The following is a 72,089-nucleotide window of genomic DNA, read 5'->3' on the forward strand; positions in this document are numbered from 1 at the left end:
TCCATAAAATTACAAAATGCAGGTAAACCAGGCACTGTATGGTAGGGAGCATATTTGCCTAGTTTATGCAAGTTTGATATATACAGTATATATCTACTTATATGCATTGTCACCTGCAGGGGCCGCAAGAAGACTGCAGGGGACGGCCGACAGGTGGCAGCACAGACCCTGGCATGACTCCCAAGGAGGGAGACCCTACAAAGCCAATACAGTTCTATGGTTTAGAAAAACAAAACAAAAATGATTCAGACAATTGCAATTGCTTTTAATCCACAGTTCAGTCTTTCTGCACTGACTGCTACTCAATCTCAATAGTTCCTCAGTGAGTAAAAAAACTATTTCACTGGCTTTTACTCTAACCACCAGTTCATAGTAGCCAGTTTGTATTCCAAAACAAACTCAAGCACTTCTCCCAGGTAAGTAACCCCAGAATTCAAGATAATGTCCTAGGCAGCTTTATACAGTTCCAAATGAGAGAAAAAAAAAAAAACCCACACAATTCCACTACTTCTTTATAGAGACCTGGGCTTTGGATAACTCAGTCCTTCTCTTCACCAGGCTCTTGCAGTTTAAAAAAACAACAACAAAACAACACCTCATAGAAACACAGTTCAAAACTCTTGCTTATCTAGGCCATGGCAACTCTCCAGTTCCTGGGAACTGGGACAGAATTGCTGGGTTCACAAACAAAAAGCTTTCAACAAGCACCCTCAAAATCCCTACCCAAGCTATTTTGTGAACCCCGCCCTACAATTCTGGGACTCACTTTGTTGCCACAATCCATCTTAATTTCAAGGCAACAAACAACCAAAAAACCCCAAAAACATCAGCTTTCTCTCTCACTACACAGTCCCAGATGGTGCACAGCAAATCAATCAGGGCTGTGCACAACTCTATTACTGCTCCAGCCCAGGTCCCCACTCTGTGCAACAAAAAAGAAACTTAACCAATGCAGTTCTTTGGTAAGCAATTCATTTAGCACACTGTCCCAACAAAAATATCCAAGGGCAAAGTAAATCACTGGCAAGCAACTGCCAAACTTACATCCATTTGTTCTGAGTCATCTCCAGGCATTTCAAGCGCTGCTATTTCCATACTTTCTCCTGAAGCTTCCAGCTCTGGAGTACTCTGAGATTCAGGGCCTTCCCACTACATTGGCTCCTGTTTGGTGCCTTGTCAGGAGAGTCCTATCTGCCAGGTCTTCCTGAGCTGCTGTTTCACACTCTTTGAGAGCTGTTTTAAACTGTTAAAGATATTCCCTAGCTTATGTGGTTGGGGCACAGGTTTGTATGCTCCCTCTCAGTTCACTGGGCATATTACAGTTTGGGAACGGACTGAACTTTCTATGGGAACTTGTTCTCCTGACAGGTTCTGGCTCAAGGATGGGTTCTGGGTCAGAGTAAAGCTCATTTCCTTCAGGATAGGCAGCCCTGACTTCTGCAGCCTCTGAGGCCCTATATTCAGAGTTTTCTAGGTTTTCTGCCTCTGGGAACTAGTTTAGTAATGTACTTAACTATGATAGGTTCATCACTAGGGATGGAAATGTCACAGCATGCACATAATTGCTGCAAAGCACATAGACGATAGTTGCCAAAAGGTTGGTACCTCTCAGGAAACACAACTTTGCACCAGGGGAGGTCAGTCATACCTCTCTGCTGAATCAGGAACTATAAAAGTCTCTGTCTGGTGGGGCATTTGTAGCAAACTGAATGTCATCTTCCACAATAACTGGGACAGTGAAACCTTAGGATAAAGTAGAAAAATCCTTGATACAATACCAAATGTCAATGTTAATGCTAAACAGGTGGTCAGAGTTTGAGAGAGACTTTAAGGCCAGGACATCATGTCCTCGATTAAGTAGCAGGTCCTTAGGTCTCTGCATGACTCCGCTATCACTGGGGTCAGACAGCTAGATACCTTCAACTCAGCAAATATGTCATATTTTGCTAACTGGATTCTTCTGTCATACTTTGCTAATTGGGTTCATCTATCATGCTTTCTTGACAGCCTATAACTTATGGCTCTGCCCTGTTTCCTTATTCCCTGTGTGAAGGCCTCATCTACCTACTTGCTAGGTTGTAACCTAACCCTCCAATGTGTCAATCTTCTGATTGTCTGATAGTGATGCCTCATGACTTTTCTGACACCTGAATACAATAAGGCATTGTTGTCTAATTGTTGGGGGGATGTTAAGGCTGTTTGAGTCTTTGGCCTGAAGTACTGGGTAAAGAAGCTAGAGTGAAGACACAAGAAATATTATGTCAACAGATACGATATATTGGTACCAGACTATTATGGTCTTCTAGTCCAGTCCTTCTGCTTAGAGATGCTATGTGCCACCAATATATATGCTTCTGTTATTCTGGATTCTTTTGTATTTCTTACCCACTGATAAAATTTGGTCCAGACTTGATGTGAGGTCATGCTTATCTGAACATCAAGTAGAGATGAAGGGTACCTAGAGTGCCATATAAGTAGAGGAAAAACATGCCACAGGAAAGAGCATTCTCAGGAGCTGCTCGGGGTTCAGTAGAAGCCAAAGCTCATGTTGCAAGAGGTATAAGACTGGAATCTGCCACTTGATAGTCTATTAAGTAATGAAGACAACCAAGGAGAAAGTTATGAATCAACTATGTAATCATTACAGCCAGAAAACTCTTTGCAAGAGATGGCTAACTATTCCATAGTCACAGAGGTACTATTGAGGATAGATCAGTCAAGCAGATTTTTATGATGAGTTAGGATGTCACAAACATTAGTGATACTAGAGCACAAGCAAAGGGACCAGTATAAACGGAGGAAAAAGCCTCAGACAGGGGCCCGCCCACCTCCACAATGGTGGAATAGCGGTGGTAGAGCGATCACTTCACTGGCTGAAAACCTCCTGTTGAAGATGGTCCAAGCAATGTGCTATATTAATGATTGCTTTAAGGATCACATGAGATAGATGAAAAAACAACTTATCTTTCTCTGAGATCGGTACCGATCTCAGAGAAAGATAAGTTGTTTTTTCATCTATCTCATGTGATCCTTAAAGCAATCATTAATATAGCACATTGCTTGGACCATCTTCAACAGGAGGTTTTCAGTCAGTGAAGTGATCGCTCTACCACCGCTATTCCACCATTGTGGAGGTGGGCGGGCCCCTGTCTGAGGCTTTTTCTTCCGTTTATACTGGTCCCTTTGCTTGTGCTCTAGTGTTATTGATATACCATCACTGTATTCCATCTTTGTGAAAGTGTTTTGTTCAACATCAGTAGTTTTCACAATATCCGAGTTATTTTTTGCTACAAACTATAGTGATGACATGAACACTTATACAAGTACAGTGGAATAACTCTTCATAAGGAGCATAGATCAGCTACCTCCAGCTTGCTTCCTTCATGGTCCCTTGCTCACTGTTGTCATCCTCTTTTTTGTCCTTGCACTTACTGGTTTTATCTTGCTCAGTGGTATGATCTTTCTTCCTGGTTCTCTAGTCGCTCTTTTTATTTTCTTTCTTCCTCCCCATGGTCATACTTCTCATCTTATTTCCTTTCTTTCTAGTTTATTCTTATCTTCCTTCTTTGTCCATTCTCATAGGTCTCATAGGCCTGTTTCCTAGCTCCCTGCTCACTCTTCTCACCCTCTTTCCTCTTCTTTTGTTAAGTGGTCTTCTGCAAGTGGCGAGATAGATGAAACTCATTTTGGATTTTTTTTTTTTTTTTTTAGAATGAACATTTCCCTGCTGTCTACTTTCTGCGTCTAGGGACTTAGGCCAAAAGGGGACTTAGACTTTTTTTTATTATGCCCCTCCATGTTCTCAAAGTTATACTGATAAGTTTCTCGAATTGCAACTTCCTGGCTTTAAGCAACCTCTTCTACATACATGAGCAGAAAATGCACACAATATCTTGATTGAACATACCAATTATGTGGGTCTGTACCTGAAATGGTCCTTTGGCATTGAATGCACCACTTGAAGCTACTAGAATCCTTGGATACCAATGGAAAAAACAGCAGACACTAAGTCAAAGGGCTCTATGGCCTGGGGAAGTCAAATAGGTGGAACACCAAAAAAAAAAAAAAAAAAAAAGTTGATGCTCCTAGCTTGAATACAAGCTAAAAAGATCCTGAAATGCAAACCTGGTAAAAACAAAAAATGTTAAATCAGATGATAGGGAAAAAAATAAGAATAAAACTGTAACAAAGAAAAAAGAAAAATATAATAGCAAGGCATAAGAAAATAAAATAAATTTCATGCACTTAGAGCAGGGCTGCCCAATTCCGGTCCTTGAGATCTACTGGCAGGCCAGGTTTTCAGGATATCCACAGTGAACATGCATGAGAGAGATTTGCATACCAAGAAGGCAGTGAAGGCAAATCTCTCTCATGCATATTCATTGTGGATATCCTAAAAACCTGGCCTGCCAGTAGATCTCGAGGACCAGAATTGGGCAGTCCTGACTTAGAGAGACTCTAAATCACAACTTCCCAGTTCCATGGAAAATTGAAAACTGATGGTTACATGAGCCAATGCCAGGTGGGACGGTGTGCAGTATAGGCGGTCTTTAAGTTTTAAAGTGACAGTACATTTTTTTGACTGACCTTGCCAGATTCCATGAATGATGTCATTCACATAACAATATAATGCCTGCTTGTCCTCAGAGAACTTACAATATTCAGTAAAATACATGCATAAGTAGGAGCCCTGTTTATACTCTGCCCATGTATGTGTCCCCCCCTGTATTTATATACAGTGGCTAATGCAGACTTATGGGTAGTGTAGCTGCAAATGTATAAATATCTGGTGTGCTGATAGTAGGTTACGCTATTCTGTTATAGAATCTGGATCACCAGATGCCATTATAGAATAATTTCTATTGCATGTCCTTTGGGTGCCTGAGTAGAAGTGCTAATCTGTAGAAGTGCTCCCTCATGTTTACCCATCTAAAAGGTTTTGTTGAAAGTTGCCTACATTCCTCTATTTGTAAATGTACCCATGTTACTCATAGGCAAACATTTTTAACCACTGGCCAAAGCAGGGATGAAGGGAGGCTGAAGAATGGAAAGTTGTTGGACATGCAAGCCCATAGATATAAAGTCCTTGTATGTCTATAAACCCTGAAGTTTGTTTTAAAAGATCTCATTTTTGACATACTAGTGTTCTAGTATACAGGTCCTTATGTTTTCCTATATATCTTTTTTGTAAAAAGTCTTCATTTGTAATGCTTTTATACCAAAGAAAAATGGTTTTACAAGACACCTGCTATAAAGCAAGAATAAAAACATCCAGTAGAAAAGAGCTGCATGATAAATAATTGCAGTTGAAATGGTTTGCAAATTGCCTGCCTCGTTTTCTGTAGAGCCTGTAGGTTGTAATATTTTTGTTCTGTTTTTTAATATACGGGGAATCTACAGCAATAACTATGTGAGTACTCTCTGACATCTAGTGCAACAGAACAGAGACTGAATCAACAGTCTTTCCACTCTGAGCAATTATTAGAGTTAGGAAACAGCTAAGAAGGCAAACCAGACAGAACAAGAAAATAGCTAGTGCAGAAGTTTGACTTCAAATCATTTCCTGAATAGACAATGGCAGCAACAATCTCTCTCTCTCACTCTCCTTTTCCTTGCAAGGAAAAATAAAGTCAGTGTCTATTTAATGACTACAGTGTGAAAGCAGATGGAAATGCTACGTGTAATAAATCCACCTTGGCGCAAGATCTTAAAGAAGCCCTTACAATTTTTCACCTGATTATTCAAGTCCAGAAAAATATTAAAATATATTTTTTCCAGGCACATCTCACATGGTGTGTTTGATCACCTAAATCATATTTTTCTCCATTCCTAATAGAGCTCCCAATATCCCTGAGTTATCACTGAGCACACAGTTTATTTTATAGCTAATAGGAGCAGTGACTCCTACCAAAGACTACATAGATAAACATCACAGTAGATATTGTAATGCTATTTTATTTGTAAACATGTCTCTATATTTCATTCATTCTTTCATTTCATTTCTTTCTGTATCATTTATGTAGCCAAACTACTTTTGCTAATGCTTTGTTTTCTTGTTCTGATATTTGCACGTCTGTTATGGTTTTGCGCATACTGAAGACTTCACTTTTGATTTGGCAGAATTGCCAGCTCCAAATGCAATCACAGGTTTCTCTAATGCACTAGGAAACATTTGTAGAGAATTAGAGCATTACGTTCTGTTCATACAGAAAACTGTGGCTAAAATTTTCCATGGTATTAAGATGAGGGGTTATGTGACTCCTCTGCTTAAAGATCAACATCGGTTGTTTATCATTTAAAGAATTAAATATAAAAATGTTGTTTTTTTTGGCCCCACCATATATATATTTTAAGAACATAAGCATTGTCATAATGTGACAGACCAAAAGTCCATCAAGCCAAGTATCCTGTTGCCAACAGTGACCAATTCAAGTCTAAGGCCCTCTTTTTACTAAGGTGCGCTAACCGATTAGCATGCCCTAAAAACTAACGCGTGCATGTTAGTCTATTGACACGTTAGCATTTAGCGCGTGCTAATTCAATAAGCACACCTTAGTAAAAGAGGGGGTAAGTAGCTGTCATGATCTCAAATAAAACAGATTTTGTGCTGCTCATCCAAGAAATAAACAGTGGATTTTCCCAAGTCTATCTTAATAATGGCTTATGGACTTTCCTTTTGAAAATTATACAAACCATTTTTAAACCTTGCTAAGATAACATATCACCAATGATGATACCAAGATTCTTTTCCTAGGTGGTTCAAGCCCAGTGCTGTTTCTAGTGACCCTAGGCAAGTCACATAACACTCCATTGCCCCAGGTACATTATACAGATTATGAACCCACTGGGACAGATAGGGAGAAATACTTGAGTACCTGAATGTAAGCCACATAGGTTATAAGTGGTGTATAAATATTAAAATAAATAAATAAATGTAGCTGTAATTTGTGTTCCTCTTTCTGGCATGCATCACTCTGCTCTTGCTCACATTAAGGGCCCCTTTTATAAAGATGCTGTAGCGATGCTGCCATGGTAAATTCACCAAAGCCCATTCAAATCTTATGGGCTTCAGTACATTTACCACGGCAGCATCACTACCATTGCTTTGTAAAAGGGGCCCTAAATGTCATCTGCCCAATCTCCCTACAGCAGGTTGTCAGTACTATTTGGCTGGTCAAGAATGGCTGGTGGCTGACTAAACAACATATAGCTGGCTCTCCACTGATATTTTACAGGAGATGGCCAGATATCTCTGCTGAATATCCTTTTTTTATGAAAAGGGTGGTAGATGCATGGAACTGTCTCCCGGAAGAGGTGATGGAAACAAAGACTGGGATAGGTACGTGGGATCTCTCAGAGAGAAAGAGATAATGGTTACTGTGGATAGGCAGACTAGATGGGCTGTTTGGCCTTTATCTGCTGTCATGTTTCTATGTGTGATAGATTGGTTGGTGACTGTCTATGTTGCACAACCACCAATATTGATTGGCTTGCTGGCTAAGTTCAGTGACCAGACAGACCCAGCTAAAAAGCAGGTCTGTCTTTGGCTATTGGATTATGCATCTGCTGTGATCACCACAGCAGGCACCCACAACTGGATCTAATATATATTTTTACATGGGGAAAGCCCTGCAGGGTCTCAGATCTGTTGGTCTCATTGAAGTCAGTTGTGGGCATCTACCACGGTGATCACGGCAGATAAGAACCATAAATTATGGCATTCTGGGCTGCAGGAGGTGTTTGGCAGGCTGGCAGGAGATAACAGGAAGTCCCGGTGATGACAGCTGTGTCAGGCCAGATTAGGCATCATTGCGCATGTATGACAATGACATCAAGGGCTGTGCTCATGCAGTGGGCTGGATTGTGGTTGGTGTGCCAGGAAGAGCAGGAAAAAAGATTTTGGGCTCAGTGAAGTCCACATTCAACTTTTTTAAATTAAAAAAGTGCCTGGGCAGAAGGAGGGTCCCTGGAATAAGCAGCATGGGGCGCTATGGTAATGCCTATGGTTGCACAATTGCGCATGCACAGCCATGTATGAGAGACAAGAGAGCCCAGGGGGATGCTGGAAGAACAAAAGGGGCTAAGGGGAAGCTGGGGGAAAGGAGAAAATAGTGTTTTTCCTGAGCATGGTCTGTAGAATGATCATCTCAACTCTCTGGTAAAAAAAATGATTCTATACTTCACAGGAAGTATACTGTTGAGGAAAGTGAGATCCTGCTTCTGCCAACAACATTTTGCTGTCCTTGTACAATCAATCATTCTTTCCAAAGTGGACTATTGTAATTCCATCTATCTAAGTCTAACCAAGAAAAATCTTCAAAGACTTCATCGGATCTAGGATGATCTTCGCAAAAAGCAAATTCATAACAACATAAGAATTGCCACCGCTGCATCAGAGCAGTGGTCCATCATGCTCAGCAGTCCACTCACGCGGCGGCCCTCTGGTCAAAGACCAGCACCCTAACCGAGACCAGCCCTACCTGACTACATTCTGGTTCAGCAGGAACTTGTCTAACTTTGTCTTGAATCCCTGGAGGGTGTTTTCCCCCATGACAGACTCTGGAAGAATGTTCCAGTTTTCTACCACTCTCTGGGTGAAGAAGAACTTCCTTACGTTTGTATGGAATCTATCCCCTTTCAATTTTAGAGAGTGCTCTCTCGTTCTCTCAGTCTTAGAGAGGGTGAACAATCTGTCTTTATCTACTAAGTCTATCCCCTTCATTATCTTGAATGTTTTGATCATGTCCCCTCTCAGTCTCCTCTTTTCAAGGGAGAAGAGGCCAAGTTTATCTAATTTCTCACTGTATGGCAACTCCTCCAGCCCCTTAACCATTTTAGTCGCTCATCTCTGGACCCAGGGTACTACTGGACAGGGAGGAGGTAAAAGGGGAGCAGGGAAGGGGTGCTGCTGGACAGAGGGGAGGTAAAAGGAAGGGAGAAAGGCTAATGCTGGACAGGGGCGGTGGCAAAAAGGGCAAACAAAATGCTAGGAATGATATAGAAGGGGATCATAAACAGATCAGAGAAGGTTATAATGCTGCTATACTGGGCCATGGTGCACCCTCACCTGGAGTACTGCATCCAGCACCGGTTGCCATACCTGAAGAACGACACGGTACTACTCGAAAGGGGCCAGAGAAGAGCGACTAAAATGGTTAAGGGGCTGGAGGAGTTGCCGTAAAGTGAGAGATTAGAGAAACTGGGCTTCTTCTCCCTTGAAAAGAGGAGACTGAGAGGGGACATGATCAAAACATTCAAGATAATGAAGGGGATAGACTTAGTAGATAAAGACAGGTTGTTCACCCTCTCCAAGGTAGAGAGAACGAGAGGGCACTCTCTAAAGTTAAAAGGGGATAGATTCTGTACAAACGTAAGGAAGTTCTTCACCCAGAGAGTGGTAAAAAACTAGAACGCTCTTCCAGAGGCTTTTATAAGGGAAAACACCCTCCAGGGATTCAAGACAAAGTTATACAAGTTCCTGCTGAACCAGAACATACACAGGTAAGGCTAGTCTCAGTTAGGGCACTGGTCTTTGACCTAAGGGCTGCTGCATGAGCAGACTGCTGGGCACGATGGACCACTGGTCTGACCCAGCAGCAACAATTCTTATGTTCTCTCCAGCACCCGCTAGCCTGGACAGCCTCGGGGCTTTTGCTAGGCCGGCCTGCCTCCCAATATTGAAGTGGGCTGGTCTAGCAAATGGCCCGCGACTGTTTGAGGAAACCGTGGCTTCTTGCACTGCTGGTAAGGCCTCAGGCTGGGGAAATGCAGCTAGTCCCTGTCTGTTCACCATTTGTAGAGGCGCAGGCTGGCTGGGATGTGGGAAGGGGGAAGTCATTGGTGCATATGCACATGAGAATGGAGGCTGATAGAGAAACTGCCGCAGGGTCCTACTGCACATGCGGCGCCACGGAAGCATGAATCATGGCATCTGAAGTGTGCATGTGGCTTAGGGTTTTATTATGAAAGATGGTTTTAAATAAGTCCTGATTGTATACAAAATGCTGGAAATAAAAAGGGTCCCATTTTAGAGTCTGAGGGTTCTTAAAAGTGTTATTTTTTTATAGAATTCAGATTAGCACTAGTGTGCAATCTTTATTTAGGTGTTTTAAAGCAAAATAAATAAATCAATAAGTAGTTTTTTAATTATAAATAAGAAATATATGGTAATAATTAATATGATTTAACATGTTAATAATTAGGAGATGGAGGGGGGAAATAGGTATTTCTTTTATATTTGTATATTAAGGTGCATTTTATTCAAACTTTTAATGTTATATTATTTGTAATGCACTGCCAATGTTTGGAAATTCAATAAAGAATTATTAAAAAAATAAATAAATAAGAAATATAATGTTCATAAGTTGGAATGCAGTTGAAAGCTAAATTCTGATTGGCTGTCCTACTCAGAAAAGGTTCCTGGCAAGAAACAGTCAGTGGGAGATAAATGGACACTGTTGAGAAGAGCAGATGTGTACCAGAGGAGCTGCTGTGAGAGACTGTCTATATATGAAACTGAATTTAATAGAGAAATTTGACAGTGAGTGAGAGTGCTCGGGTCACTAAAATAAATTTGAAGTGCTTGTGATGTGAAAGGAAAATTCAGATGAATTTCTGTGGTTTTTTTTTTTTTTTTTTTAATCCTGGCTAATGAGAGCTGAGAGAAAGTACTTGGTCTCAAATCAATTTTCTTATTGAATTTTGTTCAGGAATTAAAAAATGGAATTAAGAATTGAAATTGTATCATATCAGTTCAATTCAGGGAGGACACATTTCTCCTTTTATTTTGTCAGTTTTAGGGAGAAGACAAAGAAGAAGAGTCAAGTCAGATGTAGAGAGAAGATAGATTCAAAAGAGCCTGAAGATAAGTAAAACAGGAAATTTCAGAACTTCTGGGACTTTAATTTTAAAGACAATCACACTGTTTGGTTGCCAGTTTATGACTATCTCTGGTCTGCTGATTTAAAAATCTGGAAGTTAAACTCTAGTTGTTGCGAAGCTTAGGTGTAGGAGAAATTGTTTTCCTGGACTAGGGTTAATAGATTTCTTCTTTTTAAAGAAAGAGGACACCTAGCCCACCCCAATCTGCCCTAGCCCTACCTTGCTCTGCCCACAGTTGCATCTGCTGTCTCCTTCCTCAAGGTCTGGAAGACCTCTGCGCCTGCACAGATGTCACAGCAATTACATCATACATATGCACGTGCACATATGATGTCATAACTTTGATGTCTGTGCATGTGCAGAGAGCCTCCAAACATGGTCCCAAGCTTAGGAACTTCCAAACTTTGGACAAACTGTCGGGTGTTAAAAATCCTTCCTGGCACCCAGTCAGTCCTCTATAAAGAGGACATGTCTGGGTTTTCCCGCATGTCTGGTAACCCTATCCTGGACAGCCTTGTTATAAAGTCAAAATAATTATTTGTGGCACTGTTTTAATATTTTATAGTTTAGTCTGTATACACTGGTCAGTGGGAATTTTAAAAGTATATTGAACTTTTAAATATTATAAACATATTTATTATTTTAATGCTTTTTAATGTTATGTTACAATAAACTCTCTTTTGCACTTTATCCTTGTGTGACCAGCTATCATAACACATATTGATTCTTTGTACACATAAAATACATTTTTTTAAATTCGTATTTTACCTATTCTTGCTATAACCTAAGTAGGTGAAAATGTATTCTGGCAGCTTCCTCTCTGTGAAAGTGAGCTCTTGTCAGAGAAACTTGGTTACACCACAACTACAAACTTTAAGAGAGACGAGTGCACTTTGAGAGGGAAGGCTATATTTAGCTTTCTGTCTTGGACGCCCTCCTCCCCCCTCCAACAACAAAAAAAAAGGAAATTCAATGCCAGTTGCCAGATATGGACAAAACATTGAATTTCTGATGTTGCTGCTGACTGTGGGAGATAGATGGCCATCTCCCATGGTCTGAATATTGGCCCCCCTCAGTCTTTAAGGGCCTTTTGCAATTTTTTATAAACCCTCTCATGATTAATAATTTTTAATAACTTTGTGTCATCAGCAAATTTAATTGCCTAACTAGTTATTCCCATCCCTATATCAGCTACAAGTAGAAGTACCAGTATAGACCCCTGAGGAACCCCATGATTAAAGCACCTAATTCAGAAGACCACATTTAAGCTGAAACAGTATTTGGTTCATTCCTATTTTCTTCCCAATCATTTCAAAGTATTAGTGCAGTCACTAATTTTATTCCAACTCCATGTATGAAGGAATTAATCAGAAACAACTACAAACATTACAGTTAGTTCAGAACACAGCTGTTAGGCTTACTGTATATTGTATAAATCTAGGTTTGAGCATAAGTCACCATTGTTGATTGATTTTCATTGGCTGCCAGGAAGGCACACATATATATATATATATATATTTAAAATTCCCTTCTTGTAGAGGCATTGTTTTGAAAAGCTATCATGAGAGATCTATTAAGTTTCAAGTAGTTGAATTGCAGAATATGTTACCAGTAGAAATAAGGTCCTACTCTTCTTACATTCTTTTCTGCAAATTACTGACGTCAAGTCTGTTTTGTAAATCTTTGCCTTAATTCTATTAATTTATATTAGTTATTGCTTTACTGTATACAGTATGTAATGCAGGACTATTGTCCCATCTTTACTATTGCAAACAGGCTCTGAGCTTAAATTTAGGCATAGCAGCAAACTATACGTAAGTATTCATCAGGAGAGTGTGGTGTAGTGGTTAGAGCTACAGCACTACTATACTCTCACCAAACAGGAACTGGCTTGTGGCACCTCCTCTTCCGGCTCTGTAATCAGTCTCCACAGGACACATCACCTGCTCTGGAACACCGGATTCTATATACACAACAGCTTTCCAAACAAAATACCTTGTAATCAGTTTTCTTTTTATAATCCACAAAACAAGTTATGCTAGCAGTGTCTCTCAAAGTGATTTTCAAAAACAAATTTGTAATCCAGTTTGTAAGTTCCAAGGAATAAATTCTGCACTACACTGAGTCCAGTCACTTTCCCCAATCCAACAGGGAGAAATTTTAAAAAATTGCAGCAAAAAAACTTTTTTTTCAGCTGCACTACCCAGTTCCACCAGTGTGGATACCAAATCCCACCACTGCCACAACTGAAGTTAACCTATATGACCAGGCATGGCCAGACTCAGGCAAGACAAATGCCTTGCCTAGGCACACAGACGTTGACCAAGCGGAAAGTGAGGTATGGTAGATAGTTTAGGTAGGCAATAAAGAAAATCAAAGTTTCAGAATCAGTCAAAAAATGGTCCTTTATTCTAATGTTTAAGGTTGGTATAAGGTTCAAACTATCAAAAGAGCAAAATATGGTGCAAACAAGCATTTACAGGTAAGATATTCCTGCAATCACACACTATACTACGGCCTTAAACTCTTGAAACAAAATTCAAAATACATAAAGAAAAACTTCCACTTTCCCTTAGTTTAGCAGTTTGTTCCTTGTGGCAACTCTCAAGTTCCCCAGAGCATGGGATCCATTCCTAAACCCTTTTCATATCTACTTTTCAGATCCCTTCCCAAAGATCCCAACAGGATGACAGCCACCAAAGAGTCTTTGCATCTAGAAGGCAGTTGAACCAGCAAACACACAATTTCTTTACAGCAGTCTGCCAAACCCAAGATGGCCACTGTCCTATAGGTTATTGCAGACACCTCATAATCCATTTCAAAGGAGTTCACTTCCTCTCCCAGTTCAAACTGATCCTTATCAAAATCTTCTCAAGTAATGTCAGGTTGAACATAGAAAAAGTTCTACCTGCTTGTCCAGAGGGTCTGTTGTCTGCTGCTTTCCTGCCTTATGCTGGAGTATTCTGCGTTCCACTGCATTCAAAGAAGGGAGTATGTGTGTGCCCCTACTGTTAGGAAACCACTCCCTTTTCTCCTACCTTGCTCTAATTAGTCCTAACTATAGCTGAGTCTCTAAGCCTGCCTACAGTAGTATTCTGGTGCCTTCTCGGCTGATTAGGACTTGAGTCTGCTGGGCTGGTTGCAGTAGCTGTTCCAGCCCTAGGATTCACTTTCTCCTGTCTGTGGCATGCGGAACCTGTAGTTCCTTACCCTTTCCTACCTTCACATTCTTGGAGAAAGATAAACAGGAATTTTGTAGTGGCTTGGCCAGCACAGGGCTAGTGTTTAAAGGAATTTTATCTACAGTGAAGGATCCAATGGCGATAGTGGCACATGCTTATAACTCATGAATGAATGAAGATGATGATCTATTAAATACTAAATACTAGCTGCAATGATATTTGGATAAGGGGTGATTTGGTTTGATCATGATATAAATTTTTGACATTTACATCTGCTTCTCTAATGGTTTTTTTTAAACCTCTTTCCCCATTTTATCATAGGCTCCTTTATGAAAGTTAAATGCTAATGCATTGGATTTCATGTATGTACTTATTCCTCTTGGATAAACATGTATAACCAGGGATAAAAAAGGGATGAACCCTGGGGTGGGGAAATGCAGTTTATTCATGTTTGTACTATAGCTGGTATGATCCAGGGGTTGCAGAATTATGAGAGACATATTAGCGTAGGAATACATGTGCCTGCTGGTTGCCCTGGTAACCAGGGTAAACATTCTGGCTACTGCTGTTGCCTGTGGTACTCACTCTTTTTATTCACTCAAGACCTGACACACAAGTGTTTTGGCCTTTAGGCCTGCCTCAGGGGTCTTTTCCTCAATGTGGAATACTGTTTTGTAATTGTCCTCTTATAATGTAAAAACAAAATCTGAAATAACGATGAGTGAATCAATAAAGATGTCTTTAGAAAAACAAAGCCGCTGTGTGCAAGGACAATGTCTTGTTTCCTAGTAAAGCTGCAGCAGGTCTATGGAGTTGGTTGGTGGGCAGAGCAGTGGAATGCATAGTAGGGGACCCTAGCTCATATTCCATCCTAACTAGTATATTTGTGGTCGAAAGTATAAGCCCTCCAAAACCCACCAGAGAGCCACTATACTGCCATAGAGGTGATACCTGCAGGCATAAGGGCTATTCGGGTGGTAGACAGGTGGGTACTGTAGGCTTTGGGAGAGTTTTGGAGAGCTCACTATATAATGTATGGGGGTTATGGTGAGATGTGTACCTGGTGCCCTGCAACAAATTAAAGGGTTTTTCCTCCCCTGTGCAGGAGGTGCTAATCAAATGTGGAATTACAGGTCCCAGCATGCACTAGGCTGTGGAGCTCAGTGATGAGTCACAAGAGCAGTACTCACAGGAGAAAGATATTTCTACCCAGGGTGGGTTTATACTGGAGAGGTATCTGAGGGAGAGAGGAATTGTCAAGTTTTCCCTAGAGATAGGTGTTGGCAGGCCTAGGGAAAACAGACTGCTGCCTGTAGGAGTTTGGCTGAGGTAAGCCAAATTCATTCTATTTGGGATAAGACAAACGGTAACAAAAATTCTCTATATGCAATTTTGTCTCAATTATATATATGCTGACCTCTCTGGACAAAGCAGGCTAATCTCCCATACACCCTTAATGGGAAATTCACAGCAATGTCCCCTAGGATGCCCCCCTGCTTTTTTGGCATGTCTGTGTGGCCAGTCTGTTAAAAATACTGGCCCCACCTACATGCAAATGGCTTGTTTTGGATGTTATTAATTTGGATGTTCAAAAAATAATTAGACCTCTAGCTGAGCCATTAAAAAAAAGTTAGGCATCTTGTGAGTTCAAAATGGCCTATTTGGAAACACCCAAAGTTGAATGCATTGCAGGAAATGTCCAAAGTTGGACTTAGATGTCCTATTGAAAATGCCCCTCCATGTGATCACAACCTTAGCCTCACTGAGCTTTTTTGCTATACTGTTGTAAACCATAAATGAGTGAGTTTGTGATGACTTTCTGATTCACTGTCATTTTGAATGGTATTGCGGTGGTTTTTTTATGAGAAGCTAAGATATGAGAACACATTCTAATCAGTATTCAAAATGATTTAATCAGTCAGAAATGACCAAATTGCTTGTTTCAGGGCTATCTGCAAATTGTCAGCAGCAGTTAACTGGTTATTACTGCTATGTTATCGGTAGGAGGAGGAAGACTCTGGAATGCTTTGCCAGGTGTTTTGCAAATTTGCACTGCCAGGATGACACAATTGTTTGTAAGTGCCTTTCTGAGTTGAGATTTGATATAATGTAAGTACTTGCTAATGTATTATCTGATTTATGATCAGATTTTATGGTATAGTTTTTATAATTAGTTAAAATGTTTGTTTGTCCAACATTTATGACTGTGACAACAGGAGCTGAATGAGAAAATTGAGACAATGAGAATACAACAGGCAGAGTCTGAATTTTCTAAATTCCATCAGGAACATATTACCGTCATGGATAAATATAAAGCGGAACAAAGACAATTTAAAATTAAGAAATTCTGCAGAGACAAGCTGGATTTCACCAAAGGATATATTTATCCTTGGATGAATTGGAAGAACAAAACCAAGCGACAGCGGCAGAATCACAAGAAAGTGGCTTTTCATTTATCTACCAGTGAGTCTTCAACGGGAGGTAATGACAGCTCACAGAGTCACAAATTGAAAACAACAACTGAGGGACCGCCTAAGATCTTGTCGGATTATTTTTTATGACTTCCATCCTCAGAGGCTCGGCCGCAGGATCTATTCATGGGCAGAAACAAGAAGTGTAACCAAGAACAAAAAACTCAACCGCCACTGAATGAGGGTATATTTAATCTCTCTTCCCGCGTTCTTACCCCACAGGAAGAAGAGGTTCTCTCCAAGGGATTATTGTTTGTTCCCAGTATTCAATATGATGGATTTGATACTCGTACTCATCTGCATAGATTTTTTTCGAGTTTTGCCATTTTTTAGGACAAATCACACAGAGGCCTTCAGCTAGACCTGGTGACATTCTCCGCCAAAGAACCAACCACTCCTAAATTTGTATGGAAACAAGACAACTGTACAGACTCCCTATGGTCCGACCACAAACTATGTAGCTTCTCCATTCACTGCCAACAAAAAACCACCAAAAACAGAAAAGCAAGAAGCACCAAAACTCACACCACTAGAGGCAAGATTGACCCGGTCGACTTCTGGTCCCACTACGAAACTATCACAAAACAAAACGAAGAAACGGACCAAATCATGGCCTCCTGGATCAAAGACAGCACAAACACTCTAAACCAGTGGTTCTTAACCTGGGTTCGACCGAACCCCAGGGGTTCGGTGAGTCAGTCTTGCGGGTTCGGCGGAGGTCAAAACACACCTCCGACTCATATAGCGCTTCGGTCACGTTCAATCATCTATCAGCTATGTTACTATGTATCAGTTATTCAGTGATTTTGATCAAGACTGATCGTGTACTCGGTTTCTTGATCTATCAATCTGTAACTAACGCCTTATATACATCAATCAATTCCTGATCAAAATTTGTGATTTAACTGATAGATGATTGAACGTGACCGAAGTGCTTATGATTCGTGATGATATGCCCCGTTTGTCCATAATTGGCTGCAGGTGATCACACAACATCGCTTGGCCTATCTGTGCTGCAGGGGATTTGATGCGCACAGTAGTCGAATTGTAACTGTTGTGATGGTACGTCGTGTGATACCTATCTTAATATTTTAATCCCTCTGAGAGGCAACAGCAGAAGTCACACTGATTTGCAGTAAATTTCATTATTATGTTATTATTATTCAAAATATAGGAGAACTTTTTTGTTTTCAAAATTGATATTATTTTTTTCCTCACTGTATACCTATGTTTTGAATTTGTAAAAATCATATTTTATTTTTCCAATAAAGAAGGGTTCGGTGAACACACATATGAAACTGGTGGGGTTCAGTACCTCCAACAAGGTTAAGAACCACTGCTCTAATCGAAATCGCCCCCTTAAAAACCCGCAGAATTAGATCTTCAAACCAGGAGGGATGGTTCGACTCAGAGCTACTACAGGCAAAGAGGGACCTCAGAAAATCAGAAAGGCAATGGATTAAATCTGGAACCCAAGAGCACAGAGTAGCATGGAGACTCAAACTAAAAAATTACAAAAACCTAACCAAGGATAAACGAAAAAATTTCTATGCCCACAAAATTGGAAATGTCACATTTAACAGTAGTAACCTCTTTAAACTGGCCAATGAAGTCCTATACAATCTCGAGACACTCACTGACAACCACGATGAAGAACCCACATTAACCGCTAACACCCTAGCAGACTTTTTTACCTCCAAATTACAGAAACTAAGATCATCAATAACTGCCCCAGCCAACCCCCACGGGGACTTTCCAACCCTCCTAGACAAGGACAGGTCCAATCCTAACCCAGGATCCAGAACGGACCTAAGCTGGGATCAATTCTCAACTATCGACTGGCAAACCTTCAACAAATACTTCAACAAATATACCAACTCCTTCTGTAGACTAGACACCTGCCCCCCTAATGTTATGAAAACAGCTCCAATCCACTTTAAATCAAATATGTTGGCATGGGTAAACCTTCTACTATCCACCGGTAGTTTCCCAGCAGAACAGGGCCATATCTCAATCACTCCAATCATAAAAAACACAAAAGAACCACCCAATGCCCCGTCCAATTACAGACCAATCGCAAGCAGTGTTCCCGCTAAGCTGCGCTGGCGTGCGCTGGCGCACAAAATATTACATCGCAGCGCACAAGTTTCACGTCACAGCGCACACTCGAGCGGAGGTGAGAGGAAGCGGCGGCGGTCTGCCCTGATCGCCTAAGATGCAGCAGCGGCGGCTCCTTTCATGATCCCCGTAAATTACGGGGATGCCGCCGCTGCTGCATCTTAGGCGATCAGGGCAGACCGCCGCCGCTTCCTCTCACCTCCGCTCGAGTGTGCGCTGTGACGTGAAACTTGTGCGCTGCGATGTAATATTTTGTGCGCCAGCGCACGCCAGCACAGCTTAGCGGGAACACTGATCGCAAGTATCCCGCTATTCACCAAAATAGCAGAAGGGGTGGTAAACGCCGAACTTACCACATACCTAGAAAAATTCAATATCCTAAATGACAATCAATCAGGCTTTCGCTCCTACCACAGCACCGAAACCATCATAGCCTCTCTCCTAGATCACCTACACACACTCTTCAGCCAGGGCTCCAGCGCCTTGATTTTACAACTCGACCTGAGCAGTACATTCGACCTAGTCGACCACAACATTTTCCTAGACTGCCTCGCCTACATAGGCATCTCCGGCCAGGTCCTTAACTGGTTCCATGGGTTCCTACGGAACAGATCATACAGGGTATTTAAGAACGACGCTTTCTCATACAGCTGGGATAACTCCTGTGGCGTGCCACAGGAATCCCCCCTGTCCCCCCCCTGTTTAATGTCTACCTTGCATCCCTAGGAAACCTTCTGCAAAGCCTCAAGCTCAAATTCTTTATCTACGCAGATGACATCACTATAGTCATCCCGCTAACCAGTTTCACACCAGAGCTCCTCACCTCCCTTTCAAGCATACTCAACCAGATAGAACACTGGATGCTATCCTACAGACTAAAACTAAACCCGGACAAAACAAAATTCTTCCTAGCGATACCCAAAGACAAAATCAAAGACACCACAATTCAAGTAAAAGGATCAGTTTTCCCCCTCGAACAAACCTTTAAAATACTGGGAGTCACACTGGACAAACATCTATCCCTTGATAAACACACTGATATCACAGTCAGAAAAAGTATCTCGGTGCTCTGGAAACTCCGCACCATAAAAAAATACTTTGATGACACTTCAGTCCGCCTGCTAGTACAATCCTCCATCCTCAGCATACTAGACTACTGCAATATCATTTACTTGAACTCCACAAAAAAAACCATCAGGAGACTCAAAATGATCCAAAACACCGCTGTCCGCCTCATATTCAGCCTGAATAAATGGGAACATGTCACCCCTTTCTACCACAAACTCCACTGGCTACCACTGGAATCCAGAGTCCTATTCAAATTCGCCTGCTTTTGCTATAAAACAGTGTTCGGTTTATCCCCAAGCTACATTATCCCTCACTTCCTCCTGAATCACAGCATCAAGAACTCCTGCAGAATTCAACTCTTCACCTACCCCTCCCTAAAACTTTGCCACTCCAAAAAATTCCTTGACAAAACCTTCGCCTTCCAAGCCGCCAAGCTAAACCCATGGCTAACCCAAATGGCCCTCAAGGCCCCGACTACCTCGACTTTTAGAAAAATGCTCAAAACCCACCTCTTCCAAGAACAGGATCCTAAATGGCCCTTCCTAACTAAATAAACCTCCCCCCCTCACTACCTCTTCCCCTTCCCCCCTGGCAACTTTGATCAATTTGGTCTTGAACCGCTTGTTACTCTGTTTAGTTTAATTGATGTGAACCACTTGTAACTCTGTTTAATTGATGTGAACCGCCTAGAACTCTTCTGGGAATGGCGGTATACAAGAATAAAGTTATTATTATTATTACTGTCAATGACACCAGTCCCCCTGATGGCCTGAGATACAAATCTCGGTGGATTCCTCTGGGTCTTACTGATGCATCAATAACAGCTTTTGAGCGTCTAGTTTTACGTGACATTGACATCATGGAGAAAATAAATCAGAGGATTCAATCTAATTTATCATGTCAGCAGATCAAAATTATAAAGGACTTATAGAATGACTAGTCTATAATTATCCACAGAGCAGATAAGAGGGGTGGTATCGTGATTCAAGACATTTCTGATTACACCAAGGAAGCTTATCACCAGTTATTAGATCTCAGATACTATCAGGAATTGGACACTGACCCCATAGGGGATATCAAAAGTACAATGGATTTGATTATACATACTGCCATTAGTGAAAGTTTGATTTCTTCTAAGGAATTCCGGTTCTTGACTCAGGATCATCCCCAAACCTCGGAAATATACTTTATTCCCAAAATACATAAATCACCAACAGCCCCTCCTAGGTGCCTCATAGTGGTAGGCATTGGCTCAGTCATGGAACCCTTATCCCAGTATGTAGATGGATATTTGAAAGAATTTGTTCCAAAAGCTAAATCATATATCAGAGATTCCACTCATTTCCTCCAAATTATGGAGGCTGTATCGGAAACTCATATATCAGATAATTCCATCATGGTCACAGTTGATGTGGTAGCTTTATATACAAACATCCCTCAGGTAGCTGCAATTTCCTTGGTTAGCAATTACACCAAATATTTAAAAATTCCTGCAGCCAAACAATGCATGGTAAACCAACTAGCTGAAATAGTGATTAAAAACAATTATTTTCGATTTGAAAATAGGCTATTCTTGCAAACCAAGGGAGTCACGATGGGAGCCACAGTAGCCCCCACTTTGGCCTGCCTATACATGACCATCTTTGAAGAAACATTTGTGTATACTTCACAATTTTTCCATCATATCAAATGCTGGAAACATTTTATTGATAACGTTTTCTTGTGTGGGAAGGTGGTGAGGAGGAATTACAATTATTTTTGGATGAAATCAATAAATGTGATATTAATATCAAATTTACCAGTGTAAAGGATAGATTACAAATTTATTTTCTTGACATCACCATATTTAAAGTATGTGGTGCCCTCTCCACCTCCCTATACAAAAAACCCTCTTATAGAAATTCTTTGTTACAATACCAAAGCTTTCATCCTAGAGCTTTAAGAAATAGTATCCCAATGGGCCAATTCCAGTGGCTTCGTAGGATATGTTCTGATGAAAGTGATTTTGACCATCAGGCCAGTGATATGAGCCATAAGTTCAAGCAAAGGGGGTACCCAGGTAGGGTAATTAAAAGAGCCTGGAAGAGGGCCAAATGCTGTCAGTGTCAATGGTTAATACATTCCCAACCTCAAAAACCTCAGGACAATTTAGCTTGTGTTTTGACCTATACTATCAACTGCAATTTGATTTAAAAAATCATACAGAACTATTGGCCGGTACTTCAATACCATACGGTATTCGCCCAGAGTCCCAAGTTTTTTTCCAGATCTCGAAATCTGGGTGAACTTTTGAAACATAAACATTACAATCGGGATACTAATCGGGCTGTTCCCCATTCTATGTGTGGCCGTTGTTCTCATTGCCAGTATGTATTACGTTCAAATCTATTTTATTAAGCAACAGTAAACACAACAGCAATAACAACCATAGGATGCACTTTCATCAAACACCAGTAGAGGACTGGACTCTTATGTCCCCTCCGGACCCACCATACCCCCCCTCACGACAAAAAAGCCCCTACCCCCCACCCACCCCTCCCCATCCCCCCACTGATACAGAAAAACTCGTAAGCAGGGAACAGCAGAAACACCTAGAAGCACAGTTTCAGAGGTGGAGTCTATTCAAGACCCGGCTACGACTCTCAGGAGTCAAAATGTTCAAATATGGAGTCCAAGTGTGAACAAAGTCTCTGCTCCGGCGTCGAGAAGAACGAGCCAAACGGGCCTCCCAACCCATAAGTTCATGAAGGCAATTCCTCCAGTACCAGAATGAAGGTGGTTCAGAAGACAGCCAGCAACACAAGATACATTTCTTCCCCAAAATAAAACATTTACTAAGAAATAATTTTTCATAAGAAGTGTACATGTATAAGAATGAGAAATGGGCAAACAGCATAGACTGCACGGAGACTGGCACAGGGGTCCGCAACAAGCCCTGTAAAAAGGAGGCCATGTCCGTCCAGAAGGTCTGAATTCCCTCACAACTCCAAATACCATGAAAGTAAGAATTTACCTCCACCGAACAGCGGATGCATAACTGAGTATCAATACAACCCATATGGTAAGCCTGACTCTGGGAAGCATAGGCCCGCAGGACAGTTCGAAAGTGACATTCACGTAACTCAGCACTATGTACCAAGCCCGCAGTTCGATTCAGGGTTTTTAACAAGAAATTGTCCCCCAAGTCCCTACCCAAGTCCTGCTGCCATGCCTCCAAAATACCGGGGAAAACCCTAGGCGGGCAAAGAGCCAGAATCCGGCCATGCAAAGCAGATATAGAGACCCTGGTATCAGGATCTGCAGCCAAAAGAGTGCAGAGCTGGGTCCCAAAATCCCCCTGCAAGGAAGTCCCCTGGAGGGAAGACACATAGTGACTGAGTTGACAATAAGCAAATGGAAGGCCAATCTCAGGGACCCCCCTCCCCGCCAACTCAGCATAAGGTAAGAGAGACCCATCATCCCGCAGAACATGCCGCAACTGTTCCACCCCCCGTGCCCTCCAGCGACCGAACACGGAAGGTCCAACCCCCGGAGGGAAAGCTAAATTCCCCGCCTACGGTAGAAATACACTAGAGTCCTGATTCCACAACCGAAGGATTTGATGCCACACTGTCCACAAGGACCGAAACAAAATACTACGCCTACAGGGTCGCGGCAGTTTAGACAACGGGGCATGGAGGAGATACAAGAGATGAAGAGGATAGAAATGATCCCGCTCCAGAGAAAGATCCGTATAAAAAGCGGTACCCAACACCCAATCACTAAGATGACGAAGCAAACAGGCCTGGTTATAAACCCTGATGTCAGGCACCCCCAAACCACCCCCATGGGCAGGCCATACCAACAAGGACCATTTCAGTTTAGGTCTGCGTCCACCCCAACAAAACCGGATCAATAGGGAGGTAAGGGAACGAATATCCCTCTGCAACAAAGAAAGGGGAAGAGTCTGAAGAACGTAAAGCCACCTCGGGAAAACAACCATACGAAATAAATGAATTCTCCCCAACAGAGACAGCGGCAACGCCTGCCATTTGGCTAGCAACAGTTTAGTATCCGCCAGGAGTTTATCTATGTTAAGACGATACAGTTGGGCCACATCCATAATCAGCCTAATCCCCAGATATCTAAAAGAGGTGTCAGCCCAGCGCAACGGAAAACTATCCCCCCACAACCGCTGAAGATGAACCGAGGAAGCCGGCGCCTCAGATTTCGCAAAATTCAAGGCGAAGCCAGAGAAATCTCCATATTCCCGAAGACTTTCCAACAATACGGGCAAGGAACGCTGCGGGTCCGTTAAAAAAACCAAGAGATCATCCGCAAACGCCGCCAGTTTAAAATGGGAATCTCCCAGGACCAATCCCCGAATATCCGCATTTGCTTGAAGCTCCCAAAGTAGAGGATCTAAAGAAAGCACAAAGAGGAGCGGCGACAAGGGACAGCCCTGGCGAGTCCCTCGGCCAATAGGAAAAAAACCAGAGCAAGTCCCATTAACTAAAATCCGTGCCTCTGGATCACTATACAGTGCCTGGATTGCTCCAAAAAAGAAGGGGCCCAAATCATACGTCCTCAGCACCGCAAAAAGGTAACCCCACCGCACCTTATCAAACGCCTTCTCTGCGTCAAAACTGATGAGCATGGTGGGGCTACCGTCCTGTCCCACCCGTTCTAACGCCAACAAGATGCGCCGGATATTCTTAGCCACCGGCCTATCACGCACAAACCCCACCTGAGAGTCTGAGATCACCGATGGCAAAACACGCGCCAGGCGGTTAGCCAAAAGTTTAGCCAAAAGCTTCGCCTCATAATTCAACAATGAGATAGGACGATACGATTCAGGCAAAAGAGGGTCCTTACCAGGCTTCGGGAGAACTATAATAGACGCTAGATTTACGTAGCGAGGGAGAAAGCCCTTAGCAACACTCAGATTATAAACCTCAGCCAGCACTGGCGCTACGTCCGCCACCAACAACTTATAGAACTCACTCCGAAACCCATCCGGGCCCGGTGCTTTGCCCAACGAACTGACCCCTATCGCCCCTTCCACCTCCTCTGCGGTAATAGGAAGATCCAAAACGGCTGCATCCCGCTGAGATAAACAAGGCAAATCGAGGCTGTCCAGATAAAGTTGCCCATCCAAAAGCTCGGGGCCTTGATCAGTATACACCTCAGCAAAAAACTCCCGCAATAATTCACATATCTCCCCCGGCCGATGATGCAGCACCCCAGAAGAGCCCCGAAGAGCCGTTATGCTCTCAGGTCCACCCCTCGGATGCGCCAGGCGGGCCAACAATCGACTACTCTTATTCGCAAACCGAAATAAATGAAACTTAAAGTACTCCCTCGTCCGCAAAGCCCGAAGATGCAACAATTCATTCAGTTCCTGCTGGACCTCTAAAAGCTGCGCCCGAAGCGAGAAGGAGGGCGCCCTGCCATACTGGCGTCTCAACACAGTCGCCTTCCGCTCCAGAGCCAAAACTTGCCTATGCTTCCGCTTCGACTCCCTGGCCACATAAGAAATGACATCCCCCCGTAAGACAGCCTTAGCCGTCTCCCAGTAGAGAATGGGATCATCCCGATGCTGCTGATTGTTAACTTGAAAATCACGCCAGCACTGTATCAAAAACTCGTGAAAACGGGTATCCCTATACAGGTAGCAGGGAAACCGCCAGGACCCTCTGTTGTTCAAAGAGTCTCCCCAAGTCCACCGAAATCCCACCCAAGCGTGGTCAGATATTTCAATGGGGCCCATTTCAACCCCCATTACCTGGGGAAGCAGCACGCGAGAAATAAGAATAAAATCAATTTGAGAAAGCGTCCCATGCGCCCTGGACAAGTGGGAGTAATCCCTCTCCAACGGATGTAACACCCGCCACACGTCAAGCAACCCCAAGGTGGATTCCAAAAGTTGACCACCCGTATAAAGCTTGGAGGTCTCTCTACCCGACGAAGCAGAGCGATCCAACTTCGGGTCTGGTACCTCATTAAAGTCCCCACCCACCAGCATCGGAACATCTCCAAACTGTAAGAGTTGATTGCGGAGCCCCCTAAAAAACCTGGCCGAAGGATTATTAAGAGAGTAAACATTGCAGAGCAAAAGTGGCCGATTATCAAGTAACACTAAGGCAGCTATGTAACGCCTACTAGGGTCGCGGAACACTTTCTGGGTGAGTAAACGAAGACCCTTATGGAACAAAATAATAACACCTCCCTTTCCCCCCACAGCGGGCGCCTCCAAATAGGAACCCACCCACCAGGTACAGAGCTTGGCATGCTCCACTGAGGATAAACGGGTCTCCTGTAAAAAGGCAATAGAGGTTTTAGAACGATTTAAACGCTGCAATATTTTGGAACGCTTAATAGGGGAGTGAATCCCCCCAACATTCCAAGAAGTTAGAGTGTATTCCAGAGTAAACCTCTCAATAGCCCAGTCACACAAGAAGAAAGAACCAGTATAGTGCCAGAGAAGCGTCCCAGCCACCGCTTCCCCGGCTTCTCGCCCCCACTTGCCCCAAGAATCAAGCCATACCCCTGCCTCCAAGTCAAACCCCTAGCACAGTGACCCCCAACCCACTCCCTCCCAAAATTCCACCGAATCCCCGGCCCCCAGCGAGCCCCACCCCCACCCCCCAACTCCCCCCCACCCCACCCCACAAACCCCCCTCCACCACCAACCCTCCCCCGATCTACACCCAAGACACCCCAGAAAGGGCATCACTTCCAGGAAACTAGGTACACCCTCCCACAGGATAAGGACCAGTACCCCCCGACCCACAACCCCAAAACTCCGAAAATAGTAAGAGACAGCCACCATCATCCAAACCCCCAAGAACACTCAGCCTACCCCTCCCCTCCCCTAACACCACAGCCACTACAACAACCCTCGAAGCCCACTCACCAATCCCAATTCCCAATGCTCAAACTGGTTAGAGCAGGAACAGACCCAAGCTAACAGAGAACAACCAGGTCAACCCCCCTCCATCCACACACACACCAACCAGGCAGTCCTTCCAAAAAACACAGGGACCCCACGCAAACTCAGTCCAAACTCAAACCACAGACCAGTCCCCAAAAATGGGTCTCCTCAGTCCACTGCAGCTCCCGGAGGTGGGTCTTCAGGCATCATCTCCATCACAAAACGCTGAGCGGCCTCCAAGGTGTCGAAATGATGAGTGTTACCCAGATGTGTCAGTCTCAGGCGCGCCGGGTATTGCAGAGAAAAAGCAATGTGACACTGGATGAGACGGGTGCAGAGAGGTGAAAACCTGCGCTGTGCCTGAGAGACCTCCGCCGAATAGTCCTGGAAGCAAAGAATCGGCTTGTTGTCATACGAGAGCTTCTTGCCCTGCCGCAACGCACGCAGGACCTCCATCTTGTGATGATAATTCAGGATACGGCAGATGACCACTCGAAGTCTGTCAGCATTCTCTCTCCGCTGCCCCAAGCGATGTGCCCTCTCCACCCTCAGGGGGCCCGAAGAAGATGGTAAAGACAAAGACTCAGGCAACCAGCGTTCCAATAACGCCCCCAGCTCCACATCCCGCACCGATTCAGGCAGGCCAACAAACCGAAGATTATTACGGCAGGAACTATTCTCCAGGTCATCCACCTTGGCACGCAACGCCGCCAACGCTGTAGTGTGGGCTGACTGCTCCTGGGCAAGCTGCTGGACGTGATCCTCAGCCGCACTCACCCGCTGCTGAGTCTCCTTGACCTCTGATGTAAGGGAGGCAAAGCGCTGGTCCAACGTGTCCAGTTTATCTAGGATGCGCTGAAGTTTGTCCCCCAGAGAGCTCTCTAGGGCAGCCTGAACCTCTGCTGTGACAGTGGTAACCCAGGAGGAGTGAGGAGTCTCCGGCGACGGGGGCGCCCCGGGATCCGCCATCTTGGCCTCAGGCAGCTTACTCCACTCCCGATCCTTCCGGACCGCCTTAGCTGCCATGGTGACCCCTCCTAGGCTCCCAAATCCTGCCACGCCACCAAGAATCGTCCCAGCACCAGGAGGAAACCAAGCCCAAAATCAGTCCTGCAGTGGAAAACCACGCCGCGCGCCGGCGGGCAGTGTCGCAGCCACACGCCTCCCGCGGCGCCACGTGACCGCCGGGAGTCCCGGGACCAAAACAGCAGGGCCGCCAAGCAAATCGGGGCTGGATCGCGCCGCTCCTCCAACTATCTCCCCAGCACAGGGAGATCACCGCACCCGAAACCGGCTTGCAGATAAGGAGCCGCACCGCTTGTCAGTGAGCTGAGACGCAGCCGTTCCCCGGCGGCGGCGCCACGTGGCCTCCGGGCGTCCCGCGACCGCAACAGCAGGGCAGCGACGAAAAAAAAACAAAAAAAACGATTCGAGTCTCACCGTGTCTCCCACACACTTCTCAGCGCCTTGGGAGACCCGAACCAGAGGGAGGAATGCAGTTAAAGTGCAGCGCCGAGGTCGGGTGTATCGGAGCTGTAGAAACATGCTGTCTACAGCTCCATGTTTCCGCCGGAAGTCCTGCCAGTATGTATTACAGCAGGACCATGCAGTTATCCCACAGAGCGGGGGCAAGCATTTTTTTCTAACCACCAATACCGATTGTGACTCCAGTGGAGTGGTGTATTGTGTGGTCTGCCCATGTGGTCAGTATTACATCAGACACACTGTTAGGAAGGTCAAGGTTCGGATTACCGAACATTTGAGTAATATTCGTAGATGTCGTGTCACAGCCCCATTAGTATCCCATTGGATCGAAAAGGGACATACCATGGACACTCTCAAGTTTACGGTCCTCTTCAAGGCTCATGGTTATTCAGGGGATTTAGCTAATTTATTATCTCTTAAGGAACATAGGTTTATTTTTAACTGGCACACATTAGCTCCAAATGGATTAAACGCTGAAATTGATTGGTTCCAACTATAACAGACTGAGGTTGGGGCCATATTGGTCTGTTAGGGATATGATGCATTTTGCGTCACTTTGGGTTCCATTTTGGGGAGGTTTCTAAGTTGGTGGTTCAGTTCTAGTGCTAACTCTGAGCCCGGGTTTGTTTGCCCTCCCGGTCAGCATCAGCCGTGGGAAGGTACGTTATAAATATTGTATTGTAACATTAAGAATTTATATAGATTAGTAAAGAGTTAGATTAAGAGTATAAATACAGATTCAGTGTACATTATTATTACATGTAGGATGGTTATGTTGGTGTATAACACAGTATTTGTAGTTCAATTTACTAAAAGAATTTTATTATATTATATTTTAATCGCTAGAGACCCCTCCTGATGAAGAACACGAAACCCGAGTCGAGGGGCTCGGTTTCACTCCATAGCATTTAGCACTTTTTATCACTAAAACACTTTCACAATACTAATGCTTTTCAAGATCTTCTGTCTATGGATGCCGCTACATCTACCAAGAGGCCTCCGGACCACTATTCCAGATAATTTACCAGTAAATAGTGGTGTTTTTAATTTTGAGTGGTGATGTCGATAAGGAGGCGATGATGGTCCCCCGCTGGCAACCATAGTTGAGTGTTTACACTGAAAAATGGTGGTTGTAGGGTCTGAGCACTTTACACAATTAAATATTTATTGAATGATTGATTTATTAAGCTATTTAAAATATTTAAAATATTTAGAACTGTGATATTATATTGAGTGTGATTATGTAAACCATATAGATAATATACAGCATATACATTTTTAAATAAATAAATATTAGAAGATAGACTCTGATTTTATAAATAACACCTAACTTGTAGGTGACATTGAGCACAATTGTCAATCATCCATTAGGTGCTGTTTATAGAATCATGCCTAGTTGGGTAACTATATTAGCAGAGCCAGGTTATCTTACGGCATCTTCCGAAAATAAATTAAGACAGTATTATTTGATAAATGTATCTCTTAATTCAATGTTTTTATTTTTAACAATAATTTTTACTGCTTTTACTTAAACTTTTATTGTCTTTTTAGTAAATATGCTATATTCTCTTTTTAATATTGTACTTCACTGATTGTCCAGTTTTTTCTTTTTTGTGTAAACCGCCTAGAATTCTCTTGATTGTGGCGGTATACAAAAATAAAGTTATGTTATGTTATGCAAGCAGTCCTAGGCACCGGATGGTGTAGAAACCTTAGATATACTTTAATTTATGCCGGGTTTTTTTTGGCCCAAATGAGTGTGTCTAAGTCCAACCATGCCTAAAATCTGCCCAGAATCTACCCCTAATAATGCATACTTTCTTGTAGGCTCCTTGAAGTGGTAGGCTCCTGAATTAGGTATATACTAGATAATTAATTTTAAAATTGTTTTTAATACTTTTTAATGGCACTTTTCAATTATCAGTGCTGATTTAGCTTAACTGAATAATTACCCCCCCCCCCTTTTAATTAAAGCACGGAAGAGGTTTTTAGTGCTGGCCAGTGCACTGAATGCTCTGCGCTGCTCCGATGCTCATAGGAACTCTATGACTGTCAGAGCAGCATAGAGCATTCAGCGTTCTGGCCGGCACTAAAAACCCCTTCTGCACTTCTGTAAAAGGAGGGGGGTGGGGGGTAAGTTAGGCACCTAGACCAGCTAAGCATGCCAATCTAGGTGCCTAACTTCAGGCACCATTTATAGAAGCTGGGCCTTAGTGCCTAACCCCCTATTCTATGAAACCGTGCTAGCATTTTTTAGCACAGAGAGCTGCGCTGAATGGCCCATGCTGTTCCTGATGCTCATTGAGTTCCTATGAGCGTTGGGAGCAGCGCGGGCCATTCAGCATGGCTTTCTGTGCTAAAAACCGCTAGCACAGAAGAGGGGGTAAGTGAAAGCCAGTTACTGGGGGAGGGACATTCTTGGACAGTGTAAGCATTTGGTCAGTCAAGTGCCAATATTTAGCACTTAAGCCATGGTAACTGCTTAAATGTGACCTTATAAAATCTTTATGGGGCAGCCCATGGCTGGCTAAGTTCTGAATAACCAGCTATGTGTTAGCTACTGCTGCATAAACCAGATATTCAAAGCTGAAACTCAAACATGGCTTGACACTGAATATCTGAGAATAATTACAGCAGCAGTCAGCAAAATACTAACCACCATTATGTTTACTCACATTGAAAAACATGGACTCCTGCACAGCCATATTGGGTCAACAATAAAATTAATAATCAGCGTGGCTCAGTGACATCATTTTCCCCCTGGCCATTTATGCTCTTTGCTGTTTCTGCTCTCTGTGGCACATATTTGTTCTTCTGCTGTGTAATTTTTCTCACCATTAATATTCTTTTGAAAGTGAGTGACAAAAGGACCTAATAAAATATAAGACTTTTTATTTTTTGGTAGTGGAAGGGGAAGGAGGGATACTGAGTTGAATTTAGCACCTCCAATCATGCTGAAAAGTTGGTGCCCATGCCCTGTGTACTAAATACAGGGTAAATGCAATTACACATAAGAATATAAGAATAGCCTTACTGGGTCAGATGAATGGTCCACCTAGTCCAGTAGTCCGTTCTCATGGTGGCCAATCCAGGTCACTGATACCTGGCAAAAAAACCAAAAGTAGAAATATTTCATGCAACATACCCCAGTAGCCTATCCTCATGGTAGCCAATTCAGGTCACTAGTACCTGGTAAAAACCCAAATAGTAGCAACATTCCTTGCTAGCGAACCAGGTTAAGCAGTGGCTTCCCCCATGTCTGTCTCATAGTGACATAGTTACATAGTAGATGAGGCAGATAAATACTCGAATGGTCCGTCCAGTCTGCCCAACCTGATTTATTTTAAACATTTTTTTATTTTTTCTTCATAGCTATTTCTGGGCAAGAATCCAAAGTTCTACCCGGTACTGTGCTTGGGTTCCAACTGTTGAAATCTCCGTCAAAAACTACTCCAGCCCATCTACACCCTCCCAGCCATTGAAACCCTCTCCAGCCCATCCTCCCCAAAACGGCCATATAAGACACTGACCGTGGAAGTCTGCCCAGTACTGGCCTTAGTTCAATATTTAATATTATTTTCTGATTCTAAATCCTCTGTGTTCATACCACGCTTCTTTGAACTCAGTCACCGTTTTCCTCTCCACCACCTCCTCTCTCAGGAGCGCATTCCAGGCATTCACCACCCTGTAGAATTTCCTAGCATTGCTATTGAATCTACCACCCCTCAACCTCAAATTATGTCCTCTGGTTTTACCATTTTCCTTTCTCTGGAAAAAATTTTGTTCTATGTTAATACCCTTCAAGTATTTGAATGTCTGAATTATATCTCCCCTGTCCCTCCTTTCCTCTAGGGTATACATATTCAGGGCTTCCAGTCTCTCTAAACTAAACTAAACTAAACCTTAAGTTTGTATACCGCTTCATCTCCATAAAGATAGCACGGTTTACAGGTAAATTCAATAAATGAGGGAAGGACATAATAAGAAATTAGAGGTTGTGAAGAGGATAGCTAGCTTTACATTTTAAATAGATAACTTTACATTTTGGAGAAAAGCCAGGTTTTCAGATGCTTTTGGAATAATTGGAATAAACCTAGCAGCGGGGCAAGGAGGTTATTTCAAATCTCAGTGAATTTGAAGAAAAGAGATTTCCCTAATTTACCTGCATACATGATGCCTTTTAACGAGGGGAAAGATGGTTTGAGTTTGTGGGCGGATCTGGTAGTGTTAGGTCTCAAAGAATTCCAGGATAGTGTCTCTCCTCATACGTCTTCTGGTACAAGCCTCCTATCATTTTTGTCGCCTTCCTCTGGACTGCTTCAAGTTTTCTTACGTCCTCCGCCAGATACGGTCTCCAAAACTGAACACAATACTCCAGTGGGGCCTCACCAATGACCTGTACAGGGGCATCAACACCTTCTTCATTCTACTGGCTATGTCTCTCTTTATACAGCCCAGCATCCTTCTGGCAGCAGCCACCGCATTTGTCACATTGTTTTTTTCGCCTTTAGATCTTCGGATACTATCACCACAAGTTCCCTCTCCCCATCCGTGCATATCAGCTTCTCACCTCCTAGCATATACGGTTTCTTCCGATTATTAATCCCCAAATGCATTACTCTGCATTTCTTTGCATTAAATTTTAGTTGCCAGGCATTAGACTATTCCTCTAACTTTTGCAGATCCTTTTTCATATTTTCCACTCCCTCTTTGGTGTCTACTCTGTTACAAATCTTGGTATCATCTGCAAAAAGGCACACTTTTCCTTCTAACCCTTCAGCAATGTCACTCACAAACATATTGAACAGGATTGGCCCCAGCACCGAACCCTTAGGGACTTCACTACTCACCTTTCCTTCCTCCGAGCAACTTCCATTAACCACTACCCTCTAGCGTCTGTCCAACAGCTAGTTTCTAACCCAGTTCACCCCTTTGGGTCCTAACTTTAGCCCTTCAAGTTTGTTCAACAGCCTCCTATGAGGAACCGTATCAAAGGCTTTGCTGAAATCTAAGTAAATTACATTTAGCATATGTCCTCGATCCAGCTCTCCAGTTACCCAATAAAAAAATTCAATCAGGTTTATTTGGCACAATTTACCTTTTGTAAAGCCATGTTGCCTCGTGTCCTGTAACCCATTAGATTCAAGAAATTACACTATCCTTTCTTTCAGCAACACTTCCATTATTTTTCCAACAACCGAAGTGAGGCTCAACGACCTGTAGTTTCCCGCTTCATCCCTGTGACCACTTTTGTGAATAGGGACCACATCTGCTCTCCTCCAATCCCCGGGAACCATTCCCATCTCCAGAGATTTGTTGAACAAGTCTTTAATGGGACCCACCAGAACCTCTCTCAGCTCCCTCAGTATCCTGGGATGGATCCAATCTGGTCCCATCGCTTTGTCCACGTTCAGTTTTTCAAGTTGCTCATAAACACACTCCTCTGTGAACGATGCAGAATCTGCTCCATTTTCTCATGTAACTTTGCCAGACAATCTCGGTCCTTCTCCAGGATTTTCTTCTGTGAACACAGAATAGAAATATTTGTTTAGCACATTTGCTTTTTCCACATCACTCTCCACATATCAGTTCCCAGCATCTTTTAGTTTAGCAATTCCATTTTTCATCTTCCTCCTTTCACTAATATATCTGAAAAAAAATTTTGTCCCTCTTTTTTACATTTTTAGCCATTTGTTCTTCCACCTGCGCTTTTGCCAGACATAGCTCTCTGTTGGCTTCTTTCAGTTTTACCCTGTAGTCCTTTCTGCACTCCTCTTGGGTTTTTTTTTATATTTCATGAACGCCAACTCTTTTGCCTTTATTTTCTCCGCCACTAGTTTGGAGAACCATATCAGTTTCCTTTTTCTCTTGTATTTATTAATTTTCTTCACATAAAGGTTTGTAGCCATTTTTATCGCACATTTCAGCTTAGACCGCTGTCTTTCCACTTCTCTTATGTCCTCCCATCCTAACAGCTCTTTCTTCAGATACTCTCTCATTTCATTAAAGTCCATACGTTTGAAATCTAGGGCTTAAGTATCGTGCGGCCGCTCTCCACTTTAGCCATTATATCAAACCAAACTATGTGATGATTGCTACTTCCCAGGTGAGCACCCACTCAAACATTAGAGATACTCTCTCCTTTTGTGAGGACCAGATTCAATATCACTTTTTCCCTCGTGGGCTCCGTCACCATTTGTCTGAGCAGAGCCTCTTGAAAGATATCCACATTCTCCATACTTCTTTCCGATTCCGCAGACAGAACATTCCAGTCCGCATCTGGCAGATTGAAATCTCCCAACAGCAGCACCTCCTCTTTCCTTCCAATATCCATAATCAAATCCTTATAAATTTGTTGCGATTGAGTCAGAGGCCTGTAGAATACACCCATGTGGATAGAAGTTCCATCTTCTCTTTTCAGAGCGATCCATATCGCTTCTTCCTCTCCCCATATCCCTTGCATTTCGGTTGCTTGGATATCGATCTTTACATAGAGAGCTACTCCTCCACCTTTTTGACTATCTCTGTCCTTCCTAAAAAAATTATATCCTGGTATGTTTACATCCCATCCATGGGATTCATTGAACCACATCTCTGTGATAATGACAATATCCAGATCTGCCTCTAACATCAGGGCTTGCAGATCATGAACTTTGTTGCTTAGACTGCGAGCATTTGTAGTCATCACTCTCCAGCTATTTTTCAGTGGTAATCTCCTTTTAGGTATAGATTTGTGTTTCATTTCACTTTCCGTTGCAATGCTAAGAAGTGAGTTGCTGATATTGTTTGCGTTGCAATCTTTACTACCATCAAATCTTTTCTTTTGCCAGAAGTGGTCTCTATAATTGTCCTTCATACATACACCACCCACACATTCTAGTTTAAATGCCTAGAAACATATTGTCTAAATTCCTGTTTAAGTTTGCAGAGTTCCTCTTTAATACTAGCAAGACAAATGTGGTAAGCCTTAAGCCTTCAAATAGTGTGTCTTGGAATTAAAGCACCACAGTGATTGCATAGAATAAAGGTCATCTTGATTGGTTGTGAAATGACTTGATTTGAGTAGTCCTGATTTTTTGGTTCTCTATATATAAGCAGTGATCCCTGGGGTGGGTGGTCTTACCATTATTCCTTTGAAGTCTTACCCTTATTCCTATGAAGAAGAAGAGGAAATAAGATTTAACAGAGGAATGAGAAGGGTTTATTTTTTTGTGTTTTTTAAAGTAAGAAGAGAAATTAAGCAGATATAATGCTGAAAAACAGTGAAAAGAGCAGAATATTAAATTCTGAGTATCTTAGCTTTTAGAAGTTCACAGGGCAGTCTTGTTCACAGCACTGTCCCATAACAGACTATGGACTTTTACTCCTACAATTACCGTACAAGCACAACACATATCACACCTTAACATTCACTGTTAAAGTGTGTGAAGTGGAAAAACTACTTTGCTGTGTCCTAAAGAAGGGTGGTATATCAAATTCAATAAACCATATAACATAAAATTGGTGATGGAGAGGGGGGACGAAACCCACCAAATTTGTGTTACATGTGCAAATCCCTTATGTTCCAGAGATGTTGCTTGAATGTTCTGAAAATGTCAAGTGAAGCATGTCTTCCCATTGCAAAAATGTATTATGTGCTCCAGAAAAGGCGCAGGAAAGGGAATGAAGAAGATTTACAAGCTTATTCTCTCTCAATGCACAGGTTAAATCTGTCTAAAGTTCTTGAAATACCATTAGAAAAAAATATATTGCCTCAGTGACTTGGCTAGTCTCATTAAATTGGAGCCAGACTGAACAGAACTTTTTTTTTTTCAGCTTTAGAGATTCACTTACTATTGTAAACTTTCATGTTGCTTTCAGAAAAATACAAGGTAGACACACTGGGGCTCATTTTGTACTTGCACATTCCTGCAAATTCCCTTTTCAATATTGTGATTTACCATGCCTATTATATAGGCATGTTCAGACAAAAGTTTTAGTTTTATTTCCTTTCTTTCCATTTTTTAAAAGAAAAAATCATTTCATTTTGCTATAGCTCATGCCTTTTAAGCATGTATTCCAATGAACACAGGCCAACAGCAAAAAAGTTTTCTTGGTGCCTTTGGTTTTTTGACCTGTTCCGGGGGTTATTTGGAATACTAATTCAGAAAATTGCATTGGATAGACTACATCAGCTCTAGCTTTTTAGATATTGTTGAATTTATTAACCCCTTCCTTTACAAATCTGCGCTAGTGTTTTTAGCATGGGCCATGGCGGTAACAGCTTGGACACTCATAGGAATTTTATGAGCGTCGGAGCTGTTACCGCAACGACCGGTGCTAAAAATTCTAACGCGGCTTTGTAAAGGTAGGGGTAATTTTTTTTACCACCATTTAAAAGATCTCTTTTGCAAAATCGGGATGTCATAACACTGGCATTCACACAACACTTACCATCCCCTGACATCTGTATCCCCCCCCACATACCCCCACATTCCTGGGCTCCCTCTTACATCCACGGACCCCACCCCTGTACCTTCAGATGAGAAATTGGCATGAGGGAAGCCCACTCTCTCCTGCCTACAGGGCTTCCCCCTCCCAATGCATCTTGGGATTCAGTGGGAGGGGCCAAAAGCCCTGACTGGCTCAAAATGCTAGGCTTGGCTGTAACATGTGTTAAAGTCCATTATCTGCACAGTCACTTAGATCATTTTCCAGAGAACCTTGGTGACTTATGTGAAGAGCAAGGTGAAAGATTTTGCCAACACATAAAAACAATGGAAGCCAGATACAAAAGAAGATGGATGCACTCAGGATGGCAGACTATTGTTGGAATCTTATGAGGATTGTCTTGGCAGATTCCACTCTCATAAGTCTTACAAAAGGAGCTTCTTGTGTGTCGAATAACTGGAAAGTTTGCATCATAAACTTGTGCTTTTGTTATGAAATATGTAGATGTTCATGTTGTATACTTTTCTTTTAATTTTTAATGCTTCCTTCATGCTTAAAAGATATTCATTAATTAATTTATTTTAAAATTTTATAAACCACTTAAATCTAAGCAGTGTACATATCAAACATACATCATTATTAAAACAAATAGCAATATAACAAGTAGTTTCAGAAATACAGGAGTATTTATATTTGGTGGTAATGTTTTGATAAAATAGTATAACAAATTTAAATCATCCCTTCTCAATCTTTCTCTGTTATTCAAATTATGAGCCACCCAAAAAGAATAATCAAGTCCCACTAGGTTTTAAAGAAAATCATCTATAAATAGTTGTGTTTTAAGAGTTTCTTAAAAGTCATATGATCCCTACATAATCTCAAAGCTCCAAGAAGGGAGTTCCACAATTTTGTTCCAGCTATGGAAAACAGCCATCTTCAGTCTAACATAATGAACTCCATCTTCCTTCATACTAATCAGTCGCATTTAGATCTCAATTTTCTCACAAGTCAATAAATCTCCCAAAGATTTTAAAAGCATAAAGGGGCAGATGAATATAATACTTGGTAAACAACCAACAGCATTTTGTAGTATATCCGCTGCTGTACTGGTAACACTATATTAAAACATCCTGATTTTTGGACCCCAGTTCATTTACACTGTCATCTCGAACTGGGACATTAGATCATTTAATATTTTATTGTCCATTGATACTTAGTTTTTGGAAATCCATTTGGGGCCAAGTGAATAATCTACTGGAAAATCCAGTGGCATTATCACATGACACTGTGTTATTTGGTACTTCCATGAGAACTAAGAGTCAAATCTCTTCTAATAATAATAAACTTTTGTTCATCATGACAGGAGTTGCTATTCAGCAAATTATGAACAATTGGAAAAATTGGGATCAGCTGAATTATAATTTTTGGTGGAATTTGTTATGCCAAATCTTTAAAATGGAGTGGGTAATAGCTATACAGCAGCGGCATTTTAAGAAATTTAGGGATGTTTGGGAGCCATTCACAAAATATTGTACAGAATGAATATTATTTTTTCCCTTTATTCATACACGTCCAGGGTATTGAGGGGGGAGGAAATACTTTATGATATCTTATGCTTAAGTACAATTGGGTATAAGGGGGGATGGATATTTGATGTGAGTTAAACTTTGATGGTATATTAAGTGATGTTAAAGTATAAAATGATTGTATCTTATGTTACACTAATTGAAAGTTTTAAAAATGAATAAAGACTTATTAAAAAAAAAAAAAAAAAACCCATCCTGATTTTTTAATGGACAAGCAGAGTGGTATATGGCACATATTCCGTATCTCAAAAAGTAGAGCTGATAGGAGAAAACTGGTGCCATTTTTGGAATCAGCTGGTCAAATTTACCCAGAAACAGGTTTAACATTTGAGGCACCAAAATGAGTGTTGGGCCAGTGGAATTAAAGTATAATGGCCCTGAAAAAGTTAGCCTAAGTAGCACTAATTGTAAGGCTTGTTCCCAGCACTTAAACATGTAAACCGTTCTGAGCTCCCCAGGGAGAACGGCATAGAAAATTGAATAAATAAATAAAAGGAAGACAGCCATGCCAATAATTCAAGGCATTTCTCACTACTGTATCTTAACAGTTGCTAATGCAGCCCTGTACTATTTGCAATGTTAGCAGGTAAATGCAAGGAATACTCACCTCACCTTCCACCCCACCTAACATAAATGGCCTCTTTTACAAAGCCGCGCAGCAACAGCCCCGAAGCCCTTTAAATCTCTATGGGCTTTGGGGCTGTTAGCACAGCACAGCCACTAGCGCAGCTTTGTAAAAGAGGCCGAAAATTTCACATTAGATATTTAAGGAGGCAATTAACATGTGCTATTTGTTTACAGAGTTCTTTTACTAAATTAGGCCAAAATCTAGGCTTAGCACATACCAACATAAGACTTTACCATAAGCCTAGAATTACTGCAGCAGTATATTAAAGATTTTTTTCTATATGTTTATTGCAGGTCCCATGCTAATCTTGCCATTAGTATGTGGGGCTTGCAAAATGCAGGAGCTCTTTTGATAAACTAAGGTCATTTTTATTGCTGGGGTAAAATGACCAAAATTTTTGGTATTAATGGCCATGTGCTAATTTTGCCATTAGCATAAGGACATTAGAACAGATTAACGAATAAGTTCTTATTGCCATCCATTATGTAATTGGAAAGAAATCACACACTAAGCATGCCTAATCTGTTAGCAAGCGGCAAAGTAGTTGTACTGATTAGCACGGAACATGGCCACTATCCAACTCAGGCATGTTTCCTGCGCTAAAAAATAAATCTAATTTTTTACATAGGTAGCATGCGCACATCCAGAAATTACTACAGCATGCCTTAGCATAGACTGCATTATGCCTAAGGTGACCATATGTCCTGTTTCCAATGGTACCATCACATTTTTGGATCCCCTGTCCCGTTGTCCCCACACACAGCTTCGGGACGCCGAAATGTCCCATTTTCAGAGACAGGGTCCTGAAGCTGTGTGTGGGTACAACGGGACAGGCGATCGCTTCCCCTCCCTCCCTGCTGCGCCAAAGTTAGCCTCCCTCCAGCGCTCCTGATTCAACCCCCCCCCCCCGGTCCGCCGTTGCCGTTGCTTACCAGCCTCCCTCCAGCACTGATTCAATCCCCCCCCAGTCTTCCACCACTGCTTGCTGCTTGCTGCCCAGAAGCTTTCTTCCCGACATCAATTCTGACGTCGGAGAGGAAGTTCCAGGCCAGCCAGGTAGCAATTGGCTGGCCCAGAACTTCCTCTCTGACATCAGAATTGACGTCGGGGGGGGGGGGGGGCAGAGAAAAGACTTGTAGGCCTGGCGCTTGTGCAGTGCAGTCACTGCACGTGCCATGATGTTGCTGGGTCAGGAAAGCATGGTGCTTGGGAGCAGGAAAAGCAGGGTGGCTTGACTTGGCTTGTCAGAGGCAGGGGAAGCAGGCTGCATCAGGGAAGCAGGGTGGCTTGGCTAGGGTGCGTCAGGGAAGCAGGCTGGCTTGGCTTGGGGGCAGGGGAAGCAGAGTGCGTCTGAGAAGCAGAGTGGATTGGCTTGTCGGGGGTCAGGGGAAGCAGGGTGGCTTGGAGGGAAGAGAGACAGAAAGAAAGAGAGGATGCACAATCAGAAGGAAGTGCAAGCAGAGAGTCATTAAATCACCAGATAAAGGCAGGAAAAATGATTTTATTTTAAATTTAGTGATCAAAATGTGTCACTTTCGAGAATTTATAACTGCTGTCTATATTTTGCACTATATTTAATGGGATCTGGAGGATCCAGGAAGGATCCGGGATCCAGGAAAGGGGGGGGAATGGATCCGGGGGTCCTGTCCCGTTTTGAGGAAAAAAATAAATGGTCACGTTAAGTATGCCATTTTTTACTGCAGTAAGCATACATTAGTGCTTAGCTCAGCTTTGTAAAATTGACTCATAATATAGAATATTTAAATCCTCAAACAAATCTCTGAGTTTGTCAAAACAACTAGAATCCTTCATCCTAACCAGACAGGCTTCCACCAAAATCATTCCACCGAACACTTTGATTGGCATGACTTCATCAATTCTTTACTTATAAGATCACCACCAATCTGCTATTCTTATTTCATTGGATTTGTCTGCCGCATTCGACACAATCGATCATCTTCTTTTATTAAAAAGGCTTGAGTCAATTAGCATAAGCGACTCAGTTTTGGCATAGTTTAAATTGTACTTTTCTGAAAGAACCTCAAAGGTCAGATTTAATAACTCCACTTCAAAAATTTATATTAACCACTACGGAATCCCTCAAGGCTCAATTTTATCTTTGCTCTTATTTAAAATTTTTACAGCCTCTCTGTTAACCTTATGCCAGTCCATACGGTTCTCAGTCTTCGCTTATACTGATGATTTTCAAATCCTTCACCCAGTTAATTCAGATTCAAATGAAGAGATACTTAACATCAATCACAAATTGTCAAAAATAAAACAATGACTTCAAGATAACATGTTATCTTTAAATATAGGAAAAACTAAAACTGTCTTTTTCCCATGGAAAGAGGGGCTCAAGAGTCCACCACCAATTTGTATCGATAATTTTTCAATACAGTCCATCAATAAGATTAAAATTCTCAGAGTCCTCATAGATAATAAACTAAACTATCATTATCAAATTAATTATTTTGTTAAAAGTTGTTTCCATAGGTTGCGTATGATTAGATCCTTAGCTAAGTTTCTGGATGCTCCCTCACTAAACATTTTAATTCACTCATTAATCATTTCAAAACTGGATTACTGTAATTCAATTTATAAAGGAATCGCACAAAAAGAAATAAGAAGATTACAACTAATACAAAATACTGCAATAAAAATAATCACAGGAAAAAGAAAATTTGACCATGTCACATCATTACAAAAGAACACACATTGGATTCCTATCAACCACAGAATAACTTATAAAAAGGCCTTCATTACATTCAAAGTTTTACAATTCAATGCACCATTTTTCCTAGACCGAGTTATTATTCTGTATTCTCCTTTCCCTTTCCGCTCCTTACAATCCAAGGATAAAAATTTACTTACAGTTCCATCCCTACAAATCACAAATACTAGACACTGTTCTCTGTCACCACGCCCCAAACATGGAACCTACTACCTGCTCAGGTAAGAGAAAAGAACCTCAAAAAATTTAAATCAAAACTAAAAAGTTTTTTGTATAGAAACACTTTTAATTAATTAGTCTTTTAAACTGAGTTACTATTCCTAATTGAAGTAGGCAAGTACTGATCTAATATAACATAACTGTTATTGTTTTATCCTTATTTGTTCTCTTTTCTATATCAAATTGTAGTTCTTCCCTGACTTCCCGACAAATTGTATGTCTGTCCATCCCTATATTGTATGTCTCCTTTATTTGAAATTTATTTATTGTTCATCGCTTTGTAATCTTTGAAAAAAGCAATTTTATCAAATACGAAATAAACTTGAAACTCTTATTTTGGAGGTGCTAAATGTTCTCATTATTCAGTAAGAACATGCTATTGTGAATACACTAAATGGATAATGCTTCCATGCCCATTCTGACACCTTCTGGGAAAAAAAACCCTAAAAAAAAAAGTGTATGATTAGCATGTGCAAACAGGCAATTTACCACAAAACACTTAACACAATTTAGTAAAAGGGCCTCAAATTGTGGGGGGTTTCCTTTTAGTTATATGTTAACAGTTGACAAGTGAGAAAGCCCATGTTAAACACATGGTAGATAATTCTGTAAATGGTCCCATCCAGATGTATGCTTGCACTGAGTGGAGTGATATGGGTAGCCATGAATCAGTTGTTTACCCTTTACAAAATTACTAGAACTAGGGGACATGCAATGAAGCTACTAAGAAGTAAATTAAAAAAAAAAAAAAAGAACCCAGAGAAAATATTTCTTCATTCATCATGTAATTTAAATCTGGAATTCATTGTCAGAGAATGTGGTAAAAGCAATTAGCTTAATAGGATTTAAAACAGATTTGGATAGTCTATAAGAAGGCTTGGGAAAATCCACTGTTAGTTCTAGGATAAGCAGCATAAAATATGTTTTACTCTTTGGGATCTTGCTAGGTACTTGTGACCTGTATTGGCCAATGTTGGAAACAAGATACTTGGCTTGATTAACCTTTGATCTGCCCGGTATGGAAGCTCTTATGTTAGGCTGAGCACACCAGTTATAAAAATGTGGCTAACTTACTAGCAATCACATTTTGCTTTCAAAAGTGGCACTCTATGGATCATCAGTAAATCATGAGTTTTCAATGTGCAGCAATGCTGCCTTACTCTGATGACATTATTAGTCCTTAACTGACATGCTCCACTCTTAGGCTCAGGACAGACTCTTTTTATTGTGTTCTGTTCTTTTTCTGCACTTGATCAGAACTGCTACTTGCCAGCACAGCAAAAAGGAAAAAAAAAAAAAAAAAAAAGCACTTTCAATATTTCTTGTCACCACTTTGAAGCTGCTCCAGGCTACACATTTTGAAAGTGCTTTAGTGACTTCCTGCTGTGATTCAAACCCAAATCAGATCAAGTGACTTGCACAGCCTGAAAAGGAAAAAAATTGAAAACAGCAATGCTGCCAGCACAGGCATTTCCTTGACCAAGTAGGATTTGTCAGGATGAAAACAGATTCATAACTTGAGCCTAGGAGGTACAAACACTTAGGCTGCAGGGAAACTGAAGGGAGATAGGTTCAAAACAAATGCAAGGAAGTTTTTTTTCACCCAGAGGGTCGTGGACACTTGGAATGCGCTGCCGGAGGAGGTGGTCGGGCAGAGTACGGTACAGGGATTCAAACAGGGATTGGACGGATTCCTGAGGGATAAAGGGATCGTGGGATACTGAGAGAAGTATCCAGGAAATAAGTATAGAAACCCGACCAGGTCGTGCATGTGCAAAACCGGAGGGTTAGGACTTCGATGGGAAGATAGGACTTCAATGGGAAACCAGGGTGGCAAGGGGGCCCCTTCTGATGATTCAGACAGGGACCTGTTTGGGCCGCCGCGGGAGCGGACTGCTGGGCATGATGGACCTATGGTCTGACCCGGCGGAGGCACTGCTTATGTTCTTATGTTCTTATGAGCACCTACAGCACCCACTGAGCTCATATACTTACACCTAAATTTAGTAAAGGTTGTCCAAATCTGGTCACCCAAAATTGGGTGCAGATCCCAGATCGGGGCACAAAATAATTAATTAATGTGCTCCAACCGTGGTGCTTTTACAATAAAAATTATATAAAAAAAAAATTAATGTGCTCCAACAATTTTGAAGGTTTTTTTTTTAAGAGCACCCAATTGCCACTAATTATGAATTTGGAATCAATCTGACTGTATGCTATTCTATATCAATTAGCACTACTCAAAAGAGGGGGCATGGCTATGGGAGAGGTATTGGTGGGCCAATGACATTCACAAAACATGCACAGAGTGTTACAGGGCAATGGGGCTCCATGCTCAACTTGCATATCAGGATTTTCAACTTTGGGCATGAAGACTTACACTAAATGAAACCTAGTATAAGTCTTCATACTCAAAGTTGAATGTATAATTTGTCAATCTGCATTACTGTATACAGAACACTCATCCCAGGTGCCCTTTATATAATAATATTGAACACCACATTTTGGCCCCCTTTTACATAAGATCCACAAACAAAGGTCAACTACAACACAGAGACCTAAATGAAGGAAAGATCTCAGAAGCAGCACACCGAGGATCATGTGACGTTCTCCTCTGATTGCAAAGTGGTGGCAGGTCTCTATCATCGATCCAAAAACCTTCACAATTATTTTGGCCAAAAATTAACCGGCCTTATCAAAATTTTTCTTATTTTAAATATTTTTTCATATACCAAAAGTGAATAAATATAATAATAAATAAATAGCAGTCACATTCAGGGCTCCTTTTACAAAGCTGTGTAATAGCGCACGCTAATTTGCTGGCTGCGCTAGCCGCTACCGCCTCCTCTTGAGCAGGTGATAGTTTTTCAGCTAGCGCGAGGGTTAGCGCGCGCTAAAAAGTTGTGTGCGATAAAGCCGCTAATGCGGCTTTGTAAAAGGAGCCCTCAATCTTTGTTACAACCAAAGCTTAAACCACAAGGAATAACTTTAGGCTAAGAATATAGGTCCATGCAGTAATAAATATTATGGGGTTCATAATCAAAAATCAAAGACGTCTAAAAAACCGCATAAGTTGGAGTTTGGACGTTTTACCCGGCAAAACGTACAAGCGACCATAATCAAAAGTCGGCCAGCTGCACGTCCTACACTGCAAAACGTCTAACGTAAGTCATACAACATGGGGGCGTTCCGAGGGCGGGTTTGGACCCCAAACGTACAAATACGATAACCAAAGCTAAATCAGTTTGCTCTGTGTATTCTAAGTAGTGTTTCCAGTTAGACCTACTTCCACAACGTCTAAGCTGTTCCTGAGTGTGTGCCATCCTCTGTACAGGTAATGGAAGGGTGTGCAATTTCATGTGTGTACCCCCTCACTCTGACCATCTCTATCTGAACCTCCCTACTTATTTTCTCACTGCCGTATGTCTCCCCACGTTTCATTGACCTCTGCAAAAACCCCTCTCTCATCCCACTTACCTCCTATCAGCATCACCAGTTCTTTCTCTTTCATCTATTTCATCTTACTCATTCACTGTGGTCTCTTATCATGTGGCAGGAGCTGCACAGGTGTGAGTGCTCTGTTTCACCACCCGGCTTAATTCTTGGGAGGAGGGGAGTGTCAGGTTGGGGCCTATTTAGACTCTAATGAGCTCTGCTTTCTTTGGCAGGTGGTAGTGGCCTGCACCTCTGTGGGATATGGAAGGGCTCAATGTGTTGGTTGCAGCGGAAATCCTTCTGCAAGAAGAGGAGCGGGAGAATGAGAGGCGCCATCAATGAGCCCACTGCAGGAGGGTCTTTAGACCTCACTTCTGCTTCCTTGAGCTGACAGACAAGCAGTGCCTGGAGCAATACTACTTCGACAAGGCCACCATACAGGATCTCTGCCTCCAATTGCACCCCCTGCTACAGGCCCGCACTCGGCGTAATTACCCAATCCCAGTGCATTTAAAAATAACAGCAGCCCTCACTTTCCTGGCAACTGGGAGCTTCCAATCTGTTCTGGCAGCCAACACTGGGCTCACTCAGCCTGCCATTTCAAACTGCCTCACCCAATTTCTTCATGCCTTCCTAACCCATACCCATGACTACATCTCCCTCCCCACCACTCCCCAGGCCCTACAGGGCAGTATGAGGCAGTTCTACAATGTGGCACAATTCTCCTCTGTCATCGGGGTGGTAGACTGCACCCATATTGCCCTCAGACTCCCTTGGGAAGATGAGGCCAGTTACAGGAATAGAAAGGTGTTCCACTCAATGAACATGCAGGTAGTGTGCAATGCACAGGGAGAGATCCTGGATGTGTGTGCCAGATATCCTGGCTCCACACATGACGCCTACATCCTCCAGCATTATGGCCTCCACAGGGACACAGCTACCCTGTTCCCTCCCTATCCCAACACTCTCTTCCTGCACCTGCAAATCACTGCCACTCAACATTGTTCTCTCTCTCTCTCTGTTTCTCTATGTCTCATAGGTGACAGGGGGTATCCTCAGCGAGTCTGGCTCATGACCCCAATTGTCCACCCTCACACTGCAGCTGAGGAGGAATACAATCACCGTCACAGAGCCACCAGGAGCATCATAAAGCAAACATTTGGCCAGTTAACCGATTTTGATGTCTGGATCGGGGGGCCAGCTGCTATACAAGCCTGAGAAGGTGGCTCAGATCTTCGTGGCATGCTGCATATTGCATAGCCTTGCAGTACGCAAACGCCAGCCACTGCCAGATCCCCCACAGCAACAACTTCAGCAGCCACCTGATGCCGATGATGAGGAGCCTCCTCCACCCCCACAGCACAGAGTCGAGCAGAGTGCCTTCCAGGAAGGGGTCAACACCAGGTACCGTTTAATACAGACCCACTTCCTGTGAAATGGACGCTGTACCCTAGCCACCTGACAGTATAGCAGTTCAGTGCCACTTAACTGTACTGCAAAAACAGCCCAGGCTAATATCAGCTTCAGTGCCATATAACTGAGGCTTTACAACCCCATTAACCCTTCCATCAGTCCAGTGCCACTTAACTGGACTGCAAAATCAGCTCAGGCTAATGTCAGCTTCAGTGTAGATAAGCTGAAGCTGGTAAACAGCACAGACAATAGGTTCTTTTAAAGAAACACCCTTATTTTCCCACATTTTGTGCAAATCACCACTCCTATATACACACATCCTCACCAAACCAACCCCCACCCAAATACATGAACACAAGCCCCTTAACTACCTCCCCTTCCCCTTCCCTTGCCCATGTGGTCTCCCACGGCTCCTGACAGCCCTCCCAGCTCCCCCTCTAGGTAGAGATGAAGCTTCTGGACCAACTGGGGCCACATCAGTGTCTGAGCTGACACTATCACTGCTGGAGTTAGTGTTCTGCTGTACAAAAGCTGGCCATGTTACTTGAGTGGAAGAAGGCAGGCGTGGAACAGGCCCCAACATATGGGGGTGGTTTCTTTTCTCCGTGGCTTTGCGTCCTGTTGCCACTGAGCCAGTGCTGGAGGGTGGTGCAGGCACCTGATTAGTGTGCTGGCTTGTAGAGGGAGTACGGTTTCTAGCTCTGAGCTCACTGTGGAGGCCTTCCAGCTTTGCAACGATGCCAGTGTTGGCATGCAAAAGCTGCCTCAGAAGTTCATTGGTCTCCCGTTGGGCCTCCAGTGACTGCTGTTTTGCTTCTAGTGACTGCTGTTTTGCCTCCACACCCTGTCTCAGCAGCTGGAGCTTCTGCTGCCGATATTCCTCCAGGCTCAGATTGTGCCCCAGTAGCTTCTGGGCCAGTCTAAGTAGGTGGCAACACTGGCGACTGGGTGCCCTCCAGCGGCGAGGCTGTGCTCCCTCACTGCCCTCCTCAGTATCCATAGCCACATCGGCAAACTGCTCAGGCGGTGGGAGAATTAGCAGGTCTTCATCCCCATTAGCAGGCTCCTGTGTTTGTGTGTCCTGGGACTCCTCAGGCTCCTGCTGGATGAGTGTTGCAGCTACCTGCACATCTGCCTCATCCTGCTGTCCCTGCACAGTTAGTGTGTCGATGGCACTACATCCGGGCTGATCCTCTTCAGAGCTGGCATCTGCATAGGGGAAAAGCACATATGGATGTCACAGCATACCACAGGTGCGCTGTGTCTAGGTGAGATGAGTTGGCAGTAACATGCATCCCAAAGGTGTGTGACTACATCCCAGGTACCATAGGGTGGTGTGTTGGTGACATTATGAAGGGGATAAAAGCAGTGTATGTGTAGACACCTTGCGTGAGCACACCTGCTGATCATAGCAAATGTTCCAAACTGTCAGTATAAGGGTGTATGAATCTAATTCCATGCTCTGGCACCAGCACATGGAGCAGTACCAAACAGGTGTTATGTAAAGGTTTGAAGAGCAGGTGTACTCACTGCCCTGTTAGAGGAATAGGAGAAGGAGGATGAAAGAGAGGTCTCTCAGAATATGGGACATAGCTGTGAGACTGGGGATTAAGACAAGTACATAACAGAAGGCTGTGCAGCTGATGTGTCCTGTGTGCCCACACCATAGGTGGAGGTTGCTGACACAAAGGTGAGCACCAGCTGCTCCGTGGGGCTGAGGTCTGCCATGTCAGCATCTGGAGGCCGGTTGCCCACCTTAGCTCAGACCTCCCTTTTAATGGCTCTCCATTTTTTCTTGTAGTCCTCCACATCTCAGTTTTGGCAGTGGACTGCATTTAGGCGCTGAGCTATTCCCGTCCAGACTTTGCTCTTGGAGTATGCCCTAAGTCTTTCTTCTTGGGGTGAAAAGAGCTGCTGGTGGTATGTATGCACCTCCTGCACCAGCATTTCTGTCTCAGCCTGGGAGAAATTTGGCTTTCGGGACAAAGGTTTCACTGGTTTGAGAGGCATGGTGTCAAAGTACCCACATATTTAATAATATAAGGTTAGACGTTTTTTTTGACAATTAAGCACGTCCAACAAGTCGTCCGCTGGATGACTTTATGTAATACGTCCATCTGGTCGATTATGGATAAATCAGAAAGATGTTTAGGCCACTTTCTCCCATCTAAGCCACATTTTGGGTAGGTTTATTGGTACGTTTAAATCTAGGGGGGCGGGATACATCTACATCAGCACTAACTTCGGTCTCCTATCTGTTCTGAGACACCTTCCTATCTACTGATGCATTCCTAACTCGTTTGCTGGCTCTTACAGATTACATAGTCTGCCTTTTCAAGCCTGTTGCTGTATTCAGGTAAGCAACTATTCCTGCTTCATCTGTGATGTTTAAAATGGTTATAGAAATGTCTGGGGCTCAGGTTGTTGGTTACCCTCTGAAAAGCCTTTTTGAAACAGCGTTTAGAAGAACGGGGGGGGGGGGGAAGCATTCTGTATAGGGGCCATAGCAGGGTAAGGGCAAAGACTGTGAGAGGTTCCTGGAAGAAAAGTATTGTGTCCGCAGTTCACAGTCATGAGGGTAAACCACTGTGTTTCCTGGATAGGCAGCATGGAATGATGCCACCATTGCGTTTTTTTGCCTGGTACCTATCACTTCTATTAACTTCTGTGATAATAGCATACAGGGGTACATGGCCAATTGCTGTGATCCACTGTTGTTATGGGGCTTTTGTACTGTATAGATCCCTCTCTCACACACACACCCTGTAATATTGCACATGCAGCTGTAAGATGTCCCAGCAACTGAAAACCTCCTTCCTCTTTTTCAGGACCTGGCTATTGCATTGCAGATATTATAGACACCTGCTACAGAGGAACACCTGCACATCATTCCTGGGGAACACACCTCTTCACTCTCCCCTTCCTCCATCCCTGCCTATGGGGGGGTGCTCTTTATCCAACAATGCCACCTCCTTCCTCCAATGATTGCCTCACCTTACCTCCCTCCCCCTCCTCTGGGATTCTTTCCTTACACACCCTTGATACTGGCCACATGTGTATGTGTGGCCTTGTTGTTGGCTCAGCTGTTACAGCTTTTTTTGTTTCATTGGGGGGCGGGGAATACCCTCTCAGTTGACACTGGTCTGCTTCCTAGTGCCTCACTTTGCACATGTGTAGCTCTTATGGGATCTAACTGATTGCATATGATAGGCAGCATTGCACAGCAGTCACCAGCTTTCCTTTACATGAGTTCTCAATCATAATATGTCCCTTCAGTCTAGGGTTAGCAGAGGGCTCTAGAAAGAGGAGGAGCTATTCAGACAGTCAGGTGTTATATCCATTGCAAATCATGGAACTCACAAGCCACATGTCTACATCTCTCCCCTTTTTCTTGCACTGTGACTAACACAACCTCTGTCTCAGGTCCAGCATGCAACATGGTCCTGTTCTCAACCAGATCTTACTTACAATATGGCCACCTTCCCACTTTCAGTTGGCTGCCTGCCTGCCTGCCCTTTTGTTAGGTACAGGTCAGTGACATGACATCAAGAGATCAAACATGACACCCAGTTTAGAGGTAGATATCTGGTATTTATTTTGTTCTTTTTTGTAGTCAAGAATCAAATATAAATGCATACACCTTTGCTGAGGTAGACATGAATGGTAGAACACCTGGTCACAAAAGACTGTCATAGAACAATAGCCATACAAATATGTACTCATTATGAGAAAATACTATATCATACTTATGGTAACAACATGGCACACACCTGTCCAATTGCCCCAACGTGCCTAACACTGCTCCAACCTGTGCAAAGTAAGCGAGCAGTTCTGAGCCTCACATACTTTTTCATTTCTAAGGGTCAGCAAATTTCTGTGAGGGCTGTCCTGCTGCAGCTGCCTCTGTCTCCAGAGGTTGTGGTTTTTAATCTCAATGGTGCTCCCTGTACCCCTGGCCTGGTTACATCATCATCCATTGGCCCATAGGTTATAGAAGCTATTTGTGACCTCATAAATGCAGCCTAGCCTTCTCACTTTCTCACAGTGTCAATCTTTATGGCCTCCTCACCATATTCCATCTGATGGTAGGGTCTTTTCATTTCACTGGATACCTCTTTTCCACTGATATGGGGAGGGTACCCCTTATTGCGTTTAACACTGTCCCACCATATGCATGTCTTCCTACCCTAGTCATGGGATTGGAACACATCTTTAGTGCAACTATTGCACACCTTAACCATCACTGTACAGTTTGCATCTGTACATCACATCTCAACATTTGCAATCACTGGCAGAGAATATAGTGACAGCATTGTACACGACAGCCAGTAACATCAAGTAGGTTAACATCCAAGTATGTCCCAATGAGATACAGTAGGTAATGTCTCCTGAATATGTGAAGGAGAGGCCGTGTGATGTCCTTTCAGTCATTGGGTTTCTGGCAGCTACTTGTGAGCTGTCAGGGACACATTTGGTAACATGATTGGGGGCCTCAATGGCCCATTGGCAGCTTGGCCTTCAGTTTAGCCCCTTTACCCCCTATACTGGCTCCTTAAATATGGCAACAAGCTGCTGCAGAAGGCTGACAATCTCCTGCAGGGTCTGCATTGTTTCGTGCCTCCCCTCCTGCAGTTCACTGCGCACTTGGCCCACAATGTTAAGCAGCTATCCATATGCCTCAGGAGGGGGGGGAACTATTGGGGCCGCTGGCTGCACATCATGGCGTGAGGCCGGGGCTGCTGCCTCCATAACCACCTCCTCATCCCCTTCAAGAGGGGGCATGTCCGCATATAGATCAGGGATCTCCCATGTTCCTTGCTCCACAACCACATGCTGCTGGTCCACCTCTTCCACCACCTGTTCCTCTACCTCCGTCACCACCTGTGCTGCATCCTCCACCTCTACCACCTGGGCCTCGTCCTCCAACATCCTCAGGTGGCAGACTTTCCTTCGATGCAGAGTACCCTTCCTCCTCCTGTTCAGCCTCTGGCTCTGCCACTGCCTCCCTGGCTGCCTATAGGCACATTTCATGTACTACCTCCTGGGCTAGGCCCTCAGCAGCATGCTGGGCGCGACCTGTGTGCAATAGGAATATGAAGTTAGGGTTACCATAGCGTGCATTGGTTGCATACTACATACACAATTATGTATCAACCCCCCTACCCAACCCAATGAGACTAAGTGGGTATAGGGACACAGGTCAGGCCAGTGTGTGAACAAATATGTAAACTACTTTCTGTGTAGTTACAAAAGGTAGCAGGCATATGCAGGTGACACTGAATGGGCTTGATGTATTTACCAGTGTCTCATCACCTACATTTTGCGTGGCAATAGGTTGCATACTAGAACAGCTGCCAAGGAAGAGCACATTCATAAGGAGGTGAGCTTTGAGAGGAACCAGACATGACATAACATAGGATAGAACATGACAGGTGCAACTATGAATCACAGATTATGCTTTGAATCGGATAGTGTCTCTCTAAACCCCTCATCTGCAATCAACTGCATTTTCAAGGAGGCATACCTGAATAAGGGAAATATGCCTCAGAAACAGCAGGCCTGACATTGGTCTGAAGCTATGAAGGTGAGCTCCAGACCAACATCTGGCCGGCAGCTTCTGAGGCATATTTCCCTTGTTCAGTTATGCCTCCTTGAAAATGCAGTTGTTTGCAGATAAGGGGTTCAGAGAATGAGCACTCAGAATTCTATCAGTGCCAATGTCAACTGGAGTGATATTCATTGATCTGAAGATTTCCTCCCGTTCCTCCATTATAGCTTTTTAGCATCTGATAGTCACCTACATGTTTCAGGGTTTCTGGTATGTCTTACAAGGCAGCTGCCATACCTGTGCTACTGACTGTGTTGGGGGGGAGCTGCCACTTATGTCCAGCTCTGAGGCAGTGTCTGGTGTGCCGGATGAGGCCTGGATTGTCCCAGTTGACCCTGTGCCACCTGCGCCTCAGAGTCTCGAGGTCACGGTACACACCATAACGCCTGCAAGAATATGGTGGAGAATGGGGGTCAGGTGACAGTCCTTTGCATCCCCCTTTTCAAAAATATGCAGGGTTATGAGGGCACTGAGCACATCACATCTGTCATGTATATTCTGATGAGGTAGGGACATATCCAGAGATGAAACATCTGCCTGCCAAGATATTGTTATCCTTCTTTATCTATCTATCTATGTTTCCTTTATATCTGTGATATATATATATATGTATGTATTTATAGAACACACAATAAGCAAGACGTTCCTTGAAAGATGGGGTGGGGGAAATAGGTGACAGATTTAGAGACTAGGACACACTGGCTACATAGTAATAGGTACTAGGTGATTCTCACCTGTGCAAGGTGTCACATGTTCTTGACCTCATCGCAACATTACGGGGTGGTCTTCTGCCATTGTGGCCAAACACCCTGGCCTCATACTGGAGGCACAGCTCCACCAGGGACTTCGTCTCCCCTAGGGAGTAGTTTGGTTCCCTTCTTTCCACCATCACACCCCACCCACTCACACAAGCTTGCACACACACCCTCTCACACACTCATCCTGGTGGCCACACTCTTCTTCACTACATGATCTCTCACTCCCACAATCACTCACACTGTCTCACCTGTCTGTCACCCTTACACTCTCTCTCACTTGCTCTCACACACACACTCACAGAATCACTCTCCAATCACTCAATCCCACTCAGAAATTGAAATAACTAAACTCTCCACCAACTAACTCCTACATTTGTCGTCCAGCGGATAGCGGCAAAAATAGTTGTACGTCTTCTTTGGATGATCGACATTTTAGTCAGTAATTTTAGGTGCTTCTGTATACTGCATGTGGACGTGTTTATGTTGGACGTCTTTTGTGCCGATAATCGAACGACTTAGACATCTTTCCATTATTGGCACATTTACCTGGACATCTTATGCTGCCGATGCACAAATCTTTTATACGACCTATTGATTATGCCCCTCCACGCCATTTATCTTAATCTTTTGTGGCTCAATCTGCATTGTCGGGACTACCCGCATCAAATGATCGATGGGTCCTGTTTCGCCGCTTTAGTCGGCTTCCTCAGGATCTTAGAATGGACTGCAAAATAACAAAAATTATTAAAACCAACAATAATCTAACAAAAAATAAACAAAAAATCAGCTTAACTTACTTCCTGCAATAATATGTATTGTCCTTTCACATGATAAGCAGATTTTCAGAACGCCAACACATGCGCATTGACTTCCTATGACGTGTTGTTATAATTGGTCTTCAGACAATCCATTGATAATTCTCTAGCTCAAGTCATTAGTAGTTGATGTCCTCCCTGAAGCTATATAGAAGAATATAAAAACGGAAGTAGCAAAAGAGCAAAAAGTTGTTATAAAAGTGCCAAAAATATATGAAGCATCAGACCATCTCTAAAAAACAACAAAATATTCAAATGAAATCTGACAGATCAAAAGAGGTATTTAACCCCTTAGGGTACATGCTTTGCAATTTAAAAATCCAGCAAGGTTCTTCTCTTTGAGTTGTCTAATTCAATCTCCACCCCTACTGGATTTTGATTCAAAATCAATTACAAAACATCGCAAATCTTGGAATGTGTGCTTAAACTGCATGCAGTGCTCCACAATCACTTCTGAACTCTGCTGGTGCTTCAGATTGGACTTGTGCTCCCGCATTCTTATTTTGAGTTCTCGTGTAGTCATACCCACATAGATTTTACTACATGGACAGATGCTTGTTGAAGTCATTGATTGGCTTATTATCCACTTTATTTGGACATCTAAGTTGATGGACGTCCACATTGTGGACGTTTAGACTCTAAAGTTAGATGTCCTTTACAGAATCTGGCCCTTTGACTAGTAAAATATTCAAGTGCTGGGTTATGCTATCTTTTGGACATGTTTCTTTTATGAAAATGAGCCTCCAAGACTTTAAAAGCATAGTCCACATAGCTTCATTTTCATATGCAAATGAGCCCTCCTAACTTCCCTTTCTAGCTGTTGCACTCCATTTACTAACCCCCTCTTTTACTAAGGTGCACTAGTGTTTTTAGCGCGCGCTGCCCCCTGTGCTACGCGTAAAAAATAACACCAGCTCAATAGTGGCATTAGCATCTAGCGCGCACGCTAAAACCGCTAGCACAGCTTAGTAAAAGGAGCCGTAAGAGGAATAGGGGTTTCTGTTTGGTTATCTGCCTCCAAACCCTGGATGATATTTACTCTTTACTGATTCACCTCTCATGTCATCCTCCTCCCCAGTTGATAACCAAAGAAAATATTTAACACAAAACAACACAATGCTGGTTTCTAACTTCTTCCAGCATTCTTGCATTAAGAATGCAACTTTTTCTGATAAATCAGTGCTGGCTTACTACCCTCTCTAGCACTACTCTAATACAAACAGAGAGCTAAATCTTTCCTCAGTCCCTTCACTCTCTGAACTCTACTGGACTTCCCTTCTGTGAATAGTCCTCTGATAACTCAGTGGCGTACCTAGCATATGTGACACCCGGGGCCCATCATTTTTTGACACCCCCAATCTATATGAAAAATATGATTTTTAGTAACAATCCACATATCGCACAACAAGAGTGTACCTAGGAAAAGGCAGCATCTTAAACACTGCAGTGAGCACTAGAACACCAACACATACATTGTAAAACTAAACAAACCAGATCCTACATAGTCAATTGATCCTGTACAGTCGATGCTATCAGAAAGCCATGTCCCTTTCATACACATAGACAGATACACCCTCACCCAATATGGAATAATCACAAACTAAAAATAGAAATATGTAGACAAAAGTTAAACTGAACCACCAAGAAACCAGACTCTGCATACAATGCAACACCACAACACCACAAAAACAGTAACACATGTTCTCTAATACTGTGCAAAATATAAAGACAGTAGATGTAAATTTGAAAAAACTAATACATAATAATCACCACTTTATAAATTAACAAATGAAAATAAAACAAATAATGAGAAATAAGAAAATACCATTTTATTGACTAATCCCCATAAGCTCGGTCCCCATCCCTGCAAACCACCTGATTCCATCCACACAAGCCTTGAATTGTTTTATATTGAACTTATTATATTAAAGTATAAAAAGAAACAATATTCTCTACAATTGTCAATTTATAAATCAGCATCTTCTCCCCATTTCCCTTCAGCGTCCTCAGCTCACTCTCTCTCCACTTTCCTTCAGCACACTCACATAAAAACAAGCAAGTAATTTTATATCATTTTCATTCTATTCATTCATAGAAATTAAAGTCTAAATAATGCCAGTCACATAACAAAACATGATTTTACAAAAATAATTCCCTGCACAGTCAAGCCTGCAAGCATTACTAGATGTCTTTCAGCAGCTCCCCTCCCTCCCTCCCCCTTACCTTTGTGGCCAAGTCAAAATGATATACCAACAATAAAATTTTAAAAACACAAAGCACACTGTATGCAGAGAAAATGTTAATTATCATTTATATTCCATGGGTTTTCAAAGAGGTCAAGGTAGATGACTTTATGCAATGTCACCTCAGTAACAACTATACAAAAATAGACAAATATACCCCCTCCCTTTTTACTAAACCGCGATAGTGGTTTTTAGCGCAGGGAGCTACGCTGAATGCCCCATGCTGCTCTCAACGCTCATAGGCTCCCTGCGCTAAAAAACGCTATTGCGGTTTAGTAAAAGGGGACCATAGTGCAAAATATAGACAACATATATAAATTCTCAAAATGGACACATTTTGATCACTAAATTAAAAATAAAATCATTTTTCCTACCTTTGATAATTTCATCAGTCTCTGGTTGCACTTTATTCTTCTGACTGTGCATCCAATATTTCTTCCCTTCTTTCAGCCTCCTGTATGCTTCCTCTCCTCCAGACCTCATTCCCTCCTCCAACTTTTTCTTTGTTTCACCCTGCCCCCTTCTTTCTTTCTCTCTCCATGCCCCCTTTCTCTCTCTATGTATGTCTTTCTCTCTCTCTCTGTGCCCCATTTCTTTCTTTTACCCTGCCCCCTTCTTTCTTTCTCTCTCTCCATGCCCCATTTTTTTTTCTTTCTTTCTCCCTGCCCTCCACCATGCCACCGCCATTGGGAAACATGCTGCTGCCACCGCTGCCAGTGAAAGGCTGCCACTGCTGCCATCGGGAACAGACCAACTCCGAGTTCTCCCTCCATGCTTTTCTTTCCATGGGGCCGACCAACTCTTGTCGGTCAATTCTAACGTCAGAGAGGATGTTCCTGGCCAGCCAGACAGCGATTGGCTGGCCCAGAATGTCCTCTCCAACATCAGAATTGACGTCAGGTGGCAAGAGTTGGTCGGCTCGGCGAGGAAGAAAAGCAGGGAGGGAGAACTCGGTGCCGGCTTGTTCCCAATGATGGCAGTGGCAGCCTACTCCCCGGTGGGTGGCCAGTTGTGCACCCCCTTGGGGCATGCACCCGGGGCGGATCCCCCCCCCCCCCCCTTGGTATGCCACTGTGATAACTCTATCCATTTTTATTATCCAGAATCACTCAGGGTTTGTAGAACTATCTTCTACAGATTCCTTTCCATGTCAGGTAAGTTTTCTCCCTTCAGCCTTCAGGCTCAGACAGTTCCAGGCACATCTCTCTTCTCTCATCCAGTCCACTTGCTGTTATCCCAGGTTTGGATGGTTCTGGCATAGCTCTACCTAGGAACCAACCCTGGATGACTCAGGGTGCTTCTACTAAAGCCTCCCCCTTCTGGACGCTACTGGAAGGCTCTATCTCCCTTCCCCAGAATATTCCAGTCTAGGTCTTCTTGTACTTCCAGAAGGTCCCAAAGAACCAACTCTTGGCCCCTATGCCTCTTGGGTAGTTCTCCCTGAACACAAGTCTGGCCTTCCCTAGTCCTTCTGTTTCTTATTTCTCATTTTCTTTGAAAATATATTCTATTTATTTTATCTCTATTTTTCTGGAGAAAGTGGATGCTTCTGTGCTTTTGTGATAATTTATAAATATAAAATATATTTGCAAACCACATACATTTGCAAACCACATTTCATGCATGATTAAATCTGGGGACTTTAACTGATCAAGAGAGCTGGAGCAGTATTAAAGAAATGAGTGCTATCAACAATTTTAAACCTTTGCAACAAGTATAGTAGAAAGAGCATACAAGCTTTAAAATCAATACAAAAGCAAATTAAAATTCTCATAAAGCTATGGTGATACAATATTATCAAATTTATTTTCTGACAAAGGTTTCCAGCAGCTATAGTTTGATTCAACTGCAGTTTCTGATTTGAGCCTTTGGGGAGATCCATCAAAACTGAGTTAAGCTAATCCAATCAAGTCAAGACAAACACATAAACTATTATTGCTGTAGTGTCAATCTAGAAGAGAGAAATACAAGGCATCTCACTTCAGAATGAAGTACATTATTACTTTTTAATTTGTTATAGAAGATGTATGTAATTGCAGCTAGATTTATAACTGAATGGTCAAAATTAATTTATAGCATTGCATCTTGTATTCTGTAACAGGAAACCTTAATTTTCAAAGACATTTAATAAACTATTTTATATATTTATTCAGTTTTGGATATTTCAGGATTGCCTAGATATTTTTGTTTATAATTTCCTTTTTATGCTTTCTTCATTTGCACATTAAAATGAATGTGTAGCCAATGATTTAAAATGGTGATTCTGAAACCTATCCTGAAAGACCCCGGCAGTGTTCTGAATACTTGGAATTTTTGAATATGCATGAAATAAAATTCAATGTATTGACTGGCTACTTACATAGAAACATAGAAATAGACGGCAGATAAGGGCCACGGCCCATCCAGTCTGCCCACCCCAAAGACCCTCCCCTACCTTTCTCTGTGAATATATCCCACGTGTCTTTCTTATTTGGCCTTAAAATCAGGCACGCTGCTGGCCTCAATAACCTGAAGTGGAAGACTATTCCAGCGATCAACCACCCTTTCAGTGAAAAAGAATTTCCTGGTGTCTCCATGCAGTTTCCCGCCCTAATTTTCCATGGATGTCCCCTTGTTGCCGCTGGACCCTTAAAGAAGAAGATATCTTCTTCCACCTCAATGCGGCCTGTGAGATACTTGAATGTCTGGATCATGTCGCCCATCTCTCTGCGCTCCTCGAGAGAATATAGCTGTAATTTATCCAGCCGTTCTTCGTACGGGAGATCCTTGAGTCCCGAGACCATCCGGGTGGTCATTCTCTGGACCGACTTGCGATAATGCGGCCTCCAGAATTGCACACAGTATTCCAGGTGGGGCCTCACCATGGATCTATACATTGGCATAATGACTTCCGGCTTACGGCTGATGAAACCCCTGCGTATGCAACCTATGATTTGCCTTGAAGCTTGCTCCACTTGATTGGCAGCCTTCATGTCCTCACTGACGATCACCCCTAAGTCTCGTTCTGCTACCGTTCTAGTTAGGATCTCGCCATTAAGGGTGTAAATCTTGCATGGATTATGGCTGCCCAGGTGCATAACTTTGCATTTTTTGGTTTTGAAGCTGAGTTGCCAGTTCTTAGACCAGCGCTCCAGTAGGAGCAGGTCGTGCATCATGCTGTCGGGCATTGAATCTTCGTTTGTTGTGCTTTTGCCAACTACATTGCCCAGTTTGGCGTCATCGGCGATAATGTCATTTTACCTCTCGGCCCTTCTGCTAAGTCTCATATAAAGATGTCGGGCCCAGGACCGAGCCTTGCGGCACCTCACTGATCACCTCCGTCATTTCTGAGGGAGTGCTGTTCACCACCACCCTCTGGAGCCTACCTCCAAGCCAGTTCCCAACCCTTACTGTGCTAAGAGCCACTGCTGGAAATTTCATTTATGAAAAATATGGTTAAAATGAACAAGGATGTGGTAAGAGAGGCAGGTGTTAAAATTTCAAGTAGCCTTAAATAGGTGTTTTAGATGGGATTTGGATATTAGATTTATGTACTATTTTCCATGCAAAGCTTAATTTTGCTTTGCAATAGGCGAACTAGACTACTATACAGTATGGGGGTAATAATAATAATAAAAAAAGTCTAAAAAGTGTCCTAAATGGCTACTTGGACGATCAAAAAGCCTGATCGTCCAAGTACCCATAACCAAAGCTGGTTTTTAGACGTATATAAAACCAACTTAGGCATTTCCCCTGCCTCTAAACGCACAGAGAGAAAAGAGGTGTATTTAGAGGAGGGGAAAGGGCGGGCAGTGGGCGGGAGGTGGGCCGACCTACACCTAGCCGTACAACAGGTATAACCAATACAGTTTAGTCGGCACTTAGACCTTTTTCACTTAGACGAAATAAAACCAGGTCTAAGTGCTGAATAACGGGCCACTGAGCTGATGGCCGTTGGTGCCATCAGTTCAGCGGCCCGGCAACTTAACCATCGCAGCAGGAGAGATGCCTCATCTCCACTACAGTGATGCCATCACTCCTCTACCCGAACTGCCGCAACCCGTGGCAGTTCCGGTAGAGGAGAGATGGCATCACGGTAGGGGAGATGAGGCATTTCTCCTGCCGTGATGGATCACTCCCCCCCCACAAACAACATCGGGGCAAGAGTGAGGCCAAGCCCTCTTGCCCCGTTGAAGCCGCGACCCCCCAACTCGATCAGGGCAAGAGGGAGGCCAAGCCCTCTTGCTCCGTTGAAGCCGCGACCCCCTGACTCAATTGGGCCAGGAGGGAGCCCAAGCCCTCCTGGCCCAGGCAACCCCCTTACCCCAACCCCCCACTACATTACAGGCAGGAGGGATCCCAGGCCCTCCTGCCCTCGATGAACCCCCCTCCCCCCAACATCCGCCCCCCCAGAACCCCTGATCGGCCCCCCCAGCCGACCCATGACCCCCCTGGATGACCCCCTGACCCCCCACCCCCACCCCCCTTCCCCGTACCTTTTCATCATTGGCCGGACAGACGGGTGCCAAACCCGTCCGTCCGACATGCAGGCCACCGAAGAATGGGGCCGGATTGTCCCAGCGATACCAAAGCCCCGCCTACTGGTGGGGCCTAAGGCACCTGGGCCAATCAGAATAGGCCCAGGAGCCTTAGGCCCTTCCTGTGGGCGGGGCCTTAGGCACATGGGCCCATCCGCTGTGGTAAAAGCTCCAACACTCATAGGAATTCTATGAGAGTCAGAGCTTTTTCCTCAGCAGCCGGCGATAAAAAAACTCTAATGCAGCTTGATAAAAGGTGGCCTAAATTACTTGTTTATAAATTTTGAGAACAAGATTCTTTTCAATAGTTTTCAGAAATGAGCATTAGTTTTGCAATCTAATAGATACATGTAATGGATTCAATGTTAAAGCAGATTGATAGATAAAAATGGAAGTAAATATCTTTTCATGTTTTATACCTGTTGCAAATAGAAAATGCAAAATCAATTGCTCACTGTTATAGAAACACCTACAGTATTAACAGACTGAAAAACCACAAAGTGGCTCATATAATACAAATATTTATTAAATAGAATTTCAATAATAAAACTCACTAAGTAATAAACTAACCCAATATTCAACTTTATTAAAGCACTGCTGTATAATACTTGATATATCATCCCAATTACAAAATATTGGAATCAGTATGATCAGTATATGTGTAAAAGTTGACTCCTAGCTAAGGCAATTGTTTGCGAAAGGAACACATCAAAATATTGAGTGAAAAGTATTGGAGATAGAGGAGAATCCTGTGAAACACCACATTTCCTCTCCCAGGGGTCAGATAATGAATCACTTTATTTTACTCTATAAGTTCTCCATGTCAAAACACATTTAAACCTATATAATAATAAAAAACATCTTTTATATTCCATATACACGTATAAAGACTTCATTACAGATCACAATCATGAAAGAGGTCATTTAATCTTGGAGATACAGCAGAAATATTTATGCCAAATTTATAAAACTGAGCATGGGAATTGGACGCCCGCGCACTCACAAAGCTGCAGCTGTCAATTAAGCTGCTAGCTTTCACTCAAGGTGTGAAAAATAATAAAAAAAACATGCTAAATGACGCTAAATGCAAAGGTTTTGTTACCAAAATATAATTATTGTTTTTATTTGTTCAATCATGACACCAAAAGAATAAAGCATAATTGCGTTAGCTGTTGCATTAGCGGGAGGTCATTATAGTTGCCAAAATACTGGTCTTCTGATAACGAGCTCAGCTCAATATTTTGAAACACTCCCATTATATACTTTTGGCTCAGTGTGACATCATCAGCTTGACAGCCAATAAAAATCAACAAAGGTGGTGTTTAAAGTTAGACAAAGAAAAAAGTTTCAGAAATTACATTTGTTGGTTTACATTCATTTCTGAATATACATTATCCTTTTCACAAAGGTATATTAAGATCATTATTTATTAAAAAGGTGCTGAAATGTTCTCAGCTTGCCTGTCAGCTGTTTCATGTTATCTACAAACAGTGCTGAAAATTAGTCAGCCTGCTTGTCATTACAATAAAGGAGGAGGGCGAGAAGGAGGGGCTGTTTTCCCCTTCTCCCTGCTAAAGACTGTTACAGAATCAGAATCAGATCTCTGATTCTAACTTAACCATTTCATTTTAAGTACTACAAATCCATTCATACACACATTCAGCACTTGCTTGGGCCCAAGCATTCATAATTTTCATTCATATCTCAGCTATTCATATTTCATAAATGTTATATCTCAGTTTAGGATACGTAATCCAATATACTTTTCCTACCCAGCCTAAGGCACATCTGGTATCAATTAACACCACGATGCTGAGAAGTGGGAAAACTAAACAAAGACAGGGAAAAAACTGAACACAAAATGGAGTCCAAAGCACAAAATGGAGTCCATGCACATCCCGATTTCCTCCATGATCTAGCCCAATAGCAAAGTATATAAAAAGAATATTATTATACTTTCCCTTATATTAATCTGTAGTGTGTTTTTCTGGCCTTGACTGCATCCATATTCAGATTTATATTCACCTTTTTTTGTACGCCTCTATTGGGCGTGGTCTTAACTGACACATATGCTTGTATCTAACTAGAGTTACCCAGAATCATACAAAAAACAGGCACTTTTGTAGAAAAACTGTACAAAAATACTGCACTATCATGTTCTGATATCCATTCCATTACTGTCCCATAAACATCACCCCTTACTGGCCACGAGCCATTACTGCTCAAAAACCTACCCAAATTTGGTCACTATATTATTTTACTGGATTTCAGTGGCCAATCTTTGTGCTCAAATACTTCCTCCTTTACAAAGCTGTGCTAGTATTTTTAGTGCTGGCCGTGGTGGTATTCTCCACTTCAATAAATATAAAATTTCTTAATAACATCTTTATAACGTTGTTTAAACACTCTTAAGGGGGAGGTTCGCAATATGATATCATGTTTCGCTGCCAGGCTATTTCAAGGTTTTTCCCCTATAAAATAATTAGATAATATCTACTTTTACCCTCAGGAACATATATTTCATAGAAAAACTTTAAAAACAATCTGTTCTCAAATCTGCCACTAATAAACAATCCTACTTCTATATAGGCACCACACATTTCCCCTTCATTCTCTTATGAAGATAGTGGCAGATATTTTGACTCAGATTTAAATATATTAGCTGACCTATCACAGAGCACTTTATACTAATGTAATCCATTCTATCTTGGAATTAAGGCCGAACAGCTGCACTATATATAGGGCTTATGTCACCTATTTAAAGGGGTTATATTTTCTCAGAGGTTCTTTAACTAGGCTGCATTAAGCAGCTAAAATGGTGTTTATCACACAGTAGGTAGTGGTGTATAGCAGCACTAATGTATTAAAAAGGCTGTTAGGGTCAAATTCTATAAACAGTGTCCTAGTTAGGCACTGCCTAACGATGCCTAACTACAATCTGCGCCTAACCTAAATTAAATCAATTAGCCTTAATGGCATGGTAATTGACCATGTCATTTAAGTTAACTGAATAATTAATCTTTATTAACAAGCACATACAGCACGCTCCAGGTGCAAGTGATCTGGATTGGCTACCATGAAGATGGGCTACTGGGCTAGATGAACCATTGGTCTGTTCTTATGTAGATGGCTGTTTGTACCACTAATGATCCAGGAATTATAGATCGGTAAGCCTGACTTCAGTACCAGACAAAATACTACTACTAATTAATTATTTCTAAAGTCCTGTCAGATATATACAAGCTACTATTAAAAAAAAAAAAAATTTCAAACATGCAGACAATTATGAGTCAGCATGGGTTCAGTAAAGGGAGGTCTTGCCTTATCAGTTTGCTTCATTTCTTTGAAGGTATGAATAAACCTGTGGATAAAGGTTTGCTGATTGATATAAAAGAGCCCAAGAGCTAGTCTCGACGGGCGACTCTAACAGTGAGCTGGATGGCCCAAGCTGGTCACCCATTGTGAGACTGCTTGGAGGGAGGTAGTAGGGGAAAGTGGGGGGAAGAGGTAGATGAGGAGGGAAGTGATTTCCCGCCAGATGGTTGGAGGTGATTGGCTGCGAGAAAGGAAGCAGGACATGATGGGTGGAGGATATATAGTTTGCATGCCTCCGAAGAACAGCGTTCTTCCTGGTCCCTTGGAGACAACTTTCCCTCCCACCCTCCCCTTTTAGTTTATCAGGTTCGTTTGGGAGATTCAGGATTTTTAGGGTTGTCGCAGCGGCAGTAATCCCAAGCTACAAGGTTTTGGCTCATCGAAAGATGAGCGGATATTTGGTAGTCAGCTCAGCTGAGTGGCAATGCCGAGGGTCAGGTGACCCTGAAAGGGGGGACATGGAAGTCCATGCCTACCCCCTAGGCTAATCAGGGGATGAGCAGTTAAGGGAAATGAATTCAGGTGAGCAAATCTGCCTTGATTAAGGTGGCATGGAGTGGGGCATGGAGGTCCATGCCATCCTCTAGGCTCTTGCTGAGATGGCACAGTCAGGGGTATACAATTTTGAGTGCTTGTCAAATTGCAATGTTGCGTAGCTCGGGAGATGAAGCAATTGCTGATTGCTTATTGGATGTCCCCAATAAACAAAGCTGCGGCCTGGTTTTACCATCAATAAATTGTCTGTGATTTATTTATTGTCCATGTTATTGCTGTGAATATATGAACTTTGATAAGCAAGTATAGCGAAGGGGCTTTTGAAGTGAGGGACAACAACTTCGGCATTCCAGATCCATATGTTAAGTGTATCTTGATTTTCAGAAAGCTTTTAACAATGTTTCTTATAAGAGACTCCTGAGAAAATTAAAGAGTCATAGGATAGGAGGCAGTGTTCTGTTGTAGATTAGGAATTGATTATCAGACAGAAAACAGATAGTAGGGTTAAATGGCCATTTTTCTCAATGGAGAGGGTAAATAGTAAAGTGCCACAGGGATCTCTACTGGGACTGATGCTATTTAACATATTTATAAATAATCTGGAAATTGGAATGACAAGAGAGGTGATTCAACTTGCAAATGGCACAAAACTATTTAAAGTTTCAAAACACACGAGGACTGTGAAAAATTCCAAGAAGATCTTAGGAAATTGGAAGATTGGGCATCCAAATAGCAGATGAAATTTAATGTGGACAAATGGAAAGTGATGCACATGAGGAAGAATAATCCAAATCATAGTTACCTTATGCTAGGGACCACATTATGAATCAGCACCCTGAAATCTTATGCCCAATGTGCTGCTATGGCAGGGAAAGCAAACAGGATGCTAGAAAGTATTAGGAAAAGGATGGTAAATAAGTCTGAGAATATCATAATACCTCTGTATCATTCTATGGTACAGTCTCACCTTGAATATTGTGCACAATTCTGGTCATCATATCTAAAAAAAGATATAGCGGAATTAGAAAAGGTTCATAGAGCAACCAAAATAATAAAGGGGATGGAACTCCTTTTGTATGAGGAAATGCTAAAGAGGTTCAGAACATAAAAAAAAAAAAAAAAAAAAAAGAAGAGGGCATTCGGAAAAGTTGAAAGGGGACAGATTCAAAACGAATGCTAGGAAGTTCTTCTTTACCCAACGTGTGGTGGACACCTGGAATGCGCTTCCAGAGGACGTTATAGGGCAGCGAACGGTACTGGGGTTTAAGAAAGGATTGGACAATTTCCTGCTGGAAAAGGGGATAGAGGGGTATAGATAAAATATTACTGCACAGGTCCTGGACCTGATGGGCTGCCGCGTGAGCGGACTGCTGGGCGCGATGGACCTCAGGTCTGACCCAGCGGAGGCATTTCTTATGTTCTTATGTTCTTCAGCTTGAAAAAGAGAAAGTTGAAGGTGGGATATGATTGATATTTACAATATCCTGAGTGTCGTAGAATGGGTAAGAGTGAATCAAATTGTCATCCTTTCCCAAATTACAAAAACCAGGGGACATCAATGAAATTACATGGCAATATTTTTAAAACAAATGGGAAGAAATATATTTTTTTTTTTACTCAAAGAATAGATAAACTATGAAAGGTTTGAACAAGTTCCAGGAGGAAACATCTGTACTCCGCTATTCAGACAGATATGGGGGAAGACACTGATTGCCCTGGATCAGTAGCATATAATATTGCTTCTATTTGAGTTTCTGTCAGGTACTGTGACCTGAATTGGTCAGTGTTGGAAATAGGAGACTGGACTGAATAAACTATTGGTCTGATGCAGTATGGCCATTCTTATGTTCTTAGGAAAAATAGCTGCTGCTACAGGGAATTAGGAACACCTAGAATGTATGCAAATATGAGCACTGATTGTCAACATAAGAATGCTTATTTTTGTCTGCCATTATAATTTATTGTATTGCAATGATCCACAGCTGCTGTGTACACATGTTTTCTTATACCTCTATTATCTTCTTTTTGGTCGGTCACCACATTACACTTTCTCTTTCCTATCTTTCTCAGTTGAACTTCCATCTGAATTTCTGTTCCTTCCTTTCTGTTTTTATTTCCATTCTGTTTTGGACTAAGAGCTGCAGCACTATTATACCTGTGAATAGCTCAATGTTCTTTAGCTTTGATTATTGCTGTGGAATATTTTGGAATATTACTTTGGCTGTATCTAAATGCTTTTAGTAATCAGAATATACTTTAGAAGGAAACTGAGATATGCTTGTGGCATATCATTCTTTAGGTTTATTATGAATGCCATGGTGTGCCCTTTAAAAATATTATTTTCTGCTTTGGGATTGCAAATCTGTATTTGAAAATATCACGAGGAAGAAAAGAAAATGTCAACTAAATGCTGAAATAACTTGTCAGTTTTTGTTCTGAAGATGTCAAAATTTCAGACTCCGAAAGCTTCAGCAGGGACTACTTACCTCTTATTGCAACCTTTTTCATGAACATTCCTATACAATTCCTATTCATGGTGTTCTTAGTCAGAATTTTGCACAGTTCTGCCCTTAAGCTGTCTCCTTTTGACATAGTTATCAATACATTCCTTCATTTTTCTAGTCTATTTATTTGTTTATTTTGCTCCAGGCTGTTGATCAGGAGAAGCAATAACATTTATATGAAATATTAGCTTAGATATGCAGAGAATTGAAACATCTTACTTCAACATTATATATAAGTTATCATGATATAGCAGAAAAAAAAGATATTAAAATATTACCAGGTAACCCATGAATGAATATCTAGTAGGCTCCTATTCTTAGCTATATTAAAGCCACAAAGGTGCCTATGAGGGGCATAATCAAAACTTAAAAATGTCCAAAAACCTGCTTAAGTCATCACTTGGACATTCTAATAGCAGGGACATCCATGTGCTGATAATCAAGTTTCAAGTCAAGTTTCAAGTTTAATAAGGATTTGATTGATCGCTTAATCAGAATTCAAAGCGATGTACATATCAATAAAATTACAAAATTTAGGGGACAACAAAATAAATGACAAAAACTAAGTCTTGAAAAACATATTATAAACTAACATTACAAACATATTAAAACACAAGGAAAGATAGGGAAAGGAAATACAAGTTATTTGATAGTAAATAAGACATTCAAAGGAAAAAACAAAACAAACTTTCTGGATGTTCAGCAACACTTCTAAGCTGCTGTACGTCCAGAGCACAAAGGAGCATTTTAGGAGGTGTGTTATGGGTGAGGATTAGGTGGGCTTCCACATGGATATCCTGAAGCAATAATCACAGCTTTTCCAGGACAACTTAGGCAGAACTTACACACCAGGACTTAGATTAAAGTAAAACAGGTCCAAGTGCCCCAAAGGTGACCAAACTGACAAGATGACCACTGGAGGGTTTAAGGCATGACCCACCCCCCCTTATTGCCCCAGTGTTTAAGTTTATGAAGTTTCAAGTTTTCAAGTTTCAAGTTTATTAATAAATTTGATAAATTGCCTATTAGAATCACTAAGCGATGTACAAAATCAAAAATAGAGTATAATAAAAAGAAACAAACATTTAACAAAGTACTTTCGTCAAAAACAAACATGAGTTGGGAGGGAAAGGATAAAAGTTACAATTTTCTGGTTGGGGTAGAAGAAATGGGAAAAAACAAAAGGATAAGGGGAAGTAAACCACAGCATAATTTGGAATCTCGCAAAACATTTAAATATTAAAAGCATCTTTAAATAAGTAAGATTTTAAAAGTTTTTTGAATGTTATAACGTCCTTTTCATTTCTAATATATTGTGGCAGGGCATTCCACCATAGAGGTCCCATCACAGAGAATATGTCTGCTCTTCTTGTACCGATAATTTTCAAAGAGGGGACTGTAAGAAGGTTTTGACCAGAAGAGCGAAGTGAACGTTGGGAAGTGTGAGGTATTAATAGTCTAGATATGAATTGAGGTTCGTCGAAGGCTAGAGTTTTAAAGATGAGCAGTATTATTTTAAAGGTGATTCTATGACCAATTGGGAGCCAGTGAGCATCTATTAGTAACGGTGAAACATGATCGTATTTCCTAGCATTATATATTAATTTAATGGCAGTGTTTTGAATCAGCTGAAGTCTCCTTTTTCTTTCTGTGTGATGTTAAGGAGAAGAGCGTTGCAGTAGTCGAGTTTTGCTATAATTAATGAATGGATTAGTATCTTAATGGAATTAGGGCTCAAAAATTTGGCTATTGACCTGATAAGACGTATTTTGAAAAAGCAGTTTTTAACAGTGAGAGAAATATGATCATGGTAGAGCAGTTTGTCGTCGATTACTACTACCAGGATTTTGACTGTGGGGACTAGATTTAGTGGAGTATTATTGAGGGTAAATGAGTTTATCAGAGTTATGTCTTTTCTCCAAGTAAATAGCATAGATTTAGTCTTTTTTTATGTTAAGAGCCAATTTGTTTGTATTAAGCCAGTTTTGTATTGTTTCCAGTTTATGATTAATGGATATAATTTCGTTATTGTTTTCTGGATCCAAGGGGTGTATAAGTTGTATGTCGTCAGCATACAATGACCCCCATTGGGGGAAAAAAAGCACATTGAGAGTTTGCCATCAGCTGATCATGGCAGAGGAATCCCCATCAGCTGAGCAAGTTTTGGGGATTCCTGCTAGCTCGGGATTCCCCCTGCCAGAATCAGATGAGCCGCAGAACCCTACAACCCTCCCCCTCACATTCTCCAATATCCCCATGACATCCCTGGACTCTCCCACATTCCCTCCACATCCCCCAATATTTCTGGACCCTATCCCTAGATCCTCCCTGACATTCTATCCATCATACAATATTGCTAGACCCCCCAACATCCTCAGACCATCCACAACACCCCACCATATCCTCCAACATTGTTAGACCCCCCCCCCCACATCCCCAGATCCCCCATACCTGATGATAACAGATTGGCAAGAGGGAAGCCCTCTCCCTCCTGTCTACAGGGCCGCATGCTATTAATGATGGGCCTTTCCCCTCCCAATGCATCTCGGGATGCAGTAGGAGAGGCCTAAGGCCCTGATTGCCTCAAAATCACCATTTTGAGGGGGATTAGGATATGACATCAGAAGAAAGCCAAGACTGGTGTGAGCAGGAGGTGGAAGATGCTGCTCAAGCTAGTGAACATTTCAAAAGGTACGCGGGGGAATACCCAAGCAGTGGGGAAAAATAGAGGCACATGGTGCAGCAATGCTGGGCACCACTGCTCCTGGTACCTCCCTCCCTCATTACACCACTGCATAAATGAGATAATTAAACAGACAGCTAGGCAAACGAGTAGACAGTAGAGATGATCAGCCATAAAATTTGTACTTTCTTCCCCAAATTCTGTATATTGTGGGTCAGGATCCTGGCTAGGCCTAGTTGCCCCTCTGAATCCCTGTCCCAGAGTTTGAATGAAAGCAGTGGAACACGGCTCTCAGTGCCTCTCACAGATTGCACATTGAGACTCCCCTGTTGTATAATGCAGAAAACACCAATGGCAAAAACAAAACTTAAACAGGATGGTAGGTTTGGCACGAGCAAAGAAAAAAAGACTTCTATCAGTCTAGTTATTTCCTATTAGAAAACAATAAAGTTCCAACAGTTCCCACACCTGAGCTGTAAGCACAATGTTCACCTTTAGCTCTAGGGATTATTCTTAAATTCGAACTCAGCACTGTCAGCCTAGCTATCGCTACCATTCAGCATTTTTAGTTGACATTACTTATGTCAGTGAAGGCCTATGGGAAATTATATCAATCTGACTCTGGCATGGGAATGCAGATAGACACTGAGGGCAGGAAGACGGTTTTAAGTAGCCCTGATTGAATCATGACTAGCTAAAAGGTGTTAATGTCTGATTAAGAGGGTGCTTAGGACAATGGGTCCAGGTGCATGGAACAAAGAAGCCATGCTTGCAAGTATCACACCCTCCTTAGCAATTAAATTAACCATTGTTTCAAACAGTTTGCAAGTTCTAAACAGAAAGATACTGGGATATACAATAATTTTCTATATTCAGAATAAGATTCCAAGGTATAAAAGCCTCCTCTCTGAGCTATCAATCTATCTATCTATCTCTGGAGGAGAGGGGTCTCAACTCTCCCTCTCTTTCTCTTTCTATCCTTCCCTTTATCTATGGAACACAAAGCTTAGACCATCCCCCTTTTCTCTCTCTCTCTCTGCCTTTCCCTGAAAACTTCACGCTTCCTTCTGGACTCTGTAAGGCAGGGAAACTACTTTGCTCTCTACTTAATTGTAAATGCTTCATTGTAATGCTTATAAATATTGCTTTTCTGTAAGACTATTTCTATAATATATTCTTTATGCAATCACCTCTGGCTATGACTTCTTTATTCTACTTCCTGGTGAGTCATCTGTGAGGGAACTGAACCTGGGACCAGCGTTTGTCAGGACGCCTTTCACTTAACCCCTACCACTGTACATTGGGGGGGCCACTAACAAAACTGACAAGCACAACCATTGCAATGGATAAAGTCCAGTCTCCAAAAACATAAGTTCAAAACTTTTATTTTGACCACCATCTCGGGCCTTTCAAAATTAGTCTACTCAAATAAACATTTTCCTTTTGCAAAGTACACTCTCTGGCTCTAGCTAAAGCTCTGTTGGATAGAGCCGAATCCCCAGCAGGTGTTGCCGCCCTCCCAAAAGACAGGTTCTGGTATTATTCTTCACCCCCAAAGCACAACTCAGAGCAGTGCACAAGCTGTTACAAAAAGAAAACAAAACCAAAATGCAACTATTGATTTACAGTTCCATAGGGTGGTTGGACACACCCCACAATGTCCCCAGCACAAACACTCAGGCAGGTTTGAAAGAAAACAACAAAATGAAAACTCCAGTGAAAGGAAAAATAAACTGTTTGGCTAGGAGCCTTCTCACACATCATCTGTTCTTCTCCACAGTCAGGCAAAGCATAGTCCTCTGGCATAGTCCTCCATGGCATAATCCTCTGGCTGGGCTTCTGTGACTGGCTTGGTCTGGCTTTCAGCAAGTACCTCCATTTCCCAGTCAACAGGGTCTGTGAGGGAACTGCCTTGTGCTGGCTCTAGTTCAGCTGGAAGGACTGGCCTCCTTCACAGCCTATGTTCAGCTGGTTGTTCCAGCTGTTTCCCTCTCCCATCTGATGAGGAAAGTTCAGGAAATGGAAGCCTCAGCATCCAGACATACTCCTTCCTAGCAGGGACAGGCAAGATCTTAAAGGGCTCTGCACTCTGAATGTCAGCCTGAGCCATGGCCACTCTTAGAGAGTGGCAGGCTCCTCTCTAAAGCTGTGTACAATACAGGATTCCTAAACTGTTCAGGATGTTTCCTAGACCTGACAATAGGGTTTTTAATGGGGTTTGCAGGATCTCCCTCCCTGTTTCTGGTAGGGCTAGCAGGATTCCTGTCACAATATGGTGCATAAAATGTGCATGTATATTAGTGTGCTTAACCAATATATGCATACAATTTGTGTAATTGCCAATTTATGAACATTAATTGACATTAATTGATAACACTGACATTTGCAAATTCCTCATGTTCACATACTTACAAGGAAATGGCCAAAGGAAACCAAAATACAAAAAAGAATACCAATACCGGCAATAATACAAATAACAGAAAACTGGTATTAATGGTGATAATCTTTCCTTAATAGCCCTGGAGATG

The sequence above is a fragment of the Geotrypetes seraphini genome, chromosome 6 (assembly GCF_902459505.1).
Source record: "Geotrypetes seraphini chromosome 6, aGeoSer1.1, whole genome shotgun sequence".
Lineage (NCBI taxonomy): Eukaryota > Metazoa > Chordata > Amphibia > Gymnophiona > Dermophiidae > Geotrypetes > Geotrypetes seraphini.